The sequence below is a fragment of the Lontra canadensis genome, unplaced genomic scaffold (genome assembly GCF_010015895.1).
Source record: "Lontra canadensis isolate GAN:19392208 unplaced genomic scaffold, GSC_riverotter_1.0 scaffold63, whole genome shotgun sequence".
Taxonomy (NCBI): domain Eukaryota; kingdom Metazoa; phylum Chordata; class Mammalia; order Carnivora; family Mustelidae; genus Lontra; species Lontra canadensis.
In genome coordinates this window covers 3,278,511-3,350,294 of record NW_022631057.1, presented here as the reverse complement: position 1 = coordinate 3,350,294, position 71,784 = coordinate 3,278,511, and the positions used below count along the sequence as shown (strand labels likewise).

The window sequence follows — 71,784 nt, the reverse complement described above, 5'->3', positions numbered from 1 at the left end:
CAGTACAGGAGAAAAATTACAGGGACTCTTATTTTTACTTCACATATTTCTGTATTATTTGGATACTATTACATTTGTGATGAAGAAAAAGATATATATATTACTAGCGGTAAACAAGAACTAATATCCATCCATCAATTGGTGCTTCCTTTATGACAAAGGCTTCTCTGAGTCCTTTACATTTGTTCTTTTAATTCTGTGAGCTCTTGAGCAAGTTAATGATTATAATTAAGCACATATATATATATATATAAAAGCTCCATGAGGGCAGGGATCTTTGTCTATTTCACTTGTGTCCCCAGTACCCAGAATTAAATAGCTCATATGTTCTCAATAAATATTTAGGGAATGAATGCTCTTATGAGTTAGATGTACTGTGATCTCTAATACACAGGTAGGATAAATGAGATATAGAAAAATCAATGAACATGGAAAATATATGGCTATTTGGTAGTTAAAACTGATTTTTAACCGAGCCAATCTGACTCCAAGGACTTACACCCTCTTCTTCTTCTTTTTTTTTTTTTTTTAAGATTTTATTTATTTGAGAGTGGTGGGGAAGCAGGAGCAGTGGGAGGGGCAAAGGGAGAAGCAGACTCCCCAATGAGCAGGGAGCCCTATACCAGGCTCAATCCTGGGACCCTGGGGGATCATGAATTGAATGAAAGGAAGATGCTTAACTGACTGAAACACCCAGACTTGCGCCCTCGTCTGTCATTCTTCCGATTCTTTTTAGAGCTGACAGGCTGAAAGAGACAGAAGCCCTAGAACAGTAAGATTAATTTAAGGCTCTCTAGTCCCTGAAGACCTACTAGAGGCATCCTGAAATCATAAGCTTCCAGAAACAGCTTTCTGGAGCTGAATGTAGGAAAAAATCAGTGAGGCAGACATAGTCGGCCTAGGAAGCTAGAAAAATGTATACCACAATTTTAGTACAGTTTTACCTAGTGAAGGATTTTTCAGGGTAGTACAATCCTGTGTGATATTTTTCATTTATACTGTTTTATAAACTCTCTTCTGTAATTGTTTTATGATAAAATTTTAAGTTAAAAAGAAAAAAAACACACTTTGCTCAGTGCACAAGATAAAATGAAGTTACATGAGGGAAACCAATGGCTTCTTACATTAGAAAAACATCAGACCGTGTTCTGAAAAAATCAGGAAGAATCATCAGTGACTGATCTCCTCTTGGCCATGCTGTGGGCCAGACTGACGTTGTCCTGCTTTTGTCTTCCCCTCAGGCACAAGCGCTCTCATAGTCGGTAAGTTTTGGGAAGGGCTGGATGAGGAGCTCTCGCACCCTGAACAGTAAGTATGTACTGACACGAGTGAAACCTAAAAGGAGAGATCAGTGTCTCCTACGTTACAATTTCGGTTAGAAGGAAAGTAAGTCAAAATTCAGGCCACAGTGTGGCAAGACTGGTATCCTCACAGGCATACAGAGTGAGTGTCCTTGACGGAAGGTTCTATACTGGCTTTAAACTGTTACAGCTGAATAATCATCCTTCCTGTTCGTAGCTGGAGAGCCCTACTTCCTCTTTGGTTTATAACCCAGGAAGTTTCCTCAGGATGGTATCACGCCCACTCCCACAAACTGGAAGCCACAAAGACCAACTTCCTTAGCCCATTTAAGAGAAGTGGTTTGGTGGCAGACTCTGTGGCAGAGGACAGCTGGTCCCTGGGCCTTACACAAGGCGGGAGCGCAGGGTCCTCCAGCGCCGAGGCCAGGAGCTCCAGGGCTGTTGTCACCTAGCTGTTGAAAGGCTGCTATAGACTAAAGGTTACAGACTGCCCTGCTCACACTTTATCAGTGACCCTGACCCTAAGACTAATGTGCTAGATTAAACCAGGAGTAGAGGGAAACTCCTAAAGGTAAGCCTGTGTGAGGTATTTCTTTTCTTTTTTTTTTTAGATTTTATTTATTTATTTGACAGACAGAGATCACAAGTAGGCAGAGGCAGGCGGGAGGTGGGGGGTAGTGGGGAGCAGGCTCCCTGCTGAGCAGAGAGCCTGATGTGGGGCTTGATCCCAGGACCCTGAGACCATGACCCAAGCTGAAGGAAGAGGCTTAACCCTCTGAGCCACCCAGGCGCCCCATTGTGAGGTGTTTCTTAAAAGTAGAATTTATACTTGCATTTAAAGAACTCACTGGCAACTTCGAGTGCGACTAGATGTTTAGAGTTTAAAATGGATGGGTTATATTTTCTGTGCATTCAATGACCCTGTTTTACTGCCTAGGTATTTTCTTTGGCGTGATCTTCTTTCTTTCATCTGTCATTGGCTCTTATTGGATAATTGTAAAGCTCAAAAAAAGGTAAGCATAGCCATATTGTCCTAGAAAATGTCTATGACTGTACCTGTCTCCTCTTAAAAGCCAAAGAGAAATGAAAGAAAACCTCAAAAAAAAAACAAAAACCACTACATAAACAAATGTAATAATTCATAATTATAAAGAAGACCCTTGATGTACATTATAGACAGAGAAGTATTCACACTAAAAGAAATATATAAGATAATAACATTTTTTTCAAGTGATACTTAAAATTATATAAGCGTCTCAGAGATCTGTGCCAGGTACTGAGAGAAGAAAACAATACATATTTTCTGTTACCTCATTACCACCATCATTCAATTGGATAGCCATTCATTCAGCATACTCTAAGGTTGTATTTTCTCTCACTCCATGTACCACCTATCATCCAAGACCTCTTCTAGGCCATTCCTCAGATAAACACTTAGTCATTGTGCCTTGGAAGCTGCTCTGGAACACTTGTTGGTATAAACCTCTGCTCTTCCTCACGCAAGGATCTCAAGTTGCCCTTCCTCACCCTCTGAAAACTTTGGCTCCTGATTCACTCTTGCTCTTTGTCTCAGGGGATGCCCTCCTTGTAATTTCTAAGAAAGGGTAAAGAGTAACTGAGTAATGAAGTACTGGCAAGTGGCCAAGTGACTTAACTCTTTGTGCTTCCACCCTGAAATCCCTAATACCAACACATACTCCAAACCTAAAGGTACCAGTATTGCATCATGTCTCATTTAATTTCTGCCAGGGAAGTGCTTACTTAGCCCTTGAAGAGGCAGAGCAGCACACCACGTGAGATCCCAAGATTAGTGAGCAGTGAGAGCTGTGTTCACTCCCACCTACTGGCTATGAAACCCCCAGGGAGACACTTCCCTTCTCTGAACTTCATTTTCCTTGTCTGTAAAATAGGGACAGTAGTTCCAAGCTCACTTAACACAGTGCCTGGCTTAGGATGAAGGTCAGAAAATGTGAGCTATTGGGGCACCTGGGTGGCTCAGTGAGTTAAAGCCTCTGCCTTCAGTTTAGGTCATAATCCCAGGGTCCTGGGATGGAGCCCCGCATCCAGCTCTCTGCTCAGCGGGGAGCCTGCTTCCTCCCTGCCCCTCTGCCTGCCTCTCGGCCTGTTTGTGATTTCGGTCTGTCAAATAAATAAATAAAATCTTAAAAAAAAAAAAAAAGAAAGAAAATGTGAGCTATCGTTCTTCAAATGTGATCGTTACTGGCATCTCAAAGCGATTAAATCCTTGGAAATACTGTCAGTCTTCCTACGCCTCATGACAAGGACTGCTGCTCTCCAAACTGTGGACGTTAATTGGACAGAACACAGAACTTCTACCTTCACTAAAGCAGAAGAGGAAGCTTTGAGTCAGACCCACTGTACAGGGCCCCTGACCTTGTGAGGCTTCGATGTCACAATCGGGCGGTAAAAGGTTATTTGCCTGTCAGAACTGTTGTGGAAGGAAGTGTTGCTTTAGGCATGGACACTTGTCTGTAAGAATTCAGTCTTCTGACACAATGTACAGGGTGGTTTTCATAGCTTTTTCTCCTTCGAGTTTTGACTTAGTCTTGAAAGGTGGGATTTGGTTATGTTTTCCTTTTATATATCTCACAAAGATTTCAGAAACTTCGGCAAATTCTGCCCTAAATTTCAAAGTGAATGCCACTGACGAATTTCTTCCAAGACTGAAATGTATATAATTAAGCTATTTTCCTATTTTTCCTCTTCTGCCCATTAGCAAGAATACAGATGGGAAACCTAAAGAGATGATCCATTTACATCCTCAAGAAGACAACAGTGTAAAGCCTCAGACACTGCAAACCAATCAGGAAGACAGCAGGTACCTCACGTATATCCTGAGCTCATGTCTTGGAAAGCTCAAGTACTGAAAAATGAGAACAAGATCTGCATAGGTTGCTGGTCTAGCTGGATCCCTGGGGCTGGGGTGTCAGAAGGTACTTCAGGAAGTAGAAATGCCTTGGTTGCTGTTGTGTTGGATTCTGGCTGTTTCCAGCAGTTGGGTGAGGACTGCCATCTGCGCTATGCACAGGCACTGTTTCAACAGAGCATTCCTCTATTTTTGTGCAGGGGTGCCGTGAACCTTTGAGAGGGAAGCTTTTGTTTTTCTTGTGGAACCCAAGCATTTGCCACGTGGGTGTGCCTCCAGGTCCCCCACTCCCCTTAAGTGCACAGGGTCACCTAAGGATCCTGTGGAGTCTGCATTTCCTGCTTCCCAGCTCTGACTCAATTCTCTGCCTCACCTGGCCTCCTAGGACTGCTCTCTCCCTTCTGTGCCCCTCCCCCGCCCACAGGGGCTTGTCACCACACCTCATGCCTGCATTCCAGGAACTGAGAGCCCCAGCTTGGCCTCACAGGTGTTGTGTAGTAAATGTTGAGCTGTTTGCTGAAGGATTGGGGTGAAAAGGGAGATTATGCTACAACCCAAAGGGGGACACAGTGTAGAACTGAATAGTAGAAATCATGGAACCTAAAAGTAACTGTTTTTGTAAATAAGGGCTTACTGGAACACAGCCTCACCCACTGTTGGCCTACTTATAGCTACTTGTCCCTCTGCGACAGAGGAATTGAGTAGAAGCCACAGATGGTGAGACTAGGTAGCACCCAGAGCCAAAAATATTTACTACGTGGTCCTTAAGAAGAAAAGCTCCAGACCCTGAACTATATCATATGATCTGATTTTCTCACTGCTTGGTCCCCTTGTAAACCTTGGTTGCCTTGCCACCCTTTTCCTAGGCCTCTCCCACATTAGACACCTGTTTTGTTAAAATCTTTAACATGTTCTCAGGGTTCCTTATTTTGACTCTTGGTTTTCTTGTAAATTCAAAATTCCACTATTCTTTATCATACAGAGCAATTTTCCCAGTCCTTGCTTACTCTGGCTATGCCCAAGTATCCTAAAATTTCTTCCTATCCAGATTCTTAGGACACTGTTAGAAACACCAGCACAAAAGCCCATTAAAGGGATTAGGCCCCTTTCTAGAAAACAAAAGCAAAAGTATCACATTTTTAAATAAATCTCCGTTCTGTCCTCTTTCCCATATATATATCAGTGTGCATTAATTTAAACCAGCGATTTTTTTTAAGATTTTTTTTTTAATTTATTTATTTGACAGAGTGGAAATCACAAGTAGGCAGAAGCAGGCAGAGGGGCAGGGAGATAGAGAGGCAGAAGCAGGCTCCCCGCTGAGCAGAGAGCCGGATGTGGGGCTCGATTCCAGGACTCTGGGATTATGACCTGAGCAGAAGGCAGAGGCTTAAACCACTGAGCCTCCCAGGTGCCCCTAAACCAGCCATTTTTTAGCAACAAACATGTCAAAAATCTTAAATTCAACAGAAGACAGAAGTGGCCACAGAAAAAGGTAAAGGGGTGGGAGAGGCATTTTATAGTTAATCATGATATACGCAATTCAGATCTTCTAAACAAACACAGAAGGTAGGGTCAACTTTCTCCTAATTAGAATGTGTGAATCCCTTGTTTACTATTGGGCTTTTACTCACTTTGCTTTTGTTGCATAGCTTGTCTTTCATGGCTGTTTATGAAAGCAAATGAAACAGGCATTGCTTTTTAAAAATTCAGAATTGCTAATTAACTTTTTGAAGCTTTAATGATCATCCAGCTGATTCTTCTCAAAAGACCATTAGCATATACCTGGGGAAACCCAACTGGTAGATCCACAAGATATAGAAGTCAGGACATGGTGTGACCTTCTAGGAGAGTAATTTTTTTCTAATGTTATTCCAGTAGTTGCATTGGAAAAGAGCACTATGTTAACACAAATAACATATGTATGGTAACAGAAGTCAAACAATGCAGGAGATTTTAAGATAAAATAAGACAGAGAATATTATGCTGCTTTACCTTGTGCTCTTGGGTTGAAGCATTCCTTGTCCTTTACTCTGAAGGAAAAGCTGTACAAAAGTGTTTCAAAGCCCACTGTGCTACCTGTCACCAACAGAAACACACAAAGTAACTTTAATTAAATTAAATTAATTAAAGATCAGTTGATTTCTCCTCAGTCCTGCCAAGGTACCTATCTAAACACTTGACCATTTTTCTTCCAATCAAAATTGCATTAGCCCAGCTCAGAATTCACTCACCCAAGAAGCTCTCCCCAAATGTTCTGGTGCAAAGTAATGTCTGTCTTTGGAACTCATAGCACATACTATCTCTACCATTTTCGGAATATTTTCTTTTAATAGTAATATGTGCTTAGGAAAATAATAGAAAATACCAGAAAAATATAAATAGAAAAACTACATGTAAAAACCTCCATCCAATGGCTAATAATCCTAAGCTTATTCACATACTTTACAAGGTTATACACTGGGATTTTATTAACTGTATATTAAATCCTAGTTTGGTTTGCACCATTACAAACTGTATGTAAACTTATATCCACAGTATTCAAAATTTCATTTATCATTGTTGCCTGTTAGCACTACTACAATCATTGACTCGCTCAGTCCTCAAACACTGATCGCTCACTTAATGTGCCAGTATTGTACGTATACATTTTCTTTGCCATGCTAAACTAGCTTAGAGTAAGGACTCCCATTTAAATTTCCCCCAAATCTAAGTATAGACTTAATCAAATGAGAAGTGTACAGTAAATTGTTGAAGATAAATTGATCAAACTTTTCATGTATCCTCAAATTTTTCTGGAACATTCTTTTATATCAAGGTACCCATAAAATTGTGTACATTGACTGCTGATCAACTTTAAATTAAATGGTAGGAAGTCTTTAATGAGTTTGTCTCCAATCTCCTTTTTAAGATTGGGATTTTGGCCATAATGTTCTCCAGGAGCAGGGCTGATCACCTGTGGCAAGATACGGTAGACAAGGAATGAGTCAGAATCTGTACCCTGCGCCCAAGCCAGAAGCAAGGGCCGAGAGGGTGATACGGGTAAAGAGGTAGATTCCAAAGACACAGCTGTGCGCTAAAGGACATGAGAATGTTCAAAGATGATGCAGGTAACAAATGATGTTGGGCAATCTTGTGAGGTGGAGAGAGGAACACTGAGGGATCAGGTAGCAGTAATAATAGGGGGTGTCAGGTGAGCGGCTGGGCCTCCGCAGGGATCTGTCCCCTGGTGGGAGGACAGCCATCCTGGCCTGAAGCATGGCCAGGGAAGTGTTTGGACATCTTGGACTATATGGTATCTTCTGCAAATCGTGACTGCAGTAGGGGGAGGACATGCTCCTGGAGGCAGAGCCTCGTCCAAACTACCAGCTCCTGTTTACTCTCCCTGCCATGGCCTGGCTCAGAAAAGAGAGTCAGAAATATTTCGTGTGTTATGAGGGACCTCTATGTTTCTGGAACGAGGCTCTTTCTATTTAGTCGCTCAACTGTGAGAACACTTTTCCTTTGGCAAAAAAAGGTGGCAAGGAAAGGTCAACTTCTTCATTAATCTCTCTCTTATCTACTCAGTGTCTCAACTTTGGCCGTATTTTCTTGGGCCCTAGAACGTCTTCTGAACTCGGAATTATGTGTAATGCTAGTATCACCATTTTAAGCAGCAAATTCGTGGGCCATTCCCTTGTCACCATGCTGTCACCTGAATAAAAATATCCTGTTATTTCAGTGCCCTTCCTTGACAAAGTACCAGAGCTGGGGAATACCTTGAATCACAATGTTGTTGGAAAGGAGCCTATTCAACAGAGTAAGATGTGAGACTCATACAATGACAGACGTGACCTCGCAGAGACCAAACATGTGCCCAAGAAGATGCTGACACGCTCCCAGGAGCCCGTAAAAGCTCCCTCCTCTTAGACTGGATTACTGTCAGTCCTCTTGCCCTCCGCTGCTGAATGCACACCTCAGCTAGTAAGGGGAAAAGACTGCACTCAGGGTTTATAAATAGTCTCAGTTACATAAAGGAAGACGGCGTCACTTTGGATTTCTGTTTACACGTTTGTGATTTCCCTTTCTCACTTTCAAATAAATGTTCATACTATGGAATGGGCTCATTAACGAGAGGATCAAAATCCAGGAGGAAGATATGAAAAACAAATAAGTCACATGTAATTATACTATTCAGTGATAACCACTGTTAATATTTTGTTTTGCTAACCTTTCTTCTTACTTGTTTACTTCTTTATACACATATCTTTCTGAACAGTCACTTTTTCTTCTGTAGAGCAATATCTATTAGAACAGAAAAATATAGCTAGATCCGTTTTTGCTATCACTAGGAAAAAAGTATCTTCTTTGTATTATATGTGCTGCTGAAGTGAGCATAGTTCTGTTTATATGAATAAAATCTTTTTAAAAAGGGCATTACATGAATCCGGGGAAGAGGTTTTCAAGAGAAACATCTTAAACAATGAGATCTGGGTATTTCCTAAGCTCTATTTCAAAAGCAATTTGTACTGTGTGTCTAAACATACTAACTTAAATAAAAGGATAATTTTATTATAAAGCAAGTGACTTACTTTTTGTATAGATTCAGAATACACCCAATAAACTAGGAAACCCTGAATTTAAGAATTGCAACATTAATGTACAGGTCTCTAAATAAGTGGTCCTGGAGTCCGTAACTGGTCCACACACTTACAGATCGGCCATGCTAACGATCTAGAAGATCCCAGAATCTTTCTGGGTAGTTAACAATAGACTTGCATAGGACGACTGCTAACTACTGTGTAATTCTGGTTTGCTTTTCAAGTGTATTGTGCCACACTTATCTTGATAAATATAAAGAGGGAACTGGACATCAACTGGAAGTTTTCTTTAAAATCATAGAAAAAAGGGGGAAAAACAGCATTAAGGAAGTCAACTGACAAACTAGGAGGAAAAAATTATAACTTATATCATAGACAAGGGTAACTGGCATATTTAGAGAGTAAAAAAAAATAAAAGACCAAACCTCCTCACCTCTCCTCCCTGTAAATGGGCAAAGGATATCCAGCCGGGCCTTCAATAAAAGAAAGGCAAGTAACCAATGAATATATGAAAAGATCCTCAATGGTTTTGCTTAGCTGAAACTTGGGGAAACTTTGGGAAATATATTAGGTCTTGAGTTTCTGAAAAAGGACATTTTAAACAAGGGCTAGAAATTAACTGATGGGAATTGGCCTTTCTTAGAATTAAAATTCCCTACCACAAGAAAAAAATGTAAATTCCTTTATCCCCCCAGAATGCAGTAGGTCAGTAAGTATTGTGATTAACCAGTATCTGATGACCATGCCATTGAATTTCAAGGAATTCATGAGATTTTTTGCCTGTGACATCAGTGATCCATGGGAAATACTGCTTCTACGAACTATGGGTAAAATACTGACCTGTCTAACTTCATTTGCATTGTTGAGTAATCCTGTTAACCTCTGGCCTTACATTTTTCATCCAAGAAGCAGGTCTCCAAGATTATTCTTAGTGCTAACAATCTAATTTTGTTTCTCATTTCCTTTTTGTGTACACATAATTGTGAGGTGTAAGTTAAAGTCTATGACATTTAAATGGTATGTTCTATTTTCATCACTATAATGGGATAGGAATAAAAGATTTTTGTTTTCCTTCTAAATCTATGTCTGGAATATGGTTTGTAATATATTTACTTTTTAAAGCCTTCAAAAGCCAAAAGGAAACAAAATGAACATGCTTTCCTTCTGAGAAGCGCCGCCCTCTCTGCACCTCATGGTTTCAGAATCCCTCCCTGCGTGGGGTGTGGCTTATCACTGGAATGTTCTTGCCAGTAACAGCTAAATATGAAGGTCAACTGTCTGGCAGGTGCTCACCAGGTACAAACGGAGGTGGCACAGCTCCCAGGGCCAACATCAAAAAGATGGCTTATCTTTGCTCTGTTTAGGCAGTCTCTTTCAGCTTTTCACAGCTAACCTAGTGTGTAATTCACTGTGACAGTGGAAAGCCTTTTCTGAGAGTCCTCACAGGCCCATTTCTCTGAAAAGCATGATGGAAATACACTAATTTAGGAGGCCAAGAAGCATCTGGCATTCAGATTAATTTTACACAAGTTGGCCTCTGTTTAATGACATCCCCACACCCCTCCCTCCACCCTAGTGCCATTCATAAGGCCTTAAAGGAGATCTAGCACACAGCTTCAAACCTGGTGGACAAACAGGCATACTTTCCATGCTCTCCTCTTTGTCACTTGGGCGGGGTGACAAAAATCTTTAGGGGAGTTGCAGGCACCAGGAGCCTTTACTGCCCAAACTCACTCAAAGCCTTGGCTCTTGAGTTCTATTCTTGTCCAGGCTACAGGATGTTCAATGTCAACACTCTCCCTTTGAACAAAGTCACTGAAATGATCTCAAGGCTAAGGGACAGACAGTAGCTCCACTTCCTATCACAGCTCACACTGCCTGAGACAGGACGTTTTCTGGGCAGACAGTTGTAGCTCCCTCCTTTAGAGGCAAACCCCACCATGTTCCTAGTGTCTAAGATTATTAAAATCTCTCACAATCTTCCCAGCCCTTATTTGGTAAATCCATGCTGCAGGAGAACAGGCAGAGACAGGTTAGAGGCATTTGACGGCAACTCCCATTTATTTCATGCAGTATTCATAGGCATTTATTATGCACCTACGAGAGACCTAGAACTGTCTTAGCACTGGAGCTACAGCAGGAAAACTCTATCCCTGTGTCAAGGAGCCTGTTCAGAAAAATACGGAAAAGGGCTCCAAATTTCCAATGGAGCTTTTATTGGGGAAATGAAAATAAATTAATCTATGTGAAATTATCCAATTATATTTAGAGTGTCTTGATGATCCCCCAGTACAGATTTTACTGATTGAAAGAAATTTCCAGTAAAACCCCAATTCTTGACTCTAATCTAGTTTATGTAACTAGGAAACCAAACACCTGCCATACTTTGCCACCTTTTAATTTACTCATGACAAAAAAACTTTTAGTGGTAGAAATAGATGGGAAAATGTTTTCATCTTATTGAGACGTAACAGACATACACCATTGTACAAGAGTGTTGCAGAGAAAAATAGATTCTATTTTCACAAATAAGTTTCAACATTCATCCACAGAATACTTCTCTTCTCTCACTCTTAGAATTCTAAGAACCAACAGAAATGGTAATTCCCCCTCTTTGAGTTTCCAGTGTCTCCTTTTTATACCTCCTTCAATTAAGTGTCATCACAGTGCATGGTTTTTGATGTGAAACATTGGGGTTTGGGAGTGAAAGGTTGCAAAATAATTCCTTAGATGTCTTTGGTGCCAAAAATGTCCTTTTATGGGGGAGGGGACAGGGTGGCTGGGTGATGGACACTGGGGAGGGTATGTGCTATGGTGAGAATTGTGTAAGACTGATGATTCACAGACCTGTACCCCTGAAACAAATAATATATATGTTAATTTTTTCAAAAAGGTCCGTTTATGGTAGCACATGGACAGGACCCCTGGGTAGAAAGCACTGAGCTGCGATTGTGAGGAGTGGTTGATTACATACTTTCAAGGTGGGGGTTGGTTAGGGATAGCATCAGTCTCTAAGGAATTTGGAAGAAAGGTTTCTAGGACCTTGAGGGCTAGCTGTTGTTAGGATAAGGTTATTTATACTGCCTAGTAAAACCTTAGTCATGAGACCTTTCAGATGTATATCAACCAGCCATATACTTGGAAGATGATTGCTAACTTGGCGGGGGAGAGATAAAGGAATTTTCTGAAGGAATTTTCATATTTGAAAAAGACTTACAGGATCCTGGACTTCTGGCTACCTAAGGGGGCCTTTTGCCTCTACCCAGGTATTACACCGAGGAGCTGAGATCTTGGCGAACAGTCATCCTGCCTGTCCCAAGCACTTGTCGATGGCTGGAAGTTATAAGAACGTTTAATTAGTTTTTTCTTTTACTTCGTTCTCCACATAAGGTTTTTTTTTTTTTTTAAGATTTTATTTATTTATTTGACAGACAGAGATCACAAGTAGGCAGAGAGACAGGCAGAGAGAGAGGAGGAAGCAGGCTCCCCGCTGAGCAGAGAGCCTGATGCAGGGCTTGATCCCAGGACCCTGAGATCATGACCTGAGCCGAAGGCAGAGGCTTTAACCCACTGAGCCACCCAGGCGCCCCAAGTTTTTATAATCCAAGACTAAGGTGTTTATTTTATATATCAATCCACAACTTTACATCATATACCCAGAATCAAAAATAATGTTTTGATCTGGACAGAAGACTCAATTCCAGAATGTCTTCAGTACATTTCAGATACAAAATATTAATCATATATAAGAGAGTTTTGTAATTCCAGAATACGAATCTGAAGTTTATACAGAGAGCTTACATTTCCTTCCCATTCTGTCATACCTTATCTAGGTGTGATGCAGGTTTCATGGGTACAACTCTTTGAAAAGAGTAGCTGTTGAAATATAGGTTGGATTTAATATTTTTTCCTTATCTGATTACAAATGTAACATAAGGTCACTATAGAAAACAAGAAAACACAAAGAAAATGAAATACCCATAATCTTATGAAGTATTAGTTAATTTTGGTATAATCCAACTCCCTTTTTATGTGTATCAGTATACTACTTTTACTTTAATAAAGGAATGCCAGAAGGCACATACTGATTTGGAATCTGCTTTTTCCACGTACATATATATCACAGTTTCTCATACTGTTTTTACACTGCTTGCTGAATAGACATTCATACCATAAAGCCACCTATCAAAAATTCCTTATACTTTGGCTAGATGCTGAGGATTTATTTATTTTTTTCCAAAATTATGCATCTTTGGTCACAGCTCTGATGATTCCTTTGGGATAAAGTCCAAATGCAACTGGTGCTTTAAAAGTCATGGCCATTTAAAAACTCTACAGAAAAGTTAAATTTTCGCCAAAGTTTGAGGGTGTTGCCCTCCAAATACGTTTACTCACATTGGTGAGTAAAGAGTAAAGAACATTTGTCGTTCTTTGCCAGCTAATGGGAAGAAAATGTCAGTTCCTTTTGTGTACTCTTTTAATACAAGCCATGTGACTTTTCCCCCTCCCTCTTCCTAGTCATACAGGTTTAGTCAGAATGCTACAAACAGATGTGGCTCATTTCCTCTTGATTTTCCACTTAGAGACTGGGTCATCAGGAAATTTCCCCTCTTATGGATTCCTCTCCATCCCAACAATAAGGGCTTTAATTAAAGCACTGCCAGGAGATGGGCAATTAATACACCCTTGTCCTTACCTTTCTCATGCATTTTCTCTTTAATAAAGCATTTAGTTGCTCAAGGGCAAGGACCCCAGAGAGGTGAGGCCCCAAATGCTAATGGCCCGGTGTTGTTGAATAATTCATCTACCTTGCTTTACTTGAGGGGCTGGGAGTGCAGCGGCCAAACCTTTGAGATTCTGAAATCTATCAGGCCTCCAGAGGATCCCAGAGCAGATGCTGAGAGCCCCGCAAATCACAAGCACTGTCCCTCCATATGCCCGACTCATGCCAACTCTTCAAACAAGGGCCAGGGAGTCCGGGCAGTTCGGAGGCCCCAAAACACACAGCAGCCTGGAGGGGTGCGGCCCCACGACGACCCGCTGCCTGGCCTTGCGTTTCTAGTTTCAGGTCGCTGTGCTTTTCGCTCAGTGAGGCGTTCGGTTCCGGAGAAGGGACTAAGAGGACCCCGCCAGCTCTGCTTCCCTTCGCACCCTCCTGAGTCCGGGCGGTGAGCCCGCCGAGCCCCGCAAGCCGCCGGCGACGTCGGGTCAGTGCGCAAGGGATCGTCGCAGGGCCGCCTGGCACCCGCGGAGACGACCGAACAGCTCTGCGACCCCGCGGCCCGACCCTCTCCTTCCCACGCCATGTTCCAGAGGTCAGTAGGGCCCCGCCCCCCGGCCCCGCCCCCGAGAGCCGGCTGGCTCCGCCCACTTCGGGAAGGAGAGTCACTTCCGCCCAAACCGCGCTGAGGCCACGCCCCCGCGGCGGGCTCCTGACACCCGGCCGCTCGGGATTGTTGCGTCTGTTCCCCAAACCTGGGACGGTGTCGCTTGGCGGACTCTCAGATTCCCGCGGGTCTCCGGGAAGATGACGGTGTCCTCCGCGCCGTACGTCGCCCGTTGCTTTCACCCCGAAAAGCGCTTTTCTTGGCGCCTGGTCGGGGTCCTTCTGGTGGCCCCAGTGCTCCTGCTCTCTCTGAACTCCGGTAAGAGTCTGGAGAGGCTGTGCCCTCTGGCGGTGAGCAGACACGTTTGCTCGCTGTGAGGACCCCAGTGTCAGGCACACAGTGGCAGTGGAGAAATAGTTGCTAAAATTTATCAGGAGTGGCAGACCAAACATACTGCTCGTGAATATGTTATAACCCAAAGGAAGTGCTTTGGGGGAAAGGAGCTTGACCCTCTGATAGCATTTACCAATCACTAGGGGCCCCTGGTGGGCCAAACTCCGCCTCTGTGGGGCTTCTGTACTTACTATTCCCTCAGACTTGGATCATTCTCCCCTGGCTCCTCCTTACCTCTCAAGCTGAGTTGAGGTGTCAGCCTCTCAGGAGGCCCCTCTCTGACCACCCTATCTCAGACAGAAACACGCACACCAGCTCAAATCCCCCCTGACTGGGAGTCACCCCTGCAAACATGTTTTCTGCTCTCCCCACGAGAGTGTAGAGAGCTTCTCTGTCTTGTCACGCTTGCGGTTCCAGATTTGCAATTTTTTGCACAGTGTCAACACTCTTGTGTAAGTATTGAGTACCAGAAAATGAATTATAATAATTATATAGATATAAATAATATAAATAATATAAATTAAATAAATAATATAACGAAGCTGGGGCTTAGAGTGCCAGAAACCAGTCCTCCCGCTTCCAGGAGGAAGGTTCTTTAAACACCTGTTCTCAGGATGGCCTTTCTGCGGTGCCTAAGCTAAGTCAGGGGAAGCTGACCATCACAGAGGCTCTGTCTTCCCTGTTCTGTAGAATCTGCAGAGCTCACCATACTCTAATCTTCCTTGTTCCTGATCATGAAAAAGTTCATTTTTGTCGAGGGAGTAGCGTGGGGAGGGACCAGGGGCAATAAAAAGAAAACAAAAAAATGTTTTAAAAAAGGATCAAGTTTAGATGATCCTTGTTGCTCACGTTGGATGTTGTTTGGAAGAGAGAAAATAAAATGGGGTGCAACATGGAAGGTAGCAAAACTTAAAAATGCAGAAAAGGAAACACAAGACCAAGTAAAAGTTCAAAGGTAAAATCAGGATAGGTATGAAATTAGAGAAAGTACAAATGAGCCTCCTTATGTCGGGCAGGGAAAATACGGGACTAGAATACACATTCAGTTCTGAAGCAGCTCACAGGCCGGAAGCAGGTTTGTAAGCAGGCAGCATTGTGCCTGGAGGCTTCCCATCTCAGAGGGAGGTAATTGCCGGCTGCATGAGATGGCAGAAGCCAACATTCGTCCAATTGAGAACCAGTCTCATTCTTCTAGAAGGGGTCTGCGTTTTGGACAAAACCCACCACCTCCTGCTGTGAGTGGTGTCTCTTTTAGGTCTTTTCTTTCTCTCTGGTGGATGAAGCCAGGATAGATCCATTAAGTGTTTACAGGGTAGTTTCTTACTTCCTTACTCTACAGGTTAGAATGCAAAGAGAGCAGTCCTTATCTGGTCAGTTGCTGGGTCACCAGAATCCTGGGAGTTAGGCAACAGAGGAAATCCTGTGGCCAGGTCCTTCTGGCCAAAGCTTAAAGATGATGCTTTTCAGTATTAGATGCATCCCAGTATATTCTTCAGCGAGGTGTTCTGTTGGACACCAGGGGTCCTTTGAGTGCCAGATGGTTTTGCCCAGCTCCTCTGAGGGACATGCTGTGCTTGGTGTTATGGCCGCATGGGCCATAACAGGGGAATTATTGAACACAGAAACCCGTGATAGTGACTGAGCGATCCATGTGGAGGACAGTCCAGGACGAGGCCACTGGGCACTGCCTCCCGGGGGAAGCAGATGGTGCTTGCTAGAGGAGTGGTTGAGTGGATTCAGTATAAGAAGACAGGAGTTGAGGGGGGTTGCAGCTGAGCAGGAAGGAAGGATGTTCAGAGCAGAGGGGAGCAGTGTGATCAGAGGCTTAGAGCTGTGATGTGGCTGGGGGCTCCCAAGGACCGTGCAGCTGCCTGTGTGGCAGCTGGAGGACAAGGGAGGCAAGGGAAAGGCCAAGGACTAGAACACAGAGCCAATCACTGTGAAAAGCAACAGGATAGTGAGGAATGAACAATCCCCATTGTTAAAATTCAGGCTTGATGTTGTTATCTGTCCCTTCAGGGCACTTGAGCCCTTTTGTTTGACTTAGCACACAGCAAATCTAAACCAGGGTTCCTTTAATTTCTCCAGACTCGGTAGAAGACCATTTCTTGAGGACGGCATTGCAGGGTGTTGGTGTAAGCGTGGGAGGGTTTCAGGTGAGTGTGGTGAGAAGCAGTGTCCGTAGCGGAAGCAGGCGGCCTGGCTGCTGGAGATGTTGGCTTGGGCCAGTGACTTAACATACTGTGCCTTACCTGGCCCATCTTAGAGAGGGGGCAATAGTGCCCAACCCGTAGGATGAGTATGAAGACAAGTTAAGCTGTGCCTAAAATATAAGTATAGGTCATTTCCCTGAGCACCTCTCCTTCTGATTGCTTTTGATGGGCAAAGCAAATAAAGGACTGCATGTATTATCTGACTGAAGTCCAGGTACAAATCTAGAGCTTTTCACTAAAGAATCCTAAGGGGAGAGGGGAATGATAATGAAAGCAATATAAAAAATTTCAACTACAAGTAGCGCTTGCAACCTAATCTTGGAGTTCTGAGGCAGATTACTATGTGCATTTTGCGGGGAGAAGTAAAAATAATTGAGGAACATCTGACATTGGCATCTCCCTCAAGTTCCTGTTACCGTGATGATGATCACTGACTGACCTTGGAAAATTGTAGTCTAATGAATGTACAGAATGGACGTAGGGAATTGATAAAGTTAAACCATATATCAGGACCCACGAAATGGAGACCCAGTGACTTGGCCCACATCACAGATTTAACTCTAAGTCTGCCTGCACTTATGGGAAACAACTGTCAGGGACACCCAGCATACCCCAGTCACCATCCTCAAAGCTTAGGGGACTTTCTTGAGGAATTGAGCTGGCTAACCTTATAAGGAAATCTCCAGTCTCCCAGCCAATCATGCCCTGTTTCTGAGTTTCCTCTTGGAAAGCTCTATAAATCTCCTTCTTGCTCCAAATCCGTCAGGAATAGTGCTCCAGAACATGAAAGTCACCACATTCCCTCAATCTGTGGATTGTGTTCCCTTGAATAAAGGACATCCTACTCAAAAAAAAAAAAAATAGACGGAGGTAGTGCTGGATGTTTGCTATTTCTAAAATTATTAATACTATCACCACTATTGTTTTAAGATACAAGATGTAGAGTCTTCAGTTACTGTACTTCGGAAAAAATAAAATCCCTATTATTTGGAGTTCTCCTTTGATCATGTTAAAATGCTCTTTCTAAGAATAGCAATAATGGAGAATGGGGTCAAAATAAAACAAGAAAGCATAAATATTTTGACATGAAAGAAATCAAATACCTGAATAAGGGAAAGAGCTATCATTCAACCTTTGAAAAAAAGTTGAAGACAGGCATAAAACAACAAAGAAAAAAATTATGATTTGCGGGTATCTTTGGAAGAATTTGGCTGAGCAGAAAAGGATGTGAGCTTTGGTCTAAGAGTATCTGGAACTGACAGCGGCGCTCATTCAGCTGTGGCGGTTGGTGTTACAGGTGCAGTGAGGTGCCCCCCATAGTCCTCAGAGGTAACCGTCTGGTAGGAAGCAGAGACAATAACGAGTCCCGCTGTGGGGTAGTCTGTGGATGAAGTAAATGTGGATCGCGAGGAAACTCACCCCTGTTGTTTTCTAAAGATTTTATTTATTTGTCAGAGAGAGAGAGAGCACAAGCAGGGGGAGCGGCAGGCAGAGGGAGAAGCAGGCTTCCCGCAGAGGAGGGAGCATGATGCCGAACTCCATCCGAGGACCTTGGGATTATGACCTGAGCTGAAGGCAGAAGCTTAACTGGCTGAGTCACCTGGGTGTCCCTTAACCCAGTTTTTTGCTGACACATGTCAAGAGCCACAAGAAGTGGCCTGTCAGCTGAAACTGAAGGATGAGTGGGTGAGAGGGTGGGAGGAGTGCGGGGTCTCTGGTCAAAGCTGAAGTTAATTGATGCAGGGAGGTCTGGAGTGCTGACATAATTGAGGTCATTTAATGGACACTGCCAGGAATTGAATAGGGCTTGGGAATAGGGTGCAAGAGTGAGCAGAGTCCCGGTAATGACGGGCTTTGCAAGACTGCCAGCCATGATAGGGAGCCCTAGACATTGTCATGAGGGCATTGGGAAGTCATTGAAAGATATCAGACTTGGAAGAGCTTTGGTCACTGTGTCCTATCAGCATGACTCTGGCAGCAGTGTGAAACATGAAATGAATGAAAGGTGGCAAGGTGGCTAAGGGGGCCTGTTCAGAAACACTGGTAGCACTCTAGAGAAGAAATGGCAGTGGTTTGAACTGGAGGGAAAGGTGGAATTAGAGAGACAGAATAGGCATTTGAGTTGTGAAAACTATCTTGTTTGTTGGGCAAGAGGTCACACTCTGGCTTCCTAATGTTATCTGAGAGAGCATGACACTTTCCAGGTGGAACCAAACTCAAGTCCATCTGCCTGATGCAAAGCAAAACCAATCACGGAGACATTAGATATGCAGCAAGGAAAGTTTATTTGAGAAGCAACCAAAGGAAGCAGGAGAGGAGGCCTGAAACCCCCCCTCTCTGAAGGGAGAGAGGACAGTGTTTTTGTAATCATAAGGGTTGAGATTATATACATATTTATGAAAAGAGCAGGGAAATTTAACAACTTATTCAAGAGGAAAGATGGAACTTGTACATTGAGTGTCCTGCATGCATACATCCCGTGTTCCCTTTGGGGTGGATACCTGAGTATCCATCAGAAGGGGCAGAATTTAGTCTCTGACCTCACGAAGTTATCTCAGGGCAAGGAGAAGGGGCTCCAGGCCTGCGCGGAGATCCAGTATAACCTGGATTGGATCTTGGACTCCTTATCTAGGGTAAAGAATGCACAGCCTTGCTTGCTCACAGACTGGACCCATATCTGTTTGTTGACCTTGATTCCCAGGCTTCTGCAGTAACAGCTCATGAGTTCGTTAGTAAGCTCTGAGAAGACACAAAAGCTGATTAGGAAGAAACAGTTCTCTGGGAGAAAAAAAAAAAGGTATAAACTTTCTTCTAGTTTCAATCTCATTAACCCTATGGGGTACGTTTTCAGGAAGGCAATTGAATATAAACAGTCCAGCACCTGGGAGAGATCGAGGATGGAGACCAGGATTTGGGACAGCTCTTCTCAGTGGTAATGAGGTCACAGGAGTGTGCACATCCACAGGGATATGCGGAGTGGAGTAACCAGGATTCCCACAGCAACCCATTAGGAGCGTCATGTTATCCAATTGGGCAGAAAGAAGGGAGCCAGAGGACAAGCTGCCAAACTGGGTGGTGTGCTTTCCTAGAAATCAGGGAGAGAGCTTTTCAGGCAGGAGAGAGCAAAGAAGGATCAATGGCTGCAGAAGTTATAGACAGAGTAACTAATATTACTGGGGAAGAAACTGTTAAAATAAATTTACCAAAAACAGAGTCAACTAATGACTTTTTTTTTTTTTGAAGATTTTATTTATTTGACATTGAGAGACCCAGCGAGAGAGAGAACACAAGCAGGGGAAGTGGGAGAGGGAGAATCAGGCTTCCAGCTGAGCAGGGGGTCCAAAATAGAACTCGATCCCAGGACCCTGGGATCCTGACGTGAGCCAAAGACAGATAGATGCTTAATGACTGAGCCCCCCAGGAGCCTCAATTAGTGACTTTGACAGTAATTTGACTGATTTTCATAGGCCCAGAAGTGAGTGGGAAATGAGAACTACAACTGACAGGTGTAAACACAAGAGTCTCTGAGGTAGCAAAGAAAATTTAAAACTCAGTTGGGTGGCCATAGGAAACATAGCGGGTAGGTCAGGTTTCATTGCAATTCCAGTTTAGGTCGGAGACCATGATTTTCTGAAGGTAGTGTTTTGGGCAGGGCTGTGGGTTTGTGCTGGGGTCAGAGAGTTATTTTAATTTTTGCAAGGCTAGGGAGCATTGTAGGATTTTTGCAAGTGTAGAGGCGAACAGTTGGATTGCTCTATAGTAGAGCACTTTGAATTTCCTGAAATTCCCCTGGAACATTAGGGAATTTTCTGCATGCAGACTGCGGGATTACATAATGGCATCTATTGTTCAAGTATTGTAATGCCCAAAAAAGCAACATTATTTTCCCATAATGATATTGTCAATGATGTATTTCCATCAATGATATTGACCGAAATCAATGCAATTTACCTGTCCAAGTCTTTCCTTGAAGTTGCAAGCCATCATCAGACTCCAGAGTTCCAAGATAGTTCTAGCATTTCTGAAGCACCCACTGGATACACAGTGCCATAGAAAAAAAGACCTACAATCCCTGACCTCTGGGAAGTTGCTTTCTACGAGGAGACTGAGCCTGAGGTGACGAGTTATCATTAGTTTGTTTCAGACTATGGGAAAGTCACTGGAGCAGGGTGCTGTGTACTACAGAAGGCTTCTTAGAGGAGAGGCAAGTTTTTAAATGAATTTAGAAAAAAGTGGGGGGGCGCCCGGGTGGCTCAGCTGGTTAAGCGGCTGCTTTCAGCTCGGGTCATGATTCCAGGGTCCTGGGATCGAGCCCCACATCGGGCTCCCTGCTCAGCGGAGAGCCTGCTTCTCTCTCTCCCTCTCCCTGACGTTCTGCTTACTTGTGCTCTCTTTCTAACTCTCTGTCAAATAAACAAATAAAATATTTAAAAAAAAAAAACAGAAAAAGAAAAAAGTGGGAAAGGTTGCATACCTATATATATTTTAAGATCATAAGCATTGATTTTGTCTTTTCAATTTATTGTTGCATGAAAATTCAGCTTATTCCCCATCAAATAAAATGCTGATAGCCTGTTACTTACAGCAAGCAGGGCACATCCTCCACTCCTCCCACCACCTGGGTAAAAGCACGTAAGTATCATTAAAAGCCTGCCAAGGATCTTTCCATTTATTCGGTATTACCTACATCCTGTCAGACCACAGTCCTTGGCTGGTGCATGAGATAAATACATGTATTTTTTAAAATGCATAAAAAAAATACCAAAAAAAAATTTCATGTTCTTAATCTCTTATCCCTAGATGCCTGTGGTGAGCCACCAAAATATGAAAATATGTTCCTCAAGAGTCCCCTTAAAAAATATTATGAAGTTGGGGAAGATATATTGTATGAGTGTCTCCCAGGATACATAGCTCTGAGCTCTGTCGAGACTTACTGTGAGCAAAATCACTCATGGTATCCTATTGAAGAAGCTTGTTACAGTAAGTAAACAACAACAACAACAACAAAAACTCAAAATTGTGTTTTGCTTTCTCTAGAGATTTTTACAAATTTTAGGGTCCATTTTCCACTACTACTTTTTACATTTCTTTTTTTTTTCCTTCATTTTTTTTTCTTTCATTTTTTTCCCACCACAGCAAGATTTTCTTATGTGAAAATTGGTTTCAGGGAGCAGTATTTTTCCAGTATTTAAGAAATTCCCAGGGGATCTTTTTCTTGGCAATTGTTTACCAGGTTTAATGTGAATTTTAAGTTTGTATACCGGTTAGTTACAGAAAATGATATTGCATTAATTGCAGAGAATAGTACAGAATTTTGACTTTGATTTAAATCTGTTTTGAAATTGGTGTTAAAAAAATTTTTTTTAAATTTTATTTTAGGGAAAGAATGTAAAACTCCAGTACTCGAAAATGGCGAAGTCTATGCCCCAAATAACTCCTTTCAATTTGAAAATGCAGCTCACTTTTTTTGTAATGAGGGGTAAGTTGCTCCTTAGAGGAAATGAGGTAAATGTTACCAATTCTATTTTTGTTTTGCTCCTCAAGCATTTTCGTAAATGTTGCACTTTTAGCCAAACAACCCTTGGGTTTTTTTAAAGAGACTGAAAAGATACATAATTAATTCAAAGAAATCAATTCTGAAGGAAAGCAAAATTGTCTCATATTTATATATCTATAATAAGTTTATTGTGAGCATCAAAAATGTAGTAATCACGGTGACTTTATCCTTGGCAAAGTGCACCCCATTTAAAATTCCAACTCTCGAATTTGAAGGAGGACTCACGGAAATGTTGTGTTCTTGAAGTCCTCTGTTTCCTCACTTATATTGATGGTTCTCTCCATTACTGTGAACTGGGTACTGAAGTCGCCAACTAGTAGGAATGACTATTATGTAGAAATGCATATTTCTTTGTTCGATTCTGTCAGGTTTTGCTTCATATGTTATGGTGGTAGTTATCAGGTGGCATAAATATTTACAACTGTTAAATCTTCTTACTGTATAAACCCTTTGTTGATGTATAATGTCCTTTGTCTCTTGTAACCTTTTTTGATTTACAGTCTGTTTGGTCTGATATTAGTATAGTCAACCTTACTTTTGGTTACTATTTGCTAAAATATCTTTTTTCAGTCCATTTACTTTCAACCTGTTTTGTCCTTGGATCTAAAAGTGAGTCTCTTGTAGAAGCATATAGTTAGATCATGTATTTTCATCCATTCTACCAATCTCTGTCTCTCGATTAGAGGGTTTTAATCCATTTAAATTTGAAGCAATTACTGATAAGGAGTCAATTACTTCTGTCATTGTGCTATTTGTTTTCTGTATGCCTTATAGCTTTATTCTGGCCCTCATTTCCTGCATTAGTGTCTTTTTTTGTTTATTTGACTTTTTGTATTGAAATGTTTAAGTTCCTTTCTCTTTTCCTTTTATGTATATTCTATGGCTATTTTCTATATGGTTATCATGGGGATTATATTTAATATCCTAAAGTTATAACACTCTAATTTGAATTTGTACCTGTTTAATGTCATAACATACAAAAACTCTGATCCTTTAGAACTCCACTCCCACCCCCTTTGATTATTTATTATACAAAATTACATCTTTCTACATCGTGTGCTCCAAAACACAAACTAATCGTACTTTTAAATTTGTCCCTTAGATTATGTAGAAAATGAGATTTGGAGTTAAAAACCAAAGTTACAGTAACACTGTGTTTTACATTTCTGTTTTTTCTTCCCTTTAATGTATTAGTCTCTTAGGTTATAAAGAAAACAAAAATTGCACTTATACAATAATATAAGCTGTTATAATTACCAATGCTTTTACATTTAATGAGATATTTATTTCTCCATATGACTCAAAGATACTTTCAGCGTCCTTTCATTTCATCTTGCAGGACTCCCTTGAGCATTTCTTACTTCTTGCAGGGGACATCTAGTGGTCACTGAGTCCCTCAGCTTTTGTTATAAAGTCTTGGTTTCCTCTTCACTTTTGAAAGGTAGTTTTCCCGGATTGATGTTTATTGGCTGACAGTTTTTTCCTTCTAGCACTTTTTGGAGTATACTGTCCCACTATCTTCTGGCCTTCAAAGCTTCTGATTAGAAATCTGCCGATAATATTCTTGAGGCTCCCTTGTATAATGACTCACTTCTCTCTTCCTGCCTTTGAGACTCTCTTTTTGTCTTTGTCTTTTGAAAGTTTATTACCTGTCTTAGTTGCTCTTTGAGTTCATTTTTCCTGGAGGTGGTTGAGCTGCTTGGATGTTTATGTTCACGTCTTTCATCACATTTGGGATGTCAACCGTGAGATATTCTCTCCGCCCCTTCCTGTCTTTCTTATCCTTCTGGGACTCCCACAATGTATATGTTGGTCTATTTAATGGTGTCCCACAAGTCCCTTTGGTTCTGCTCACTTTTCTTCACTCTTTTTTCCTTCTTTTCCTCAGACTCAATAATTTCTGTTGTTCTAGCTTCATGTTCACTTATTTCTTCTGGTGCTCAAATCTGCTTTCAGTGCCTCTAGTGAATTCTTTGTATCCCAGTTACTTTACTTTTATGCTCTAGAATTTCTTTTAAGGTTTTCTGTCACCTTATTGACATTCCCATTTCGTTCATATATCATTTAATTGACTTTCTCCTGTTCTTCCTTTGAGAAGTTCTTTGAGCATGTTTAAGATAGTTATTTTGAAGTTATTTTGAAGTCTCTGTCTAGCAGATCTGCCATCAGATCTTTTTCAGAAACAGTTTCTGTTGATTTATTTTTTTTTTCTCCAGTGGGCCAAGCTTTCCTGTTTCTCTGTGTATCTTGTAATTTTGTGTGTGTGTGGAATACCGGACATTTGAATTCTTCCCTTTCCCTAGGGCCAATGTTTTATGTTACTGTTCATATTTTTGTGGTTATGGTAGGGTATCTCTGCTGAGGATCAGACTGACCTTTATTTACTGTCAATTTAAAATCAATTTAATTAATGTATAGTCTATTATTAGTTTTAGGGATATAATTTAGTGATACATCATTTGCATTTAACACCTAGTGCTAACTACACCAAGTGCCCTCCTTCATGCCCATCACCCAGTAACCCCATCCCTCCACCCAACTCCCCTCCAGCAACCCTCCATTTGTTTCCTATAGTTAAGAGTATCTTATGGTTTGTCTCCCTCTCTGATTGCATCTTATTTTATTTTTCTTTCCCTTCTCCTATGTTCATCTGTTTTGTTTCTTAAATTCCACATAAGAATGAAATAATAAAATATTTATCTTTCTCTGACTGACTTATTGCACTTAGCATAATACCCTCTAGTTCCATCCATGTTGTCACAAATGGCAAGACTTCATTCTTTTTGATGCTGAGTAATATTCCATTGTCTCTATCTCTATCTATTTATCTACATCTGTTTCACATCTTCTTTATCCATTCATCTGTCGATGGACATCTGGGCTCGTCCTATATTTTATGAGCCTGACATTTAAACTAACAGTCTTTCCAGAGACTTTCCTTGGGCATGCACACTCACTTCTTAATCCACTGAGCCACTCAGGCGCCCCTGCACACTCATTTCTTAACTTTCTTCACATATGCAGTTGGTTTTGAATATTCTAGTCTTTAATGTCTAGCTCTCTGGAGAGGGAAAAAAGTGAAAAATGAAGTGGGGAGCAAATAGTCCTGGAGGTTTACATCCCCTGGAAGTCACTTCAGACAGTTAGAAAGGGGCTTACAAGAGTTAGGGGTAGGTATGGCGACAGTGGCTGCCCACCTCTTTGAATGCTTCACTGGGATTGGAAGCAGAATTCAGTGATAAGAGCACAGGTCCCCAGTATTTGGAGGACAGGGTCCTTTTTGTGCACCCTGGCTCCCCAGAACTGCTTCTAAGCTGCTCCAGGAACACATACAGAGCTGTCTGCTATGGGCGGGAGACACTGTGCTAAGGTGATCTTGACTGAAATCAATGCAATTTACCTGTCCAAGTCTTTCCTTGGAAGTTGCAAGCCATCATCAGACTCCAGAGCTCCAGAATAGTTCCATCAGGCGGATTCGCCATTGCAGATGTTGTCTGGCTGGGGAGACGGACTGTTAGTGCTTCCTACTCTGTGTTTTCCCAGAATCCTTCCCTAAATACCATAACGTAGCAAAAAGGCAACTGGATCCTATATAAACCATTTCACCGACTATTTGTTTTAATTTGATCAAGTAAAAATATTGGAACATCTAGTGAGTAGTTACATAGAGCAAGCCTGCTAGGCAGACAACAAGTTTAAGGTATAGTCTCTTCTCAAAAAAGTTGTAGCCTTGTTGAGAAACACAGTGTATAGAGACGTGTCAAAACAAAATAATAAATCAGAAGTAGCAAATAAATAAAATTATTCATGCTTATTACAGTAAGAGTCCCGCAGGAGAAGAGAATACCATGAATTTAAATCACAAGAGAATATTTCATTGAGTAATATTCCTGAGCTAGCCCCAGAAAAATATTCTTACCTAAAGAATATTAACAAGAGCTAAAAATTGCCCTAGCACTCAGTATGTACCAGATGCTAACTCATCTAATCCTGGAAACTATCCCATGAAGTATGCACTGTTCCCCTTTTCATAGATGAGGAAGGGGACCATTAAGGGACTTTCCTGAGCTCAGACAGAAAGTGAGTCAAAAAGCTGAGACTCAGAGCCGGATAGGCAAGCTCTAGGGCCTAATCTCTCTACTCAGTTGTTGTTTTTACTGAGAAGAGTGGTGTGAACATAGATGTAGAAATGAATGTGTAATGTGATTGCTGGAGATAGCAAAGACGCCAGACTGACAGGTACAGCAGATTTATTTAGACATCTTTGCTTTTGGTCAATGAGGGTTCAAAAGTAGAAATTCTACTTATTTATTTATTTAGAATTTTTTATTTATTTGACAGAGAGGGAGCACAAGCAGGGGGAGTGGCAAGCAGAGGGAGAGGGAAAAGCAGGCTCCTTGCTCAGCAGGGAGCCTGATGTGGGGCTCCATCCCAGGGGCCCTGGGATCATGACCCGAGTTGAAGGCAGATGCTTAACCATCTAAGCCACCCAGGTACCCCTAGAAACTCTATTCAATTAATAGCAGATATGGTTAGCACTTTCACTATATGTTATTTGAGAAACTTCTTCCTCAAACTACTGTTGTGTAGAAAAGCAACAGTATTAAAATTTTCATTTTTATGTGTATCTTATTAACTAATAGAGAAAACAGTAAGTTTTTCTTTTCTCAGTTATTACTTATCTGGAAAACAAGCTGTAGTTTGTCACCGTCGTGGAGATGATGTGTATTGGGGTGACGAATTACCAACATGTAATAGTAAGTAAATTTTCATTTTAGAATTTAGACAAGCAAGGCTCAATCTTTTGGACCTCAGCTCCCCTTTATGCTTTTAAATTGACAAAGATCCCAAAGAACTTTTCTTTATGTGGGCTGTGCTTATTGATATTCATTATATTGGAATAAAAAATGAAAAGTTTTAAAAATAATTATTCATTCATGTTAATAATAGTAAGCCCACTACATTAAGATACACAGCATTTTTTTATGAAAAATAAATTTTCTGAAACAGATACTGAAAATATCGTGATTGTTTTACATTTTTGCAAATCTCTTTAATATTTGGCTTAAAGAAGGACATCTGGATTCAGTCTGTGGTGAAATCACACAATTTGTAGCCTTGGAAAATTTCACTGTATGTTCATAAGGATGAAAGTGAAGAAAGACAATATCTTGGCATTATTGTGAATCACTCATTTGAGTAATTCACTCATGTGAATTGATTCATTTATGTGAATTGAGTGATTCACTCATGTAAATCACTCATTCAGCATGTGTGTGTGTATATGTGTGTGTGTGTGTGTATATATATATATATATAATTTGCAAATGGATATATTTAAAGAGTTTCTCAGCTAGCAGTGAATTTTATTTTTAATCACAAGCATGTCTTCTCATTAAAATTTCAGTACATTTTATGGTGACCAGAACAAAACTTAGCATGGCCTTATAAAGTAATAATAGGTATTTCATATAGGTATTCAAGAAAATGAGTTTTGTGTTTTGAAAGTTTATTTGTGCGTGGTTTGAATTTGGGATCATTTATTTTCTCATAGAAGCCTAAATAGGTACTAGATTCACAGCTAGCTTATAGAAATTGTTAATGAATTTACTGAAGGTAGTTTGTAGGACTTTATATTGCTTTCTTAACACTTTTCCTTTTGCCCTTTATTTCCTCTTTTTATTTCCTTTTTAAGAGATTTACTGTAATCCACCTAAAAGAATAAAAAATGGAAAATACAGCAATAGTCACAGAACTCTATTTGAATATAATGAATTAATTACTTTTACTTGTAATCCTTCAAATGGACCAGATGAATTTTCACTTGTTGGAGACAGCAAACTTATTTGTATTGACCATAACAAGTGGAGTAGTAGCCCTCCTCAGTGTAAAGGTAGTGATATTTCCATTTATTTCCTTCTTTATTTGTAAATCTTGAACTTGGAATTTTGTAAATAGTTTTATCTGTAAGTAAACAAAACAGTGTGTATGTGCTTCCTCTTCCTGTTAAATTGACTTCCCTTGTAGATTAATACAGGTTCAAGTGAAATCAGTTCTAGTTACAGAGTTCCCTGCTCCTCATCCCACCTGTTCTCAGCATTCTAGTTCATACATGGTGATCTACTATGTATATGCATGAATTATGAATTTTTTCCCTGAAAGAACCCAAAAATTCAACACCTACTGGGTTAAAAATAAGAAAATATTTTTTTATATTACAAGATATCTGAGAGTTCTGGCTACAGAATAAATTGTAAAAGATGAACCCTCTAACCACCAAGATTGAAAAGCTCTGGACAAAACATATTTAAAAAAACAATATTAACAATGAAGACTAATCACAAACAGAGAGGCACTAGAGGGGATTTGACTCTTAGAAGAAAGGGAGCACTGAATAGCACAAAATATTTACTCTTTTTTTCCCTCTTTTTAAAAGATTTTATTTATTTATTACAGAGAGAGAGAAGGATCGTGGGTGGGGTGGGGAGAGGGAGAAGCAGGCTCCCCACTGAGCAGGGAGCCTGATATGGGGCTCCATCTCAGGACCCCAAGATCATGACCTGAGCCAAGGCACCCCAAAATATTTACTCTCTTCAAGTCCATATAGAACATTCTCTAAAATGGGCATGACAATTTTTAACAAATTTCAAATAATTGAAATTATTCAGAATATATTAACTGACTACAATGGAACGAATGTAGAAATAAAACAGATAACCTAGAAAACCTTCAAATATTTGATAATTATGCAAGACACTTCTGACCAATCCCTATGTCAAAGAAGAATTCATGAGAGAATTTAGAAAGTATTTTGAATTGAATAAAAATGAAAACATGGCATATCAAAATATCAAATTTGACACATCAAAAACATTGCTTAGCAGAAAATTTATGAAATGAAATAGTTATGTTAGATGGGGCGCCTGGGTGGCTCAGTGGGTTAAGCCGCTGCCTTCGGCTCAGGTCATGATCTCAGGGTCCTGGGATCGAGTCCCGCTGCATCGGGCTCTCTGCTCAGCAGGGAGCCTTCTTCCCTCTCTCTCTCTGCCTGCCTCTCTGTCTACTTGTGATCTCTCTGTGTCAAATAAATAAATAAAATCTTTAAAAAAAAAAAAAGAAATAGTTATGTTAGAAAAACAGAAGTCTCAATAATCTATTCTTCTTTTTATTTATTTTTTAAGATTTTATTCATCCACTTGACAGAGACCACAAGTAGGCAGAGAGGCAGGCAGAGAGAGAGGAGGAAGCAGGCTCCCTGCCGAGCAGAGAGCCCGATGCGGGGCTTGATCCAAGGACCCTGGGATCATGACCCGAGCCGAAGGCAGAGGCTTAACCCACTGAGCCACCCAGGCACCCCAATAATCTATTCTAAAAAAGAAGAGCAGATTAAACTCAAAACAAGGAGACAAAGGAGATAATATCAGTAGAAGTAAATCAATGAAATTGAAAAGAGAAAATTAATGAAACCAACTCCTGGTTCTTGGAGAAAAATCAGTAAAATAGATAAAGTTATAGCCAGACTGAAAGAAAAAAAAAAAAAAGAATATACTTTACCAATATCAGGAATGAAAAAGAGGACAAAACTAAATATCCTACAGACATTTAAGGGATAATGCGGGAATTATGAAAGCAACTTTTGTGCTTATAAATATGATAACTTATATTTGAAATTGACAAATTCCTTGGAAGACACAAAATACCAACCAAGGCTCGCCCAGAGATATACATAACCTGGTAAGTCATCTTCTTTTTGCCCCTATGGGGCTATGCCCAATATGGGGCTTGAACTCACAACTCTGAGATCATGAGTCACATGCTTTACCTACTAAGCCACCCAGGCATCCCTGAATAGTCTTAAATCTATTAAAGAAATAGAATTTTTGGGCGCCTGGGTGGCTCAGTGGGTTAAAGCCTCTGCCTTCGGCTCAGGTCATGGTCTCAGGGTCCTGGGATCGAGTCCCACATCGGGCTCTCTGCTCAGCAGGGAGCCTGCTTCCTCCTCTCTCTGCTTTCCTCTCTGCCTACTTGTGATCTGTCTCTGTCAAAGAAATAAATAAAATCTTAAAAAAAAAAAAAAGAAATAGAATTTTTAGTTAAAAACCTCCCCACAATGAGAATAGCACTGCCGGATGGCCTCCCTGGAAAATTCTAACAAACATATCAAGAACAAATAACAGTAGCTCTACGCAAACTCCTGAAAACATTTAGGAGGAGAGAATACTTCTTAACTCATTTCTGAGAACAACATTATCCTAATGCAAAAACCAGACAAAAACTTTGTAAGAAAATTACAAACAATGTCTTTAATGAACATAGAACCAAAACTTCTCAAAATAGCAACAAAACAAATCCTGCCATATATAATAATAATAATACGTCATAGCAAAGTACGATTTATCCCATAAATGCAAGATTGGTTCACATTTAAAAATTAATCAGTGTCATTTACTATATCAAGAGACTATAAATAAGAAAAAAAACACAATCCTTTTAATAAATATTTTTTAAAAAGCACCTGACAGAATTTATCTTTTTCAGGATGAAATTTCTCAACTAGAATAGAAAGGAAGAAATTTTCTCATCATCAACAAAAATCTCAGAGCTAACATTTTATCTAATGGTAAAAGACTAATTTCCCTCATGGTAGGAACAAGAGAAGGAAAGCCACTCTCACCACTCTATCCAGCATTGTACAGCATGTCCCAGCTACTACAGCAAAGCAAGAGAAAGAATTAGGCATACATATTGGAAAGTAACAAAGTCTCTGTTCACTTATGACCCAATTGTGAGGAAGATTCCAAAAACTGAAGTTTTAACAAGGTTGCAAAATATAAGATCAACACAGAAGACAGTTATATGTCTATATACTAGCAATAAACCATTAGAAATAGAAATTTGTAAAGTATTTACAGTTTCTCCAAAACATGAAATACTTGAGTGTAAATCTAACAATATATATGAAATATTTTTAAGGCTAAAACCTACTAAGCACCAATAAATGAAATTAAAGAAAACCTTAATAAATGGAGGGATATATGTTAGTTATGGTTTGGAAGATTCAATATAATAATCAGTTCTCTGTAATTTATCTAAACTCAGCACAATCCCAATAAAAAATCCCAGAAGAACTTTTTGTATAAATTAAACTGATTCTAAACCTTATACAGGAAGACAAAATAACTAGAATGGTGAAAACAATTTTGAAAAAAATTGGGTGGATTCACTCTACCTGATGTTAAGACTATGTAAAATATACTTAAGGCATATAATCAAGACAGTGTGCTAAAGGTGAAAGGATAGGCATATAGAGTTGTGGGGAATGGTATACTGAATCCAGAATTAAATGCTTGCCAACATATCCAGTTGATTTTCTTCAAGTGTACAGGTATATAAACAATTCAGTGGAAAAACAATAATGTTTTTAACAAATGGTATAGCACAATTAGACATCCATATACCAAAAAAAAAAAAAACAAAACCCCAAAACCAAAAACAAAAAAACCTTGACCAAAGTTAGCAACACAAGCCAAAGTTTATTCAAAATGGATCATAGAGATTCAATAATTCCACTACTGGGCATTTAACTAAAGAAAACAAAAACACTAATTTGAAAAGATATGCACTCCTATTTATTGCAGCATTATTTACAATAGTTAAGATACAGAAGCAACTTAAATGGCCGTGAATAGATGAAGGTCTAAAGAAGCTATGATACACATGCGCGCACGCACACACACACACACACACACACACACACACACGAGTATTACACAGCCATAAAAGATGAGATTTTTTGGCCATTTGCAAAAACACAGATAGACCTAGAGGGTACTATGCTAAGTGGAATAAGTTAGACTGAGACAGAAAAAGACCATATGATTTCACTCATATGTGGAATCTAAAAAAAAAAAAAAAAAGAAACAAAAAAAACAAAAATGAAAGCAGACCTATAAATAGAATAAACTGATGATCGCCAGAGGAAAGAAAGGTGGGAGATGAAAAAAATCAGTGAAGGGGAGTGGAGGGATACAGACTTCCCACTATAGAATGAATAAATCATGAAAATAAAAATATAGCATAGGAAATGTAGTCAAAAATATTGTATGGTGACAAGTGGTAGCTACACTTGTGAGTCTAGCGTAACATGTAGAGATGGTAAATCGCTATGTTATACACCTGAAACTAACATGTATCAACTATACTCAAATTTTAAAATTCTTAAAAATTAATAAAATTGGGGCATTTGGGTGGCTTAGTCGGTTAAGCGTCTGCCTTCAGCCCAAGTCGTGATCCCAGGGTCCTGGGACTGAGTCCCACATAGGTCTCCCTGCTCAGCAGGGAGCCTGCTTCTCCCTTTCCCTCTGCCACTCTCCCCTTCTTGTGCTCACTTGCTCCCTAATAAATAAATAAAATATTTTTAAAAATTAATAAAATTTAGGGGGAAAATTGGACCACAAATTTACATGTAAAACTGTAAGACTTTTGCAAGAAAACAAACAAGATATTTGTGACCGAGTCAAAGATTTCTTAAATACCATCTATAAAGTGTGATCTTCTAAAGAAAATAAAAAATTGGATGTTCCAAACTCAAAACTTCTGGTCTACAAAAGAAGTTTTAAAAGAATGGGAAAAAATGAACATAGACTGGGAGAAAATATTTGCAAAGAACATATCTAATAATGGACTTCTAACTATGATACATAAAGAATTCTCAAAGCTCAATAGATAGAAAACAAAGCAATTTTTAAAAAATAAAAAAAATATTTGATTAGGCCCATTTCAGTAAACATGATATATGGGTGGCAAAAAAGTACATGAAAAGTTTCTCAATATAATTAGAAGTTATAGAAATGTAATTTAAAACCACAAATAGATACCACTAAACACCTATTAGAATGACTGAAATTAAAAATAAATGACTAATACCAAATACCAGCAATGGTATAAAGCAATTGGAACTTTTGTACATTGCTGGTAAGAATACAAAGTGGTATGACCACTTGGAACCCATTTTTTCATTTATTGTAAAGTTAAACGTACACTTAACCATATAGTTCATCAAGCCAAGTAAAATGAAAACATGCGCACATAGGAACCTTTATGAGAATATTCAGCTGCCTTAGTTATAATCACCCCAGATTGGGAACGACCCACTTGTCCTTCAACTGGTGAAATGGATTAGCAGCTGTGGTACATCCAGATGGCAGAATGCGACTCAGCAATAAAAAGGAGTGAGCGCCAATCCATGCAGCAGCACGAATGACTCTCAGATGCATTATGCTGAGTCAAATAAGCCAGAGTCAGAGGCTGCGATCCCATTACGACATTCTGGAGAAGCAACTGTACAGAGATAGAAAACAGATCAGTGTTTGGCTGATGGTGAAGGTGATTGTGTGGGGGAGTGTAGGGTCGATTACAGAGTGGCATGAGGATGTTTTGGGGGGTAATGGAATTTGTCTGTGTCTTTATTGTGGTAATTACAAGATTATTTGCATTTGTCAGCCCTAACACAGCTGTATTCTTAAAAGAATGAGTTTTACTGTGTATATTGTGTCTAGCCGACATAAAGAAAGCCATTATTGCCACTAACAGGCATCTGGCGCAAAAATCGGTGAACCTGAAGTCAGGAGAATAGGATTTGAAAAGAAATACCAGAAAGAGAGAGAGACGTACAGACCTGTGGAAGAGTAGCAAGAAGTCAAACATACAAGCTGTTGGAGCTTCAGAAAGAGGAGAAAGAACAGGGTAGACACCAATTTGAATAAACATGGGCCAAATATTAATCACATTTGTCCCAAAACAATAACCTCACAGAACCAAGAAAGTCAGTGACCCCAGCAGGACAAATACGTTGTTTTCATTTACCAAGAACCCCCCCAGGGTCAAGTGACTGAAAACAAAAGGTGTACAAGGAAAAGCAGTCAGGGAGAGGGGAGAATAAACACATGTCACACTGTCCTCCCCACCCCCCACCATCGCCTGGAGTAAGAGTGACAGCTGACTTGTCCTGAGGAACGCTGGAGACTGGAAGACAGTATCTGCTAGGCTGCTGGAAAAACCCCATAGCACTTCATCTAGAATTCTCCATCAAGGGGAAATCTTTCACATCAGAAGGTGAGGAAAGGACACCTTTGGAGCTAAACCCAAGCCAGGAGAATCACGAGCCGACCTGCACTATAGGAATTGCTACCGGAAGTTCCTCGGGCTGAAGGGAAAGGACAGCTGCTGGAAAGTCAGAATCCCTGGGAACACAGGAAGAGCAGTCCTCTGGTTGAAAAGGCTGTCCACTCTCCGGCCCTTATCTGCTGCTCGGATTTAATATCATAACATGTTCTGTCGTACTCAAGGCTCAGTCCTGTGGTTTTGTTTCCAAATTCTCCCAAGCCCATGAGTCGATTCTGAAATCAGTCTGTGAGGTCATGACCCATGTGTACTTCTTAAGAGGGAGAGTAGAATGGGAACTAGCAGAGTCCTCCGGTATGAGGCTAACTTGTATTTCAGGCCTATGTGCTCATATACTGGTATACAGCAAGAAGTGTGTTGTTTGATCTCTGGATTGCCGGCCAAGATGTTTGGAAAACGCTGCCCTGACTCCATTGGCCTTTCCATTTCTTGAACATCCATTTGTGTATGTTATTGCTACCTGAGAACTTCCTTTTTGCGTCTCTTTGCATGGCTGCCTGCTTTTCAACTTTTAACTTTGAGCTCAAGTATTGCCTTCTCAGAAAGTGTTTCCCACCTTTCTAGAAAACCAGGCTACTGCAATCAGTGTCAACATGACCTTGAAAAAAACCCCTAGGGCAAAGAACATTAAAAGTTGCTCTTGCACTTACCCCAGATTTGTATGTGGTGGTCAGGCCTTTCTCAAACCTTATCAGTAATGGGAAAAAAGTGTAGGAAAGCCAATAAACTGTAATGCCAGTCTTTTTTAGGTAGAAAAAAGTTATTGGATTTCTCTAAATCTGTCTCCCAAGAGCTAAAATATATATATGCATACAGGTTTATTTGGTGTGTTTTTTTTCCTTTTAATTAACACCTGGGCTTTTCATTCCTTGTATATTTCTTCCTGATGGAAATTATTACCTTGTGCTATTTTTTCTGCTCCTATGTTCAAGCAGCTTTCCATTAATTTCTCCATTTTTCAGTGGTCAAATGTGAATATCCAGTACTTGAACATGGAAGAATGGTATCAGGAATCAAAAACAAATATTCCTACCAAGCTACGGTTCTACTTGAATGCTTCCCAGGCTTCTATATGAATGGCAGCAACCCAGTGTTCTGTGGTGGGAGTAGTACTTGGGAGCCTGCGATGCCAAAATGTATCAGAGGTACAAATGTCTTTTTCCATCTTTTTGTGTTAGCTTTTATCATTTCTTTGGCATCATTCAATATCAATGATATTGAGTCATTGAAAAGGAGAAATTTTAGTATTTAACTCTGTCTTGTGTTTATTCCCATGATGGAGGCATGAGATAATTTGTGTTGTGATTTTGTATGTTTTCAGAAGGTCTTAACAGTTCATGTACATCACACAGGTATATAAGTTTCTCTTGGGTAGTATTTTTAAGAATGCACAGCAACCACTTTTAGAGTCAATTGAAGCATGAGAATTTTTACATGAACAAGTCAAGAATGAAAGGCATAATTCATATAAATGACAGCGGTAATGCCCAAGTAGTTGATTTTACGTTATTTGGTTTTTCAGTATCAGTTTCTCCCAATGTAAAACCTCCAATTTTAAGTCATTCAGATTAGTCCTTTCCTGCATATATTTAACAAAAAATCCTTTACTGTTGTTTGATTTATACTCATTCATCATTGTTAGTAATGAAAGGATGAAGGACATGTTTATAGCCATTTTGGTTGTTATATATAGTTACTCTAAAACTATCTGACATAGTTCACAGATATCAAAATGTATGTAAACTTGGGCAAGTTACATAAAGTGTAAATGGGATACATTTAGCACTTAGCACAGTGCCTGGCATATAGGAAGCTTCTAAGGGTAGCTCATATGACTTATAGCATCACTCAAATTAATACTAGTGAAGAGGAAGGTCTATGGCTTCTATTTTATTTTTAAGATTTATTTATTTAGTTAGTTATTTGACAGACAGAGATGACAAGTAGGCAGAGAGGCAGGCAGAGAGAGATGGAAGCAGGATCCCAGCTGAGCAGAGAGCCCGATGTGGGGCTCGATCCCAGGAGTCTGGGATCATGACCTGAGCTGAAGGTAGAGGCTTTAACCCACTGAGCCACCCAGGTACCCCTATGGCTTCTATTTTTTTAACATGTCATTGACTTTGCCGTCTTATTCCTTTTAAAGGTGATCTGTTGGCTCCTTTAGAGTGTCTTCTTGATCCAGGACTATGTCTCAGTTGCTGGACTGCAACCAGTTTAGTGTTTTGGTTTTGTTTTTGTTTTTGTTTCTATGTAGCACAATTTAAACTGGGAAATTTCTGCTATCTCCAGAAAAAGGCCTGAATGTCTTCCCTCATCCCCAGCCCTTGCCACTTCATACAATTATTGTTTTTGTTTTTATTAGGCATTTTTATTTGGCAATTGAACCTAAATTTCAAAGCAACCAAAAGGTAGGAAAAATCGTTCTTCATTAAAATGAAACGGAGGATTTGTTGCAGGGACTACTTGTCAGCTACTCTACGTAAGACTTGAAAGCTGATTTTGCTCTAATGGAAGGAAATATCTTCCTGATTTGAGGGCTGCTCTCTCTGGCCTCTCTCTGTCTCAGAAAACACAAGACAACAGAATAGTGGGAAGAGCATTAGCCTGGGCTGACCTCATCAGGGTCCTAGTTTGGCTCTGCTTATTCAAGTCACCTCATTTCTGTGGACTTTACGATTTCATGGAGGTGTTGAACTCAAACGGATCATGAATACTGGCTTTTAATTTGTTTGTATATTTCCTATGGCCATACTATTTTAAAGGATTTGGGAGAATTATGCATATTAACATGGTAACGAGAATACTTCTTTTTATAATTCCTATAAACCTAGTACCTGATAGCCTCCTTGTGTACTTTAGTTGAGTGCTGTGAGGTTTGGAGGGAAAGAAATACATTTTTGGTGGACTGATAAGATTGCATATGAAATTTATACTCCTTGACCCATTCATGTTTACTCACATGGGCCTCGTGGACATATACACTGGGGTGTGGTGTTTGTTGAGATGCTCTTTTGAAGGAGTTGAAGTATAAGCATTTCAGAAAGAGTTTATAAAACACTGATAGAGTTTAGGTTGGGTTTTTTTTAAGATTTTATTTATGTATTTGAGAGAAAGAGAGAAATCACAAGTGGGGGAAGGGTCGGAGAAAAAAGGAAAAGCAGGGTCCCCTCAAAGCAAAGAGCCTGATGTGGGTAAGATCCCAGGACCCTGAGATCATGACCTGAGCCAAAGGCAGACACTTAACTGACTGAGCCACTCAGGTGCCCCTAGAGTTTAGTTTTTGAAAGAATTGTGAGAAAAAGCTTGTGAAGAGAAACTATAGGGATCTTTTAAAAAAATAAAATCAAAACTCCCTAGGGGATTGTTAATCATTTTTTATCATTGGTTAGAAAAAGACTATATCAAAAGCGTCAGCAACATATAATGGTGTTAAGGCAGAACTAAATGTGCAAATATTTTTTAAAATATTTTTTTAAAGTATTTTAAAAGAAATACTAGGCAGATAAGAAAAAGATACAACTTCTTATGTAGTATGATACTACCTGGATGGTATTTTTTTTAAGATATGTGTGTTTACTCTGAGCACATTATTTTTATAATTTACTATCAGTTAACTTCTAGGATTTCCGTATAAAACACAAGGTTTTGGTGGACATTCTTATATATATGCATGCTTATGTACTTGTGCAAATATGTATTAAATTAAATTCCCAGAAGTAGAATTCCAAAGTTTGGAAAGCAGGTGTGTTTTTCATTTTGAGAAATAATGGATCTTTTTAAGAAATAAAAAATAAGAAATTAATATTAAATCCATAATTTTATAATGATAAGGCTGGTGAATTGAATCAAATTTATTTTTCCAGGTTTCAAACCTACTCATCCAACCAAACCTCCAGTTTCAAAGTACCCAGGTACACTAATTCTTTCTCTTGCTTTTATTGTTAACAACTTGATAAGGTGATGAGTACAAAGTTATGTCTTGTTCTAATTTGCATTTCTAGAATTTATCAATGAAGCTGAACATTTTTTGTTCTACATTGATTTATCCATAACTTTTGCTCATTTTTTAAAAATTAGGTTTCTAAAATATTTCTCTTGTTGATTTGTTAGAGCTTATTTTAAGTTAAAGCCTTTTTCATATGAAGTGAACATTCTTTCAGGGGTTTTTTGGCCTTTTCACTAGTCAGTTTCTTTTAAGATTGTTTTTTGTATGCTACTAATTATAGATTGCTTTTATAAAAGATTTTATCTATTTATTTGAGGGAGAGGGAAAGAGAGTGCATGAGGAGAGGGGAGGAGCAGAGGGAGAGGGAAAAGCAGGGAGCTTAGCAGAGAGCCTGACCCGGGGCTCCATTAGGACCCCCAGATCATGACCTCAGTGAAAGGCAGGCGATTAACTGACTGAGCCACCCAGGTGCCCCTAGATTGCTTTTTATAACTTTTTGTTGCATGAGTGGTATATGAATATGTTTTTGTAAATTTTCAAACACTATGAAAATAGACATGTAAAGAATTATACTTCTTTCTCTCTAGTCTATTACCTGAATTAATCACGGTTAATAGTTTAGGGCTCGGCTTACTCAAGTCTCCTCATTAATTTATTAGTGCATCAGCATTCCTTAGATGTGTAATTATACATATAGTTGAGTATTTTTTCTTTTATCTTAAACAAAATTGACATCATATTGTATATATTTTTCTGAAACTTGCAATTTTTCCACTTAATGTTTTATATTGGGATTATATTTAGATTCACTGTTATTCTTTTCAGTGATGACTTTGAAATGTATACGGTATTTATTTATTTAACTGTTCTGTTAGTGGTCTTTTACATGTATAGAAATTTTACATCAGTAGGTAGATGGATTAATGGATGTAATGATCTTTTCTCTAGTGGCTATGTATGTTATGTCTTTCTTATAAAAGCTTTAGGTCTTTCTTATGCTACAACTTCCTAAACATTTCAACCCTGAGTTCTGATTGCAGTCTTTGCATTTAAATCATTAGTGCATCTGAAATTCATTACGGTGTCTGGAGTGAGATCCATTTCCTCTCCCCTCTACCCACACCCACCCAGTGGCAAAGTAACAACATTTGTTGAATTAGTTGTTCTTTCTCCAACTGTTTTCAAGTGCCAATTTTTTTGTCATTAAATTCATAGGTGTTCCAGTCAGCTTTCTGTTTCCTTGAACTCTGACCATTCTCATAACAGCACTGAATCACTTTTTTCCACTCTATGACCTGTTTTAATATCTGGCAGAATACTTCCTTTTCAGAAATGTTTGGACTGTTTTAGTATACATTTCAGGGCATTATTGCATCCACATTGTTTGTAACCATCACTACTACCTGTCTACAAAACCTTTTCATCATCTCAAATTAAAACATTATAGTCTTTAAACAGTAACTCTCAGTTCCCTCCACTGCCCAGCCCTGGTAAAAATTCTGTTTTCTGTCTTTATGAATTTGATTAGTCTAGGTACTTCATAGAAATGGAATTATTTCTGCCTCATTTTATTTAGCATAATGTTTTCAAGGTTCATCCACCTTGTAGCATGGATCAGAACTTTATTCCTTTTTATGGCAGAATAATATGAATTGTTTTGTATATTTTGTTTATTCATTCATCTGTTGATAGACATCTGGGTTGTTTTCACATTTTGGCTAATCTGAGTAATGTTTCTCTGCATATTGGCTTCCAAATGTTTGAATCCTGTTTGCAATGGTAAACTTGAAAATAGAAAATTTTCAATTTTGAGTCCCTGTTAGCAGTTTTGGGGTGCTGTATACCTAGGAATAGAATTGCTGGTTATATGATGACTCTGTGTTTACTTTTTTGAGGAACAACTGTACTGTCTTCCACAGTGGATATACATTTGACATTCCCACCAGCAATGCACAAGAGTTCCAGTTTCTTCACCTCTGCCAACACGTATTATTTTCTGCTTTTTTGTCCCATTTATTTATTTATTTATTTTTATTAGCATAAAATGTATTATTAGCCCCAGGGGTACAGGTCTGTGAATCATCAGTCTTACACACTTCACAGCACTCACCATAGCACATACCCTCCCCAGTGGCCATAACCCAACCACCCTCTCCTTAACCCCCTCCCCCTGACAACTCTCGATTTGTTTTGTGAGATTAAGAGTCTCTTATGGTTTGTCTCCCTCCCGATCCCATCTTGTTTCATTTTTTCCTTACCTACCCTCCAAACCCCCCCATGTTGCCTCTCAAATTCCTCATATCAGGGAGATCATATGATAATTGTCTTTCTCTGATAGACTTATTTGGCTCAGCATAATACCCTCTAGTTCCGTCCATGTCATTGCAAATGGTAAGATTTCATTTCTTTTGATGGCTGCATAGTATTCTATTGTCTATATATATACCACGTCTTCTTTATCCATTCATCTGTTGGTGGACATCTAGGTTCTTTCCATAGTTTGGCTATTGTGGACATTGCTGCTATTTACATTCGGGTGCACATGCCCCTTCAGATCACTACGTTTGTATCTTTATGGTAAATACCCAGTAGTGCGACTGCTGGGTCGTAGGGTAGCTCTATTTTCAACTTTCTGAGGAACCTCCATACTGTTTCTCAGAGTGGCTGCACCAGCTTGCATTCCCACCAACTATTTTCTGCTTTTTGAAAATAATGATCATACTGTGTGTTAGGTAATATATGAGGTAGAATCTCATTGTGGTTTTTATCTGCATTTCCCTAACGATTAGTAATGTGTTGCACATCTTTTCCTGTGCGTATTGGCATTCTGTATATCTTTTTTGGAAAAAAGTCTATTCAAGTCCTTTGTCCATTTTTGATGGATTGTGTTTTGTTTTTTGTTTTGTTTTGTTTTGTTTTTGAATTTTAGGAGTTCCTTTTATATCTTGGATATTAATCCCTTATTATACGAGTTTCAGATATTTTCTCCCATTCTGTTGGTTGCTTTTTCACTCTATTGTTAGTGTCCTTTGATGTACAGATTTTTTTTATGTTTGATGTAGTCTAAGTTATCTGTTTTTTTCTTTTGTTGCCTGTGCGTTTGGTGTCACATTCAATAAATCATTGCCAGGTGCAACATCATCAAGCTTATAGTCTTAGTTTCTTCTGAGGGTTTTATAGTTTTAAATTTTTAGGGTCTTTGACCCGTTTTGAGTTAATTTTTGTATTTGGTGAATGGCAAGGGTTAAAAGTCATCCTTTTGTGTATGTAGTTATCCAGTTTTCAAAACCATTTGTGGAAAAGATTGCTCTTTCCCTACTGAAGTTTGTCAGCACTCTTGTGGAGAATTACTTAACAACATACCCAAAGATTTATTTTGTGGCTTCTGTTCCATTTGTCTGTAGGTCTGTCTTTATGCCAGCACCATTCTGTTTTGGTTATTGTAGCTTTATAGTAAGTTTTGAAATCAGGAAATAGGAGTCCTTTCATCTTTTCTTTCTCTTTTCATGATTGCCTTGACTATTCCTAGTCCCTTGAGATTATATATGAATTTTCAGATGGATTTTTCTTTTTCTGCAAAGAGCATCATTAGAATTTTGATAGGGGTTGCATTTCATTTGTAGATTGTTTTTTATCATGTTTACATCTTAACTTTAGTAGGTCCCCCAATCCACAAACATAGGGATTGCTTTCCCTTTTTTTATGTCTTTTTAAATTTCTTTCTGCTTTAGCTTATAATTTTCAGTGTAACAAGCCCTTTACCTCCTTTGTCATGTTTATTCCAAAGTCTCTTACTCTTTTTGATTCAATTATAAATGGAATTGTTTTCTTAATTTCCTTTTTAGATTGCGTATTGTTAGTGTGTAGAAATGCAATTGATTTTTGCATGTTGATTTTGTATCCTGCAACTTTAATGAATTCATTTATTAGTTCCACCAGGTCTCTGTGTGTGTGTGTGTGTGTGTGTGTGTGTGTGTGTTTAATCTTTAGAGTTTTCTATGTAAAAGATCGTGTCACCTATGAATAGAGGTCATTTTATTTCTTCCTAATTTAGATGTTTTTTATTTCTTTTTCAACTAGTTCTGATATGAACTTGCAATAAATATGTTGAGTAGAAGTGGCAAACACAGGCACCCTGTCCTGTTCCGGATCTTTTTTCTTTTAAGATTATTTATTTATTTATTTATTTGAGAGAGAGAGAGAGAGAGAGAGAGAGCGAGCATGAGAAGGGAGAGGGTCAGAGGGAGAGGCAGACTCCCTGCTAAGCAGGGAGCCGGATGCGGGACTCGATCCCTGGACTCGATCCCAGGACTTGATCCTGGGACTCCAGGATCACGACCTGAGCCAAAGGCAGTTGCTTAACCGACTGAGCCACCCAGGCACCCCCTGTTCCAGGTCTTAAGGGAAAAACTTTAGTCCCTCACCATTAAATTTGACGTTGGCAATGGGTTTTTCATAAGTGGCTTTTGTTATGTTGAAGAGACTTTCTATTCCAGATCAGCTTCTAAATTATTTCAAAGTCCTCCTCTATTTTTTTAATTTTAAGTAGAATCATGTTGAATTCAGGCTAATTTTGAGGATATGGTAGTGTTAAGTTTGCTTCCTATACCACAGAATATTGTCACAGGAAATATCAGTGGACAGGAAGAATATTGTTGATGACATCAAATATAAATTTATAATTGATGACAGCACTTTTATTGATAACCATTAAGGAAAATGAAATTAAAAGTAGTTTCATACAAAAGCAAAAAATAAAACCAGTGAATTTATGGACCTTTAAGCTTTTGGCTATCTTTCTTTTTTAACTTATTTCCATTTTTTCCCCTAGGCTATCCCGAGCCCAGTGACCGACTAACACTTGAAGACTTTGAGGAATTAGGTATTATTTTGGCTACTAATTACTCTGCATTATGAGGCCTTGGAGTTCTGCGTGGACATATCTATTGTGTTTCAATCATTGGTAGTTAAGGAAGGAACCAAGTTTCACAAAATTGGACATTTCTAGTTTTAAATTTTAGTAGTCCAGTTAACATGCTAAACCTAAGTGGTACTGTGTATGGCGACCCGTAGGTCATTTCCTCTAATCTAGGGAATTCTGATAGTCCTGGTGAGCTTTACGAAGTAACCTGGTACAGCTCCGACAGCACAAAGCCATGAAAAGTCAGGTTCCAGTGAAGAGTTTCGCAAGACGGACCCTAAGCATGGAATCTGATTAGAAGGATTCTGTGATCAGCATGAGCTGGACACGCTAGCGCTCACCCTGACACTAGACTGAGGAGCAACTTCTCCGACGTGGCGATAGATGATGTGATCAAAATTAAGTGCATCTACCGTCTGGGACCCTGGTGTGCTCCGTCTTCAAACGGTTTTCATTTTTCTCTCAGATGCAGGCATCATCGCGGTGATTGTTCTTACTCTTCGTAAGTAGCCCGGACGTTGGTGCCACTTAATCAAAACCCAACTGCAGAGCAGTGCATTGTTTTTTAAATGACTTTTCAGTTTCTGTAGCCTGAAATGAAGTCCACCAGTCTAGGACAGCCTGACCTTGGTATGACACACTGCGTTTTGCTCGCGAATGTGTAGTCTTTTATACTGTACGTGTGCGCTTAGTCACAAACCCTAAACGTTACATGTGTTTTCAGGATGATTGGGCACAAGTTTGCGTCCCAGAGATGCTTCGGGTAATTTTCTAAACGAAGCAAGGATTCTTCTCTGGCTTCCTGGGGACTAGTCCAGTGACTCCAGGGAATGGGCCTTAGATAGTAAGAGGGTCCAGAGGGAACACGAATAGATAGGTGCTTAAGTAAAGTAACATTTTCTAGCGACTGCAATGCAACCAGCACTTACTTATTTCTGCTGCTAAATCTTGAATCTTGACACCCAGCTTTCCAAGTTTTATGTCCTTTGTCTCCCGGTCTCTTGCAGTTGTTGGCCTTGCCGTACTTTGCACCTGCCTGTATAGATGTTTTCAAAGGGGAAAGAAAGGGTAAATAAAAGCATGTTCTTCTAACTCATGGTCCTGCTCACTCTTGACATCCTTTCGTGCAGCTCTTCTGTTTGTCCCGCATACCGCCTTTTCGGAAACTGTGCCTGCGTGAGCGCCCCATCCGTTTGCTTGTGTTTACTGAAACAGCCTTGGGCTGCTCTTACGGTCCCTGCAGTCAGAGGGCTCGCTGCAGAGTGGCTGCAGCTGTTAGGGCTGCAGGAAACGTTTTGGTGGGATTTGAGATTTAAGTTGTGTAGCAAATCATGGACCTAGGTTTACCCTGCGTCCTACATTGGACTAGTGGCCAAGATTAAATTTAGAACCGCCCACGGTGGAGGCTTGGACAGTCGTATTCCTTGAAATGTTTATGATGAAAGTTTCCGTATGTCTGGGTAACTTAGGTAATTTTAAGAAGCTATGTAGGTTCTCATTCAAATACCCAATTTGATTTGTTTTTATGTAGAGCTGTTATTTATACTTGTTGAACTAGGGAAGGAAAAACAGCACTATTTGATTTCCCTCTTATGTTCTCATAATTTACAGGGTTTCAGTAAAACTGATGGGATTAAACTTAACATTACTGAGGGGTAAGATTTACAAGGCACCTCATTAACTTTATCTTTGTTTTTAATCTATAAAACTGAAAAAAGGGGGAGGCTTATAATAGAAAAAAAAAGTGTGTAAGTACATATCTCCTATCAAGAAGAGGGCTTTCAAACATCAAACTTAAAATTTTAATGAAATGTCTTTCAGTTTAGTAAGAGACTTAGAACAAATCCTGGAGCATAGACCAAGATTAAGTGCTTTGAAATTTCTGATTTTTTAGTGATTTTTAGTAATTTCCTTTCCCTGTAGCTTGGGAAATAGCTCTAACATCAAACCTAATCATTTTAGGGATGCCTGGGTGGCTCAGTCATTGTTTGCCTTCAGCTCAGGTCATGATCTCAGACTCTCTGCTCAGCAATGAGTCTGCTTCTCCTTCTCCCTCTGCCTGCTGATGACCCTGCTTGTGTTCTCTCACTCTCCCTCTCTGACAAATTAAATAAAATCTTAAAAAAAAACCACACTAATAATTTTAAGGCTCTTGGTATTCATAGTTTTATGATATATTTTGCCTTTTGATTAATCATCTGGTTTAGGCTATATAAAAAAGCATATTCTTTAGGGGCGTCTGGGTGGCTCAGTGGCTTAAATCCTCTGCCTTCAGCTCAGGTCGTGTTCCCAGGGTCCTGGGATGGAGCCCCACATTGGGCTCTGTGCTCAGCAGGGAGCCTGCTTCCCTTCCTCTCTCTGCCTGCCTCTCTGCCTACTTGTGATCTCTCTCTGTCTGTCAAATAAATAAGTAAAATCTTTAAGAAAAAAAAAAGTAGGGGCACCTGGGTGGCTCAGTGGGTTAAGCCACTGCCTTCGGCTCAGGTCATGATCTCAGGGTCCTGGGATCGAGTCCCACATCGGGCTCTCTGCTCAGCAGGGAGCCTGCTTCCCTCTCTCTCTCTCTTTCTCTCTGCCTGCCTCTCCGTCTACTTGTGATCTCTCTCTGTCAAATAAATAAATAAAATCTTAAAAAAAAAAAAGTATATTCTTTACATGTAAAGGACTCAAACTTTTTTATATTATTGGTTATTATTTTTAAACCACGGTGCCTTTGTTTGAATCTTCAGTCTTGTATTTTTAGAACACGTGATATGCATATTGGATTTCTCAATCAGTAGTATATTTTTTAGTACATATACACAATAGCATGAGAAGGAAATAGTGGAATAATTTTACAAGTCCAAAAGTTTTGTGTAGAAATAACTTCTCGAGAAAGCAAAACAAAATAGCTTTCTGCTTCTTATTTTCCTTTTTTGCTTAAATTCTCTGTGTCAAAATACTTACTGGGTCCTTAGCAAGTATTACTTGAACTCTCTGTAGTTGCCAGTTAATGGGTCTTGTAACCTGAGCCTCTGGTTTAACATGGCATCATAAGAGGATCCTGAACTCATCTCTTCTCAAACACACAGAACCTGCAGCTACGCACAGAACAGTTCCCTCTGGAAGAAATCTGAAAACGAACTTAATGAACTCCTGCACATTCGGTGGATAAAAAACCCACATCAAGGGGCACCTGACTGGCTCAGTTGGTGGGGCATCTGACTCTTGATCTTGGGCTTGTGAATTCAGGCCCCACATGGCGCATGGAGCCTACTTTTAAAAAACACAAAAATGTACATCAAAATGGGTAGGAGAGACTGAGATAGTATCTCACCATAAAATCCTCCCCAAACGTGGTAACCCACAGTCAGGCGGGAACTCAAGTCTGAGCTTCGTGGGAAGAAAAATGTTTGAACCCCCACATCTGGCACCCCATCTTTTAAGACCTACACCTGAGAGATGGGTCTGCAAACACATCTAGCTTTGAAAGCCAATAGGGCTTATGTCTATAAGGTTACAGCGAACCAAGAAACAGTTCCTGAAGTGCCCGTGTGGCTACCCCCAGGGTCCAGTGGAGAGGCAGCTGACTGAAATGCCCGGTCTCTCTGTGAAAGAGACCTGTTTGCTTCTCTTAAAAGCTTTGGGCTGAAGGGCAGGTATCTCATGTCACCCTCACCTAGGACCCGGCTGAAATACTCTTCAAAGCCCGTGGAGGCTGGAGGGCCCCATCTTCCTGCCGCCCCTCTGCCTGCTCTCAGCTGCTGGGGTCTTTCAGAAGGGAGCCTCTGCACACATCCAGGGCTTTGGCGTTTATAGCTGCCACCCAGGGAACACCGCTTGATTGCCTGGCACTGGTGACCAGGGAGGCTGCCATGGCAGGTCCCACAGGCCATAACAAAGAAGGGCCTATTAAGGGCCACAGCCCAGGACACAGCACAGAGGCAGCCAACTGAAATGTGCCACCAGTCTTTCTGGAAGGAGGCCTATTAGTGTAGCCACATCTCTGAGGCCCGAGGGACAGGCTTCTAACTAAAACACGGCTGACTGCGGTCCTCTCCAGACACCTCGCTGTCTTCCTCTGTCCCTCTGCTGGACTCCATATTGCCAGCAGCTCCAGGAAAGAAGCTCACGCAGCTATCAGGTGGCCCGTGGGGCTTACATCTGCAGGTCACACGGGACTGTAACAAACTGACCGTTGTTAACCGGCTGCCCAGTCCAGGACACAGCACAGAGGTGGCCGACTGAAGTCATCCCAGTCTTTCTGTGACAGGCCTTTTAGCTTATCTGCATAGCTGCGGCCTAAGGAATAGGCTTCTAATGAGACACATGTGGGTAAGCTCAAGACAGTCCTCCCCAGAGACTGGCAGACTGACAGGCACCTTCTTCAAACTCTCCTTCTGCCCAGCCCCAGGTTGTACATGTCTCTGGGAAAGGAGCTTGTGTACATGGCTGACGCCCCAGCTTTTGTGGCTGCTACCCAGAGGACATATCCCTTGATAACCGGCCCTGGTGGTCAGCGGGACAGTAACAAATAAAGCAATGGCTCTTAACTGACTATCACCATAGGGCCCCGTACAGAGGGAGCACCCCGAAGCATCCAGTGCCCAGCAATCCCCTGAAGGAGGTATATTTGCATGCTTTCTAAGCTGGCACCCAAGGGACTGGCTTCCATTCAGCCTAGGTGCTGACTGGGGTCTTCCTCTCCTGGACACTGACAAGTCTTGACAACACCCTCAACTCCTGAGAGCCACTGAGAACAAAGTTGGCAGCTTGGACAATCCCAAAGATTTGAGAGACCACCAAGAGCTAGGGCTGGGTTGAACGATAAGTTATATCCCTACACCAGGGTGCTGATTTAGGACTGGGAGAGCTGTTTCGTCGAACACCTAGAAACCAACAAGGTCAAGAAACATAAGAAACAAAGGATCATGTTCCAAATGAAAGAACAAGATAAAGCCTGGGGAAAAGATCATAGTGAAATGGAATTAGTGATTTACATGTTCATCAATAGATGAGTGGATAATGAACCAGTGGTACATATACAATGGGATATTATTCAGCCATAAAAAAAGGAGGAAATCTTGTTATTTGCGACAACATGGATGGATGTCGAGGCCATTTGGCTAAGTGCAGTAAGACAGAGAACACAAATAGCATATGATCTCACTTATATGTGGTCTCTTGAAAAGACAAAAACACAACTCTTCGATACAGGGAGCCAATTACTGGTTGCCGAGGCGGGTGGCAGGGATGGGTGATATGGGTGAAGGAGGTAAAAAAGGTACAAACTTCCAGTTACAAATAAGTCACAGAATGTAATGCACAGCATGGTAATATGGTTAATAATACTATATTGCATATTTGAAGGTTGCTAAGAGTAGACCTTAAAAGTTTTCATGATAAGAAAAGAACTATAACTGTATGGTGATGGATGCTAATTAGATTTATTCGTGGCTATAATTTTGCAAATGTACAAATCATATTTAAGTATGTTGTACACCCGAAACTGATGTGTTATATGTAAATTACACCTCACTTTTTTTTAAAAAATGGACAAACAATGTGAATACACATTCTTCTAAAGAAGACATAGAAATTGCCAACAGGTGTATGAAAAGATGTTCAACATCACTAAACATCAGGGAAATGCAAATCAAAACCACCAAGGGATATTATCTCACAACTGTTAGAATGGCTACTTCAAAAAGATATGACAGTAGAAAGGGGAACCCTTGTACCCTATTGGTGGGAATGTAACTTAGTGTACCATATGGAAAATAGTATGGAGATTCCTGAAAAAAATAAAAATAGAAATACCTTACCCATCAATTCCATTTATAGGTATTTATCTGAAGGAGATGATATCACTGTTTTGAAAATACACTTGCATACCAGTGTTCATTGCAGCATTATTTACAATAAGACATGAAAACAACCTAAATATCCGTCAGTAAATAAATGGATAAAGAAAATATGGTACATATATACACCATAAAATGAAAATACAGTGTCTGTGTATCTACTATATACATATATATATTATAGAATGTGGTACATTTAAGTGTATAATGCAATATTATACGTAATTGTATAGCCCATTATATAGATTCCATCATCTGATGATACGTTATTCAGCCATAGAAAAGGAAATCCTGCCATTTGTGACAACACAGATGGACCTTCGAGCATTATGCCAGGTGAAATAAAGCAGAGAAGGACAAATACTTTATGATATCACTTATACGTGGAACCTTAAAAAAATGAACTCCTAGATACAGAGAAAAGTTTGGTGGGTGCCAGAGATGGAGCGGAGTGGGGGAGGATGGGGAGAAGGGGTGTTAGTTGAACTGAGTGAAGGTGGTCAAAAGATTTGCAGTTTGCAGGACGTACTACATCGCTGAGGACATAATTGACAGAATGGTGACTATAGTTAATAATACCATATGACGTATTTGAAAGATGCTAAGGGAGTATATCTTTAAAGTGTCTGTCACACACCCACGATATATTTGTAACTGTGTTGTGGTGGATGGTAACTAAACTTATTGTGACTATTTTGCAATATATATATTTCTCAAATTATTATGTGTTCATCTAAAGCTAAAACAATGGTCTATGTCAATTATCTTTCAATTTTTTTAAAAGGCCATACTTGACTGCTTACCATCCACATTTTCTTTGTAAACAGGATATTGCAATAATAAAATTTTTAAATATTTTCAGAAAATATATCTTTAACTGGTGCAATGTAATTAATCCTATATATAGTAGCATAATTTGGAGGGAAAAGAGTTTTTAAAAAAAAGAGTGGGGGGGGGGGCGCCTGGGTGGCTCAGTGGTTAAAGCCTCTGCCTTCGGCTCAGGTCATGATCTCAGGGTCCTGGGATCGAGTCCCGCATCGGGCTCTCTGCTCAGCAGGGAGCCTGCCTCCTCCTCCTGTCTCTCTCTGCCTGCCTCTCTGCCTACTTGTGATCTGTCAAATAAATTAAAAAAAAAAAAACCCTTAAAAAAAAAAGAGTGTGGGAAGGAAAATTCATAAATGCCTAATGAGCTAATTTATGAAGAATATTTTAGGATATATGTTACCCTTTTCAAGACAGGAACATACTCTGTTAGAAAATCAGTATTCTAGAACAGCTTTATCAATTTTAGATTCTCTAAATTATTTCACGTCAGGACATTGAACTATTTTACCACTCTTTAGGTTCTATGTTGTTTCAAAGCTCAAGTCTCTCTCATGTGGGTTGGTGTTATACCTTCCTCCTTTACAATCTAGAACAATGCTTCTCTAACGTTCACGTGCACATTAATCACCTGGGGTCTTGTTAAAATGCAGATTCTGAGTCATAGGTCTGGTGCGGAGACAGATATCCTCAGTCTATGATGAGCGCCCAGCGATGTTGCCGCTGGCCTGGGCTGCACTCTGAGTCACCAGAGGGGGTGACTCGATGGAGATGCTCACATTCCTGAAACTTGAAGAAACACCATCAAGCTCAGCAAAGTTTTTCTCCTGTTTAAGATAATTGGACTTTTTAAAGATCCCTATGAAAGAGAGATTCTTTGAAAGAGAGTGTGGGCTAATAATTTATCTTTACGTTGCTGTTTAAAAAATTAAAGATTTGTGTTATATTCTTTGTAGTGCCTGATGCCCATCACCTTTCTCCCTGAAACTGAGCGTTGTTGCCTGAGAAACTTGCTTACAAGACTATAAAGTGTAAGCAGTCACTGCTCTGTTTCTAGGGCTAACTCCAGAAGCAGGACACTAGGCACAGACCATCCCAGATGGCTGCTGCAACTTGGTATAAAATGGATTTTGGTGGAAACTTGCACTTGTGATGACTTGGGAACATGTCACCCTTCTGCAGCCTCCATTCCAAAACACAAACATTGTGGAAGTCGTCACATTTCAGGTCCTCAAATGTCTCCGAATTGTTTGATGAACGTGGCCCCACACGGATGGGTTCTGCTGTGGTCGTCTGTTCTTAGTCTCAGCTAGGAATAGAATGGGATCCCCAGGGCATGTGAAATGGGCCCTTTTCCTTCAGTTTCCTTCAATTTCCTTCTAGAACTCACTTGCTGCCAGACTTTCTCATCTGGGAGTCCGCACCCCTTGCCCAGTGCTTTGCTGGTGCTTGAGCCATGTCTGGCTTCTCATGACTGTGTGGGTCCAGAAAACAGATGCATTTGCTTGGCATTAATGTGTTCACATGTGGGTGGTGATTTTCGTCTCATAAATGCACGATTTTCTCTACTCTGGTAACATCATGATCCCTGGAGAAGCGAGAGTTTGCTGAAGTCCATTAGAATCATACATACTTTATGTATTTTATTACCGGTGACGAAATAGTTTTCCCATTTTTTTTTCTGTTAAGGGTCTTTATTATTTGGTTTAACTCAGACCGGTTTTTACAATAATGACTGAGCCAGTCACTGTAATCTTTAAGCCGTCAGTGCTTCAGTGAAGGTTATAGAAGTCTGGGATGTCCTCCATCAAGTGGCCGGATCAGGCTGTGGGGAGAGGAGTGACAAGGGGCAAAAAAGGGAAGAATCAAATCAACTTGAACCTTTTTCTACGTGGCTCTCAAATTCTTGAGCTCTCAACAAATTCTTCAGACAATTTTAAACAGCTAATAGATAAGAAAGGATTTTGTAGTTAGTCGAGAGAGCAAACTTCAGATCCATCCCAGGAAAATGGGGTGTCCGGTAATAAGTTTTACGGAGTCTTCCCTGGGGGGAAAGCAGATGTGCCTCAGGGAGAAACTGCTCGATGCGGAAGTCAAGATGCATCTGAAGATGTCTGTCGTAAAACTGACTTCTCAGTGTTCCATGGATCGCATATGTGCTCTGCGTGTTCCCTCTGAATCTAACGTGTGAGAGGCAAGGACCCTTTGTCCTCACAGAGAGTTTACACGATTTGCATCAGTCTAAGTGGTTTCAGGGGTAAACAGATTGCACAGAAATTTAAAATGAGTTCAAGTGCAGGGAAGAAAAATGTCCTTTTTCAGAAGACAAAATACATTTTATTTAATTTTGTAAATAGATTTGACTTCAATTCATAAATATTAGCTCTGTAAATGCATTTATTTGTTTTCCTTTACCAGATATTTTTAGCATATGAAAGAGACCAACAAAAAAGTTTAGATTTTGAAAAATTTTGAATTGCATTGCCTTAGACCTTTTGAGCCTCACTACCCTCTGCCCTAATGAAAGGAACTGGAAGCCGTCCTCTGTGCCAGAAGGTGTGTCTCCACGGCCAGGAAGAGACAGACACATATACCACCACTTATGTGAGGTGCTACCCCACCTTACAGTCAGGAGTCTGGGAGCAGACTCTACAGAGCCCAATAGGAAAGGCAGTTTCTTGGTAAAAGCAGAGTGGTGTCTGGGGTCAGATGAGCTCAGAGGAAGACCCATCGTACCAACCGGAAGTGGCAGGAGGGGCCTCCCCAGTCCTGTGAACCTTCTTGGTCTCTCAGAATTCCTTTGAGGCTAAGGCCAACCAGGAAGGTAGATTTCAGTCTGTTGTGAGCTTCAAGGTGTCTGCAAACATTTGAAGGTCGTATAATGGATGCTGAAGGTCATATAAGACCTCTGTGATCAGTAATCCAAGGTTAGATTTCACCATCTTTAAACTGCTTTGTTGTTCTATCAAATAAGTGTTATCTTAAAATTTAGCTGAGTCCTTTTTATCTTTCTCTCTCGGATTTTGTTTAAAATTCTATGTGAAAAGGGTTCCACCACCACACAAACAAAAGGAAACACACGATTTCCTTGGCGGTGAGGGCTAAATGGGGCATTATTGGGCTCGAAGGCTGGTGGAATTGTTACCAAAAGTTTCATCTCAGAGCCAGATTTAAGATTTCGTTTTTAGGTCCTACATGTGTTTCTCTCCAGTCTTCCCAGTTAGCCCTCATTTTAATTTAAATGAAGTCTTTACTAAGTACTTTGTATCATACTGTTCTATTTCTTGCTTTGGAGAGACTCAGAAATGAGACACAAGGATACGACAGTTTCTATACTGAGACTAGTTGAACTTTCGCTACTAGAAATACATGTTTTTAATTGTCCGTTCTCTCAGTGGGCCTCTGGATTTAATTTCTGTACTTCACTGATGTTTTCTGGGTAAACTGCCTTGTAGGAAACAAGAGGTTGGAGGTGATATACCACTTAGCAGAGTAAATCAGCCACTGAGGCAGAGCAGATGCACTAAATTGTTTCCACAAACCAGTGCCTCAGTTTATCTTTTGATCCTGTTAAATTCTCAAGGTCCTTCAAAGTTATTCTGTAGTTGTCATGCTCTCGTGAATGCAGCCACTAAGCCATAAGGCTGAATGTAGTAGTCACCATCCTTTGATGATGCTTTGAACGGGGGATGAACTTCAGTATGGACATCAGGCCTATTTTCCCTTAAATAACACTTGAATTTATAGGACAACTCAACACTGTAACCCTGGTAGTATTTAGGTGGGGAAATCATTTTTAAAATAAATCTCCATATTTAGAGAACTATAGTTCAAAATGAATTACATTTCATTTGTAAAGAAAGTGATTTTTAAATCCTTTTTGTTCAAAGATTAATGCCAAGTCTTAAGATTCCAGGAACTTCCAGGAACTCTAAGATGTGTTTTATATATTGTTTAGTGTTAAATGCCGTTACTAATATGTGTATGGTACTTCAGCCCTTAAAGATTAAAAACAGGAACACTGCATATTGGGAATTTGAACAAGTCTGACTTCCTTAACTAAGAATATTAGTGGAAAATGTTCTAAATAAGGTTTTTATTCAATTAGCCAACATATAGTACATGATTAGTTTTTGATGTAGTGTTCGTTTCATTAGTTGTTAGTTTGGTTCCCAGAGTCGAGAGTCTCTCATGGTTTGTCTCCCTCTCTGATTTCTTCCCATTCAGTCTTCCCTTTCTTCCCCTGTGGTCCTCTGCTCTATATGTTTTTGTTTAATTTCCTGGTGATTTAAGGAAGCTATAAAGTGTACGGATCTGTGCTTTACTTTTTAAAGCATCAGCAAGCTGTCTGAGACAGGCATGAGGCATCAGATCTGTTGCAAACCCCTGTACAACATCAGGGATCCAGCGCTCACATAGCAAGAACACCAGCCGGTGCCAGAGGGAACACTGTGGCCTTGCAGTTTTCTCTAAGAGGATTCTGTTCTTTAGGAAAATTCGATTCCACTCTAAATTCCGGCAGGGGGCCCTCTTCTCCCGGTACTTGAATGCAGAGAAGTCTTACTTTAGACAAGGTTGTGTGAAACGGGTGAGGTTTGCAGGAACGTGGCCATCGCAGAAGCTCAGGTTATCTCAGTCTGAGTGTTCAGGCGCATCTCACCTTCTGTGCTAAAAGCAGAGTAAAGATTAAGGCGCGCGTTTCAGAGAAGGAGACTCCCTGCCCTTGGTCTAGCAAAGGGACAGAAAGAGCCAGCCGCTGAGGTGGCGGCAGATGATTGGTTGGGACAGACTGTGGCCCCTGCGTCCTCACCCCAGGCAAGGTCTCCTTCAGAGAAGCCCAGTGGGACGGAGGAGGGACGGCCACTCGAACTCACATGACACTTGTATGAGTTTCATCTTGCACTTGGACGGTTAGTAGGGCCAGTTCAGCAAAGAAGCGTTGCCCCGGGAAGGATAAGGTTGGGAAAACAGCGCGGAGCAGCGTAAGTCCTGTCTGCAGATGAAGGCATGTCTGTGATGCACTGTGTTCGTTCCCTCTGGGATCCGGGAGGGACTCGGGGAGGGCCAGCTGGAGCAGAAGGAAACAGGAATTCCGAATTCAGTGCGGAGGGAAAGCCGTACCCTCCCCAGCGGTACCCTCCCCACTGCCGCCTACTCTTCAGGGGGGTAGTAGCACTGGCTCCGAAGCAAGGGATGGCTGGGCCCTTTATTTGTAACAGGCCGAACTGAATCTTTTCAACCAAAGATTGTTATGCTTTTGAAAATAAATAGACTTGTACAGTAGTTTCTGCTTCAAATTTAATTTTTTCATTTTAGTAGATTTATGTGGAAATTGTTATATATGTATAAATATAAATTATGCTCTTTGTCAGACAACTTATCAATCATCTAACATAAGGGGAAAACAGAAAGTTTCTGTAATGACATAAAAACGTGTATGTAAATTTACAAATTTGCTGGAACTGTAAGAATGTATTTGCAGTGAAATGAGACGTCCCATGTGTCGGATCTTTATTGCTTGTTTTTTTGAAAACTGGATCTTCAAATGTTGCAAAAAATAAAGTGTAGATTGGAGAAGTTTCACTTGTGATGATGTGTTCTTTCCAGCGTGCTTGATCTCAGAGGACACGTGCTTGCCCCTGGGGCCCAGCTTCCCTTAGCATCCCACTCCTGCCCGGAGGTGTTCAGCCACAGCATGTGACCTACAGCATCAAGTCCAAGTTGCTTAGTGTGCTCCTCGAAGGCTTCCTACGATTAAGTCCCAGCTTTTCTTCCTAAGATTTCTCCTCCTGCTGCTCCATGTACTTCTTCAAATAAGCTGCGTCCACCAGGCAAACCGTGTGCCCCGAGTGCTCTGCTGAGTTCTTGGTTCACGGCCGCCTGGAGCCCTCATGGTCCTGCCGGATCCTGGGCATCTTCCAAGGCTCAGCTCCCACTGCCCACCTGCTGAAGCTTTTCCTGATTCGCCCAGCTCTCAGAGCTTTTGTGATTACCCAGCCTCAGGTCACACCACCTCTATATCCCTGCCTCTGGGAAAGAGACTCGCCTTCCTCATCACTGGAGTGCATGGGTGTGGTCAAGTACAGAAAAGCCCAACTCCCAGCAATGAAAGTCTAAAATTTGATTTGTGTAACTAATAATGGGGTTTGCTTTTGTTTATGCAGAAAGCTTCCTGGTCCTTTTGCAGATTTAAATAAACTCAGAGTGTTAAATGTCTGAGATCAGGCCTTAGTGTTCTGCACCATGTTGCACAGGGGATGGCCTCAGAAGCTTTACTGATGCTGGGGTCCCAGCCCCCTGGGTTTTCTTATGTAATTCGCCTGGGATGAGGCCTGGGCATAGGGAATTTTTTAAGCCTCGCAAGTGATTCTTATATGCAGTTAAGGCATAGAACCTCTGCATTTGTGATTCTCAAGCTCCATAGCCCATTTCTATATATAAATTCATAAAGACAGAAGTAAAGCTTATATATACAAAATGCTGTTTTTTATTTTTTTAAAGGTTGATTTTGGTTGGGGGGAAGGACAGAGGGAGAGGGAATATGAATCTCAAGCAGACTCCTGGCTGAGCACAGAGTTCCATGCTGGATCCCATGATCCTGAGATCATGACCCAAGGTGAAATCAAGAGTCAGACACCTAACTGACTGAGTCACCCAGGTACCCCACAAGATGCTGCTTTTCAAATATAGCCTATTACATCAGAATATAGTCTGAGACATAAGATGTTGCCTAAGGAAACAAGGCTATTTGTGGTTTGAAAAAACAGAGGCAATCTTTCTGATGACACTGCATGGAAATTAGGTTGTCTATCAATAAATAAAACAATTTATTAAATTGTAATTGGCTATGGCTTGAGACTATAGAATATTTTTTAAATTGGCATAAAATGTACAGGGGAGCTTTTAAGGTAACAACCAGAAAGTTTTCTGTAAGAAAGCTGGAGAGAGAAAGGATGGGCAAGAATCTGAATTTGCATTGTTCCAGAATATTTTAGCTTTAAAGAAAATGGGCAGCTTTGTTATTTGAAAACTTAGTAATGACCGACAGCTAACATTTTAAGCAAGAATGAACTCTCTTACAGATTTTCACATTTGCATATTTCTACTCAAGAGCAGTATTTAACATAGTCTACTGATTCCCAGAAATGATGAAAAGTCGACTACCTGGGCACATCATTTTTTCTCTACTTAATTTTGCTTTCATCATTTCAAATTTCATCCTGAAAAGTTGCACTGAACTGAAGCGGTCCCTCTTTCTGCGGCGTAGCTCTGCTGCCCTCCTGTGGACGCTCTGGGCATATGACAGTCCCCAAGTCCTTCCAACCAGGTCATTCATTATTCAGAGGTTCCCATCCTTCCTGTGATTCCCAGAAGACATTTTAAGTTTTGTTTTGGATCCAGCATTAACTAGGTCTTTTATGCTTACCTTCTGTGAAATCAATATTTTAAAAGGGCTAATCTCTGCCCCATCTTGCTTGAATATGGGGAAGCAGAATTCTGAGGGCTGTGGTCCTTTCTCTCCCTCTCACTTATATACCCAAAGGTAAAGGAATCACCACAAGTATAGGTCCCAATGAGAAAGTTACCACCCACCCCCACCCCCCCGATTCCTGGCTCACTATCTCCCTTACACAGCGTTTGAAAACTGGAATTGTTTTCTGTGGCAGTGGCAGCAAGATTTGAGCTGAACTATGGGAACCAAGCAAGAGCTCTGGTATGCTGGTGCTTAAGGCTGGCGGCTTCAGGGAGAATCGGGAGACCACCGTCATTCAGATAAGCACTTAGTTACGCTGCCTGGGAAAATGCTGGTCATCAGATTACCCAGCACCAGCGGAAAATGCTCCTGGGAAAACACCCCTTCAATCTGTATTTGACATGGTGCTCAATTCCTTACTGTAGAATTTCTTGGATGAGACCCCATAGGACCACGCTTCTCCAATTGCAGTGTACAGGTAAGTCTTGTTACAAAGCATATTCTGGGGATGACTGGGTGGCTCAGTTGGTTAAGCTGCTGCCTTTGGCTCCAGTCATGATCCCAGAGTCCTGGGATCGAGTCCCACATCGGGCTCCTTGCTCAGCGGGGAGCCTGCTTCTCTCTCTGCCTCTGCCTGCCACTCTGCCTGCTTGGGCTCTCAATCCCTCTGACAAATAAATAAATAAAATACTTAAAAAAATAAAAAAGCATATTCTGATGCAGCAGGTCCCAGCTGGGGCCCAAGGTACAGCTTTCCCAGGAGTAGTTCTACTTCCTGCTGCTTGTGGTAGGCTAATGGCCTGCAGAAATTTTGGAGTCCTAATACCTGACCCCTGGGAATGTCCCTCCTCTCTGTGGCGAAGGGTCTTTGCACCTGGGATCTTGGCTGGGGCCCTGAGTGTAATGAATGCCTCAGTTCCCTGGAAGGGAGGACAGTGAGGAAGCTGTGTGTGGCAGGAGGTGGCCACGTGTCCGAGAGGCTGAAGGCTCTGCCTGGAGGGTACAGAGCCAGGACCACAGCCACAGACGCAGCTCTAGAAGCCAGAAAGGTAAGGATGCAGATTCTGCTAGGACCTCTCGTGGGAGCCTGGCCCCGCCAATGCCCGAGTTCAGCCTAGTGGGATGATGTCGCACTGTGGATGTCTGAGCTGAAAACAATGACGTTTGTTATTTTAAGAGTTACCGTGTGAATGTTTGGGTCCCGCCAGAATCCCCAGGTTCAAATCCTAACCCCCAAGGTGACAGTCCTAGGAGATGGGGCTTTGGGAAGGGACTAGGGTCATGGGGGCAGAGGCTTCATGAATGGGCCAGTGCCCTTGTAAAGAGGCCCAAGAAAGTTCCCTCAGCCCCTTTCCCCTGAGAAGGCAGGGTCTTTGAACCAGCTAACTGCTCCCAGCCAGCACCGAATCTGCCAGCCCCTTGATCTTGGGCTTCCCAGCATGGCAAAGAGAAGTATCCACTGTTTAGAAGCTGTGCAGGCTGTATATTTTCTCACAGCAGCCCAAGGAGACGAAGACCAACCCCAAGTTGCTGCGTTTGTTACCAGAAATACACACCTGCGCTAGGGGTCCTCACAGCACCATTTGAGTAGGAAAGCAAGACCACAGAGGGGTGGCTCTTGACAGTGGCTGCACCTGAGAGTCACCTGGGGAAACTAGAACAAAAATGTAGGTCCGATCCCGGAACAGTATAACTAGTTTGCGTGGTCTTGAAAAACAGATTCAAGATGTCTTCCGACGTCTGCGCAAAACACTTGCTCAAGAGGCCACAGCCCTCCGACCTGCAGATTCCCCAGGTCTCACCACCTCCCCCCCCCACCATGAAGTCAAATCTGCCTAATCTTTGAATACCTTCCCAGAAGAGGTTCACCCTGTCTTCAAGGGTTCACGGAGACTGTGCACCAGAAGTAGACCTCCCGCGTCTTTTATAAGTAGGGGAGTCCTCGGTGCTCTCCTTTACCAGCCGTGGGACAAGTGTGCTCAGTTTGGCAAAATTTCTCAAAGGGTCACAGACCACCGAGGTGCCAGGGCTTGGGCCCGTTGGGAACCAGCCTCGGTTTCCCCTTCTGTGAGCAGCGTCCCTTGGCCCAGGCTGGAACGTTTCTCTTTTCTGCGATCTTTTCTCTCGTTTACGTTTCTTGGCTCACAGAATTCCCTCCTTGTCCTACCGGGCTGGCTTCTCAAATGCTTAGGAAGCGGCTAAACCTACCCGGACCCCACTTATCACGGAAGTATGGAGGCAATGACAGATGAAAAAGAGAGACGTGACGACTTGACTAGAGGGAAATATTTATTCAGGGAGGAGCATCAACAGACCCGTCACAGAAGGAGAATTCAACAGCAACCACTGCCCGCATGGGCGGCACCTACCACCTTCCAGCACCATGCAACCCGGGCACCAGATACAGCACAGCCATTTCTCAAAATACATTCGGTTCTCTCTTACCTCTGCAGTAAGGGATCATAAATGCAGTTAAAGAAGTTAGGGGGAAAGGGCGCGCGGTGGTCCTTGAGCGCTCTCTGCCCGTGGGTCCTCCAGGAAACCGCAGGCGGTGGCTCCCCAGAGCCGGCACGAGGCTTCGGGGCCGCTGCTTTTCCCCCTACATCATAACCGATTTCAAATGGTGCTAGACAAAAACAGACTCTGAACACCAGGAGAAATCGGTCAGCCTGTGTAAGAGATGGGTCCGTTGGTGCTCCCGGGGGTCCCGCACATGACCTCGCAGGTGGCGAGTCCGATTCCAGCCGCACTGCCACAGCAGCGGACTGGCCCGGGGCCTCTGGAGCAGGCGCAGTGCTGACGCGGATGGGACCGTCCTCCGGATAATGTAAGGGCCTGGTTAGCCAGAGGAACTTAGTTGCAAACCCCGGATATAGGGGCGGGCCAGGCCGGATGGAAACATCCAATCAGTGGGGCATGCATATATTTACTGTGGTGAGTTGAAATCCCATTGGCCACCTGTGTGTGGGCCGGGCTCAACCACCTATATAAAGGTTAGTCTGTGAGGCTGGGGAGTAGTGGGAGTAGGAGGAGGAGGTGGAATAGCGGTCAGGGTTGTCTTTGGGAGAGTCGGAGCACAGTGGTCATCATGGTCATCAGGAGCGTGGTGGTTGTTCTGCTCATCGTGGTCAGAGGCAGCGGCACCGTGGCCAATGGCCTCACCGCCAGCAGCCTCATTCCGGGAAGCCCTGTCCAGGGAGCGACCTCATCGGCAGCAGCCTCGTCTGGAGTGGCCTCCTCCTGGGAACTGCCCTGGCCGGAGTGGCCTCATCTGGGGAGCTGCCTCGTGGGGGAGAGGCCTCCTCCAGAGCGGCCTTGTCCGGAGGGACTTCTTGGGAGCGGCCTTGTCGGGGTCGTCGTAGTTGTCTCTTCGTAAGAGACGGCCCCTACCAGTCGGTTTTCAATGCTTGGCGCGATTTTCAATGCTTGGCACGAAATAAAGCTTTGCTTGACTTTCGCTTTGCATCAGTCTCGTTCCTTTGATCACGGACCCTAACAGGTACCACAAAAGAGAAAATCCCAGTGTTAGGATGAAATGGAAAGCTCTTAGGCCAAAGTCCAAACACGGGACCAGAAGCAGTTCTTCTGATTCAGGAACATACAAAGAATTCAAACAGACCAAGTAACTGTTAAGCAGAAGATTCCTGGAACTCACACCTTACGGTGGACTCATCAATTGGGCAGGACCACCTGTGAACTCTTTCATCCCTCTGGACTTAAAACAGACCCAGGCTGAAAGGACAGCCCCTTGCACTTTTGTTCTTTGTCTCTTTCTCTTCTGTAATCCTGGTCCTGGAAACCTTAAACACTTTGTGTGAGAAGAGGCAAGCAAAGATAAAACAGTGGAAAACAGAAATAAAAGAGTATTTTCCCTAAGGCTTAGGATTGCTCAAGATACTAGTCCTAGGCCTTCCTAAAAAGGAAGCTAGGGAAGTAGACCGGGGACTTGGAAGAATTCCGAGAGAGCAGTTTGAGAGAAAACAACCAGCCAAGTAAGAAAATAATTCTTCGGATGCTAGCATCACAGAATGAGGAATTTCCTGGAATTCTCAAATCTACCACTTCTATTTCAATGGCCCAGTTATACCAGACACCTGATTGATATCATCTTCCTCACCATAAGGGGTGATCTCAGGCTCCTCTTTAGGGCTAGAACATGCCGCTAACAGTACGTATGACCTATATTTAACTGTGCTGTCTCAAGAGTACCATAACAGTATTGCCTGAGCACTAAATAAATTTAACTCCAGAAATAATGTAAAAACTAAGACTTTACTGGAATATCCCAGTGAGGCTCAAGGAAGTATTTTATCATGTAACACTCATAAAAATGTCACTAAAATCCACTTCACCCATTTCAGTCCCTCCAAGGATCCATCTGTTAATGCAACTGCTTTCCTAGAACCTAGCTTCTCTCTTCCACCCAGATTTTCTCAAAAGTTCCAGCTCAAGTTGGCTTATAGTTGGTTGAACTACCTGCCCTCACTGTCCGGATCTCTTAGTTCACTAAAGTCTCCATGATCTTCCTAAGGTAAGTGAAATTTCTTTAGCAGATTTCAACAGAACACAGCACTAAAAAAGGAGCAGGGAGGGGTGCCTGGGTGGTTCAGTGGGTTAAAGCCTCTGCCTTCAGCTCAGGTCATGATCCCAGGGTCCTGGAACCGAGCCCCACACTGGGCTCTCTGCTCAGCAGGGAGCCTGCTTCCTCCTTTCTCTCTCTGCCTGCCTCTCTGCCTACTTGTGATCTCTGTCTGTCAAATAAATAAATAAAATCTTTTAAAATAAAAACAAAATAAAAAAGGAACAGAGAAATGCAGAAACTATCTTAGAATGCAGGATAGGGAGACAGAAAAAAAGCATATATTCACCCTGGCCCATAAATCTGGAAATTTTTACCTCGTTAAAACTAAAGAGTTGCAAAATCAAAGAACAAGATACCTTTAATCCCCATTATATTAAAACAACAGATAGCTTCTTATGTTAACACCCAATAAAAAGCAAGGAGGTGATGAAACAGATATCTTCATATGCTGAAAGTACCACAGCGACTGGCAAAAAGCCTATGAAAAACAATTATGCAATGTGTATAGAGAATAATACAAATATTCATGCCAATTAGCCTTCCTAGGAATCCATTCTAATGGATTTTTTTTTAAGTTTATTTATTTATTTGACAGACAGAAATCAGAAGTAGGCACAGAAGCAGGCAGAGAGAGAGAGGAGGAAGCAGGCTCCCTGCTGAGCAGAGAGCCCCGATGTAGGGCTCAATCCCAGGTGCCTGGGATCATGACATGAGCTGAAAGCAGAGGCTTTAACCCACTGAGCCACCCAGGCGCCCTAATGGAATATTTTGATATGAAAAATATTTCATGCATTTTTAGCGAGGGCTTCATTACCAGTAAAAGTGGAACAACTTAAATATATAATAGCAATTTTGGACTACCCAGATACAGACACTAGAATAAGTTTATATTTCCCTGTCATGATTGGGATTTTTATTGCCTAAGTTTGTAAAAACTTAGATGCATGGGAAAATGTACTAGAATGGATGGCCCCAAAACATTTCAGGGTAGGAGTATGGGTGATATTTTGTGTTCTGTTTTACAAATTCTCTGCGAGTAATTTTATGAAAAAATATTAAGTTAAAAGAAGAAAACACATACTTTGCTGAGTGCACAAGATAAAATGAGGTTGTATGAGGGAAATAAATGGCTTTTGATACTAGAAGAACATCAGACCGTGTGCAGAAAAAAATCAGGAAGAATCGTCAGTGACTGATCTCCTCTTGGCCATGCTGTGGGCCAGACTGACGTTGTCCTGCTTTTGTCTTCCCCTCAGGCACAAGCGCTCTCATAGTCGGTAAGTTTTGGGAAGGGCTGGATGAGGAGCTCTCGCACCCTGAACAGTAAGTATGTACTGACACGAGTGAAACCTAAAAGGAGAGATCAGTGTCTCCTACGTTACAATTTCGGTTAGAAGGAAAGTAAGTCAAAATTCAGGCCACAGTGTGGCAAGACTGGTATCCTCACAGGCATACAGAGTGAGTGTCCTTGACGGAAGGTTCTATACTGGCTTTAAACTGTTACAGCTGAATAATCATCCTTCCTGTTCGTAGCTGGAGAGCCCTACTTCCTCTTTGGTTTATAACCCAGGAAGTTTCCTCAGGATGGTGTAAGGGCCTCTTCAGCCGGAGCAGCCCCACCCCGGTTGAACTGCCATTTTGCTGTAAAGCTTAAATTTTCCTTGCCCCCCCCCCCCCCCCCCCCCCCCCCGAACATATTTAAAAGCAAGTCCGGGAAACCAGTGCCTGGTAACAAAGTCCAAGTACAAGGGTGGGTCAGGCCAGGTGGAGGTATTCAATCAGTGGGGGCGCACACTGTCTCCCAGCTACCAAGGAGTATGGGCCCCGCCCTTTGGGAGCCTTTTGGCACCAATCCTAACCAAGGTGTGATAGGCTGGATCAAATGTCTACTAGGGTAAATTGTAACTCATTTGGTTGCCTAGCATCACTGTGGCGTTTCCTGCGTGTGTGTTACAATCTCATTGGCCACCTCTGTGTGACCAGGCCCAACCACATGGCCTTTGCTCCATAAAAGTTAGTCTGGAAAGCAGGGAGGGGTCGTCCTCTCTGGAGGGGCATCCCGGACCTGTCTGTTTGACGGTCGGTATGATTCTTGATGCTTGGCATGAAATAAAGCTTTGCTTGACCTTCGCTTTGCATCAGTCTCGCTCCTTTAATCTGGACCCATTATTGGGGTACCCAATTTTGGGGGGACCCAACAATGGTATCACGCCCGCTCCCACAACCTGGAAGCCACAAAGATCAACTTCCCAAGCGCATTTAAGAGGAGTGATTTGGTGGCAGACTCTTGTGGCAGAGGACAGCTCGTCCCTGGGCCTTATACAGGGCGGGAGCACAGGGCCCTTGAGCGTGGGGGCAGGAGCTCCAGGGCTGTTGTCACCTAGCTGTTGAAGGGCTGCTGTGGACTAAAGGTTACAGGTTGCTCTGCTCCCCCTTTATCAGCCACCCTGCGGTAGTAAGACTAATGTGCTAGATTAAACCAGGAGCAGAGAGAAACTCCCTAAAGGTAAGCCTGTGTGAGGTGTTTCTTGAAAGTAGAATTTATCTGCTTCCCCCTCTCTCTCTGCCTTCTTGTGATCTGTCAAATAAATAAATAAAATCTTAAAAAAAAAAAAAGTAGAATTTATACTTTCATTTAAAGAACTCACTGGCAACCTCGAGTGGGACTAGATGTTTAGAGTTTAAAACGTATGGGTTACATTTTCTGTGCATTCAATGACACTGTTTTACTGCCTAGGTTTTTTCTTTGGCGTGATCTTCTTTCTTTCGTATGTTACTGGCTCTTGTTGGATAACTGTAAAGCACAAAAAAGGGTAAGTGTAGCCATATTGTCCTAGAAAATGTCTATGACTGTACCTGCCTCCCCTTGAAAGCCAAAGAGAAGTGAAAGTAAACCTCAAAAAAAAAAAAACAAAAACCCCAAAACCAAAAACCACTACTACATAACCAGATGTAATAATTCATAATTATAAAGAAGGCCCTTGATGTACGTTATGGACACTAAAAGAAATATGTATGATATTAAGAACACCTAAAAGTTCTTAAATATATATGATATTAAGAACACCTAAAAAAAAAAGTCTAGGATTTTATGGAGGATTAAAGTTTTACCAAAAGGGAAATTAGGCAGGAGGAACTTTTCCAAAAATGTTGATGAGACACCTGGTATCCCAGTCTTACTGAAACATTCCCGGCTCTGAGCTCTATACCACAGACCTCATCCAGGCATGAGAAGTTACACAGTGTGTCCTGCAGGCTCACACAGCACAGGATGCCAGTGTCAAAAACTGAGGCTTTTTTTTTTTTTTGAAAGATTTTTTTTTTTTTTTAATTTGACAGAGAGAAAGATCATAAGTAGGCAGAGAGGAAGGCAGAGAGAGGAGGAAGCAGGCTCCCTGCTGAGCAGAGAGCCTGATGTGGGGCTCAATCCCAGGTCCCTGGGATCATGACATGAACTGAAGGCAGAGGCTTAACCCACTGAGAACTGAGGCTTTTTACAGGGCATTAAAAAGTAAATATTTTATAAACCCACCTAATTTTGAAACTTGCTAAAACCTTCCAAGGATTAGATCTAAATAAACATTTGTGACCAGGAAGAGAAGGCATTCAGCTTTTTTATTCGCTGATGTATTTAGAACAACATCTGTGAGGTCAAAGTCAGTAAGATCAATGTTTAACGGTGATAAGCAAATTCTATACCCATGAGACATAGCTCGTACCTTCAAGCAATTTGCTTCAGTAAACATTCTAAACACACACACAGTCCCCAAAAACAAGCCTGACAGAAACTAAAGTAGCTACTTCACACAGGATGCCAGGGTACATTTTTTTTTTAAGATTTTATTTATTTATTTGACACAGACAGAGATCACAAGTAGGCAGAGGCAGGCAGAGAGAGGAGGGGAAGCAGGATCCCCTCTGAGCAGAGAGCCCGATGTGGGGCTCGATCCCAGGACCCTGAGATCATGACCTGAGCCGAAGGCAGAGGCTTAACCCACTGAGCCACCCAGGCTCCCCAGGGTACATGTTTTAAAAGCAGAATATCACAGCCGAGGGTCCTACAATCTAGTCAGGAAGTCCATTTCATGATAAAATAATTAGTAGAGATTTACATTTAAGTTCAATCTGTAGCCTTCCTAAGTAACATTCTCTGTATGTTGTGGTTTGACAGATAAACACACATCGCTCTTCTTAATTATGAAAAAAAAAAAAAAGTGAAAGTAGCCCTGATACTTTAAATAAGCAAGTCTTTGTGCCAATAAGCTTTTCCCCTTAACGTTTTTTTAGTGCTATCGATTGTGAGTCACTTTTTTAAAAAATTAGCCTTTTTAAAAAATTAAGGCTGAATTAAAGTAGTGGGGGCTCCTAATTTTCTATTTCCAGACCACTGTCCAGGTAAAACCAGCCAGGGCAAACGATTCTCTTTCTCTTAGAGACATTTACGACAGTCTCGCCCCTCCTCCCTTCTCCCAACGACTCCATTCCGCTTTCCTAGGGCCTGTTCCTAGTTCATCAACTGACGGATCGAATTCCCGAATCTAGCTATTGTTTCCCTCATGTAACTTAAGATTATTTCCTCATATTAATATCTACAGGCATAAAAAAGATTTAATATCCATTTCATAAAAATCATTTCTTTAGAAATGATTATCCTGTCTCATCAAAACACCCTTAGATCACACGCCATTTCTTCATACGCTCCATGTCTTAAAATCTGCCTCCTGTCGTTGCCATGTTCTTTCCGAGTGTGATGTGTGATGGCCTCACACGAGCCTTCTGTGAGCAGCAGCAACCAGGGATGGGGCAGGGAAGAAGATTATGGTCTTCCCTAACCCGAAAGCTCAGGGAGCAAACCCCCCAACCAGCAAAGTAACCCACTATCGAACCTATCATATATGTGATCCAGAAACATTTCAAAACTTCTCTAAGCCTTTATTTTTTGGGCCCGTGTTTCACTTCTTGGGATAATGAGTGGATTACTATAAGAAAATGTTTTGTTTTCATGTTAGAAATTATATATAACTAACAGGAGGAAGTGCTGAGTTTAAATAATCAGAATCTCCAAGGTCCTTCTCTTGGAAGCAATTGGGTGATTAATCATTGTTCTATGTCCATGTATGGTGAAGCTGACAGACTATGGAGCTGAGCTGTGGCTTCTTATCTGGATCTCAAGCTTTCCTCACAGGAAGGGCAGGAAAGCGCTCTCACAGAAATCAGAGCGAAGTCATATGAGGCACAGAATAGAAGTGGAGGGGACCTTGGCTCTTGCCCTGCCAGCAGAGCAGTTTACGTCAGTACCCCAAGACTGACAGAACAGTGTAGAAGGAACAGCCTGTTCTGTGGGAGCTGCAGGATCAAACCAGGCCCGGCGGGAGGGGGGGGTGCAGACACAACTCTGCCTCTGACAGGAGACAGCTCAGAAACTGCCCAGTTTCATTTTGTGGTAGCCCTCTGAGGGGATGTTTAACACACTCATTTCATTCTGTAAATACTTGAGCAACTGCTCTGTCCCAGGGACAGCTCTGAGGCTGGTGTGAGTATCCATTAGTGAAGATGGACTCCTTTAGGGAGTTCTCATTCCAGTGACGGGAGAGAGACCACAAATGAGACACGTAATTAATTAATTATAATACAGGAAAGACTAGGAAAAAACAGCAGAGTAAGGGAGCTCGGGAACGTGGGTGTGGGGCAGACGCCAAATTTAATACGATTAGGTGGGTCCCACTGGGGAGGGTTTTAAAGTGAGGTCATGTCTATGGGTGTATATATAATATATCCTTTCTATTTTTGTCTAATTTTAATTTCTTATAAATCTTCAAACTGCTTATTTTTTTAAATTACTTTTTGTATGCCTTGTATAACCAGCAAGTGAGGAGTGAAGTGGCCAGAAGTGGTGTTAGCAGGGAAAAGTGCAGCTATAAATACAAGTCACCGGCCCGAGGTGGTGGTTAGGGTCCAGCCGAAAGCGGTGTTGTAATTAGTGGCGTCTTCCCACGGTGATGTTGTGATCTGGGACTGAAGGACCTGATGGCTGTAACTAGCCCTCTCCTCCATCACGGAATTCGGCTCCAACTGTTTACCAGGTAATACATCTCTAATTGTCCTATACTTACCCTAGGTTTTAAGGTTGCTCTTTGTTTGAATATACTAACGCTGAGCTTGGGGAGCAAGCCTGTTCTATACTAACATCACATCACTGATGATTTCCTATGCCTCCTTGATCTTTAGCTTTCCGAGTTTCAGGATGTCTAATTACTCCATGCATTTCCTCCCTTTGCCCCCACACTGCACTGCCCACTCTATTAAATTATCTTTTTTTTTTTAATCTCTTGTGTCCTTGGTCTCTACTATAGTCCTTAACAGTGCCCCCCGCAGAAAATGAGCTTCTTGTGAGCAGACACCCAACTATCATATCAGACTGAAAATCATTTTTATTTAGTGATTTCTGACTTCCACTTCTACAGTAGTCAGGATTAATAGCAACAGTGGGGGCACCTAGGTGACTCAGTCGGTTAAGCGTCTGCCTTTGGCTTAGGTCATGATCCCAGGGTTCAGGCATCAAGTCCCACGTCAGGATCTCTGGTCAGTGCGGCGTGTCTGTTTCTCCCTCTGCCCTTCCCTGCTGCTCACTGTCTGCCCCTCCCTTACAAAAATAAATAAATGAAATCTTAAAAAAAAAAATAACAACAGCTAATATATTTGCTTACAAAATACTTTAAAATGTATTGTCTTTGGTCTCCATGGCAACTCTGGGATGTTGGTAGGACAAATAACATCGTTATCCCAAAGCAGAGAAGACTCTGAGGGGCAGAGAATTTCGGTGACTTGATTAAAATCATACCAGCAGGAAGTTGCTCAGGGTTAGGGCTTTGGTCTTCATGATGGAACTCAGAATCCTGAGCCCATTCGGCTTCCTGGTAACAATTTCAGCTGTCAAGACTTCTGAATCTCATTCTGTATCACCCAGAGTTGCATATAGTACAAAGGGGGAATATTTCCTTTTTTCTTTCAATATTGTCCCCCTATCAATTGTACTGGATTTTTTTAAGCTACTCTGGTACATTAGGCCAGTATCCTTCTAGAAAACAGTAGGAAATCTCTCCCTTTTTATGCTAGTTTGTTACTAGCTTACAAGAAAATTACAGTATTTCTGTAAAGGACTCTGTCCCTAGTAAGGTTTGGTGAAAATGTTCCTGTCCATTCACACAGACTAGCAAGTTCTGTAATTTAACGTTACTGGCCTTTCACTAGCAAAAAATGTGTCATCTGCTTATCGTATATTTCACTGTATATTTATACAATAATTTGTGACAAAAATTAATTAGCAGAAGTCATGCATTGGTCACTCGGGAAAAATGTTAGACTCCTCCATTCACAGCCCATTTATCCTTGCCTCTTGTTTCTGCCTCTGATCTATTCCTATTCCTATACAAACGAGCCTTCTTGTATATACTCAGGTAAGTCATTAAAGTCTTCATTAGTCTGAGGCTTGGAGTACAAAACTATTAAGACCACTCACTATAAAGCATCCATGCATTACTCCATGTTCCCATTAACTCCCATCAGTCAGGTGGCTAGCCATCCCACATCTATGTCCCACTCATCACTAAAAACCACTTAGAACCATTCCTCAGATAACCACTTAGCCATTGTTCCTTGGAAGCATCTCCCCGAATACCAGTCAGTCCAACCCTCTGCTCTTCCTCACGCAAGGATCTCAAGTTGCCCTTCCTCACCCTCTGAAAACTTTGGCTCCTGATTCACTCTTGCTCTTTGTCTCAGGGGATGCCCTCCTTGTAATTTCTAAGAAAGGGTAAAGAGTAACTGAGTAATGAAGTACTGGCAAGTGGCCAAGTGACTTAACTCTTTGTGCTTCCACCCTGAAATCCCTAATACCAACACATACTCCAAACCTAAAGGTAACAGTATTGCATCATTTCTCATTTAATTTCTGCCAGGGAAGTGCTTACTTAGCCCTTGAAGAGGCAGAGCAGCACACCACGTGAGATCCCAAGATTAGTGAGCAGTGAGAGCTGTGTTCACTCCCACCTACTGGCTATGAAACCCCCAGGGAGACACTTCCCTTCTCTGAACTTCATTTTCCTTGTCTGTAAAATAGGGACAGTAGTTCCAAGCTCACTTAACACAGTGCCTGGCTTAGGATGAAGGTCAGAAAATGTGAGCTATTGGGGCACCTGGGTGGCTCAGTGAGTTAAAGCCTCTGCCTTCAGTTTAGGTCATAATCCCAGGGTCCTGGGATGGAGCCCCGCATCCAGCTCTCTGCTCAGCGGGGAGCCTGCTTCCTCCCTGCCCCTCTGCCTGCCTCTCGGCCTGTTTGTGATTTCGGTCTGTCAAATAAATAAATAAAATCTTAAAAAAAAAAAAAAGAAAGAAAGAAAATGTGAGCTATCGTTCTTCAAATGTGATCGTTACTGGCATCTCAAAGCGATTAAATCCTTGGAAATACTGTCAGTCTTCCTACGCCTCATGACAAGGACTGCTGCTCTCCAAACTGTGGACGTTAATTGGACAGAACACAGAACTTCTACCTTCACTAAAGCAGAAGAGGAAGCTTTGAGTCAGACCCACTGTACAGGGCCCCTGACCTTGTGAGGCTTTGATGTCACAATCGGGCTGTAAAAGGTTATTTGCCTGTCAGAACTGTTGTGGAAGGAAGTGTTGCTTTAGGCATGGACACTTGTCTGTAAGAATTCAGTCTTCTGACACAATGTACAGGGTGGTTTTCATAGCTTTTTCTCCTTCGAGTTTTGACTTAGTCTTGAAAGGTGGGATTTGGTTATGTTTTCCTTTTATATATCTCACAAAGATTTCAGAAACTTCGGCAAATTCTGCCCTAAATTTCAAAGTGAATGCCACTGACGAATTTCTTCCAAGACTGAAATGTGTATAATTAAGCTATTTTCCTATTTTTCCTCTTCTGCCCATTAGCAAGAATACAGATGGGAAACCTAAAGAGATGATCCATTTACATCCTCAAGAAGACAACAGTGTAAAGCCTCAGACACTGCAAACCAATCAGGAAGACAGCAGGTACCTCACGTATATCCTGAGCTCATGTCTTGGAAAGCTCAAGTACTGAAAAATGAGAACAAGATCTGCATAGGTTGCTGGTCTAGCTGGATCCCTGGGGCCGGGGGTCAGAAGGTACTTTAGGAAGTGGAAATGCCTTGGTTGCTGTTGTGTTGGATTCTGGCTGTTTCCAGCAGTTGGGTGAGGACTGGCATCTGCGCTATGCACAGGCACTGTTTTCACAGAGCATTCCTCTATTTTTGTGCAGGGGTGCCGTGAACCTTTGAGAGGGAAGCTTTTGTTTTTCTTGTGGAACCCAAGCATTTGCCACGTGGGTGTGCCTCCAGGTCCCCCAACTCCCCTTAAGTGCACAGGGTCACCTCAGGATCCTGTGGAGATTTTGCATTTCCTGCTTCCCAACTCTGACTCAATTCTCTGCCTCACCTGGCCTCCTAGGACTGCTCTCTCCCTTCTGTGCCCCTCCCCCATCCCCAGAGGCTTGTCACCACACCTCATGCCTGAATTCCAGGAATTGAGAGCCCCAGCTTGGCCTCACAGGTGTTGTGTAGTAAATGTTGAGCTGTTTGCTGAAGGACTGGGGTAAAAAGGGAAATTATGCTACAACCCAAATGGGCATACAATGTATAACTGAATAGTAGAAATCATGGAACCTAAAAGTAACTTTTTTTGTAAATAAGGTCTTACTGGAACGCAGCCTCCCTCGCCTA

At 41.4% G+C, this 71,784-nt stretch overlaps 2 protein-coding genes and 1 long non-coding RNA gene across 4 annotated transcripts in view; all 3 read left to right on the top strand.

The window, feature by feature from the left end:
- The window catches only part of LOC116879733 (complement receptor type 1-like), a 38,010-nt gene extending 30,070 nt beyond the window's left edge, over nt 1–7,940 (top strand). Inside the window, exons 8-11 of the mRNA XM_032878137.1 lie at nt 1,242–1,262; nt 2,239–2,314; nt 4,039–4,140; nt 7,907–7,940. Of these exons, the coding sequence (XP_032734028.1) occupies nt 1,242–1,262; nt 2,239–2,314; nt 4,039–4,140; nt 7,907–7,919 (212 nt within the window). The 3' untranslated portion in view covers nt 7,920–7,940. The remainder of the gene's footprint in view (nt 1–1,241; nt 1,263–2,238; nt 2,315–4,038; nt 4,141–7,906) is intronic.
- A 6,318-nt stretch (nt 7,941–14,258) lies between these two features.
- On the top strand, nt 14,259–60,275 carry LOC116879673 (membrane cofactor protein-like). Its single transcript, XM_032878070.1, has 15 exons — nt 14,259–14,410; nt 21,499–21,507; nt 22,078–22,177; nt 26,927–27,012; nt 27,951–28,148; nt 35,401–35,583; nt 38,302–38,349; nt 43,216–43,266; nt 43,772–43,807; nt 44,313–44,373; nt 44,917–44,960; nt 45,268–45,302; nt 54,493–54,563; nt 55,802–56,050; nt 60,170–60,275. The coding sequence occupies exons 1-15, from the start codon at nt 14,293–14,295 to the stop codon at nt 60,273–60,275; spliced, it is 1,395 nt and encodes a 464-aa protein (XP_032733961.1). The 5' UTR covers nt 14,259–14,292.
- A 4,522-nt stretch (nt 60,276–64,797) lies between these two features.
- The window catches only part of LOC116879729, a 9,723-nt gene continuing 2,736 nt past the window's right edge, over nt 64,798–71,784 (top strand). The window contains exons 1-2 of one of the 2 annotated variants that reach the window (XR_004385096.1): nt 64,798–64,839; nt 70,976–71,077. This is a non-coding gene — a long non-coding RNA (uncharacterized LOC116879729). Of the gene's footprint in view, nt 64,840–68,074; nt 68,110–70,975; nt 71,078–71,784 lie in introns of those variants that run through there. The other variant, XR_004385097.1, reaches the window with a different exon arrangement.

What these genes read in the sequence shown, in the direction of transcription:
- LOC116879673 (XM_032878070.1), top strand. Translation starts at nt 14,293, where the DNA reads ATGACGGTGTCCTCCGCGCCGTACGTCGCCCGTTGCTTTCACCCCGAA. An exon ending in TGAAGACTTTGAGGAATTAG is followed by an intron (nt 43,267 to 43,771) that starts GTATTATTTTGG and finishes TTTTTCTCTCAG; the next exon opens with ATGCAGGCATCATCGCGGTG. An exon ending in AAACTTAACATTACTGAGGG is followed by an intron (nt 44,961 to 45,267) that starts GTAAGATTTACA and finishes TAATCATTTTAG; the next exon opens with GGATGCCTGGGTGGCTCAGT.